The sequence below is a fragment of the Hippoglossus hippoglossus genome, chromosome 8 (assembly GCF_009819705.1).
Source record: "Hippoglossus hippoglossus isolate fHipHip1 chromosome 8, fHipHip1.pri, whole genome shotgun sequence".
Classification (NCBI taxonomy): Eukaryota; Metazoa; Chordata; class Actinopteri; order Pleuronectiformes; family Pleuronectidae; genus Hippoglossus; species Hippoglossus hippoglossus.
In genome coordinates, this window is record NC_047158.1 from 9,835,309 (window position 1) to 9,891,892 (window position 56,584).

At 40.9% G+C, this 56,584-nt stretch overlaps 2 protein-coding genes across 5 annotated transcripts; both read left to right on the forward strand.

Annotated features, from left to right (window-relative positions):
* Window positions 1–709: 709 nt before the first annotated feature.
* Window positions 710–7,303, forward strand: si:ch211-198m17.1 (protein HEG homolog 1). Its single transcript, XM_034592784.1, has 12 exons — window positions 710–1,034; window positions 1,405–1,614; window positions 2,362–2,460; window positions 2,547–2,656; window positions 3,119–3,177; window positions 3,275–3,411; window positions 3,547–3,681; window positions 4,301–4,343; window positions 4,484–4,521; window positions 4,613–4,700; window positions 5,486–5,684; window positions 6,864–7,303. Exons 1-12 carry the CDS (start codon window positions 710–712, stop codon window positions 6,993–6,995), a joined length of 1,575 nt encoding a protein of 524 aa, XP_034448675.1. The 3' UTR covers window positions 6,996–7,303.
* Window positions 7,304–20,763: 13,460 nt separating this feature from the next.
* On the forward strand, window positions 20,764–43,140 carry mpp3a (membrane protein, palmitoylated 3a (MAGUK p55 subfamily member 3)). 4 transcript variants are annotated; one of them, XM_034593565.1, is made up of 20 exons: window positions 20,764–20,947; window positions 30,393–30,455; window positions 30,572–30,690; window positions 31,863–31,940; window positions 32,477–32,557; window positions 32,887–33,024; window positions 33,154–33,235; window positions 34,880–34,965; window positions 35,156–35,230; window positions 35,440–35,636; window positions 36,348–36,412; window positions 37,322–37,342; window positions 38,400–38,441; window positions 40,064–40,129; window positions 40,780–40,935; window positions 41,395–41,475; window positions 41,572–41,665; window positions 41,740–41,848; window positions 42,009–42,137; window positions 42,797–43,140. In XM_034593565.1, exons 2-20 carry the CDS (start codon window positions 30,419–30,421, stop codon window positions 42,974–42,976), a joined length of 1,836 nt encoding a protein of 611 aa, XP_034449456.1. In that variant the 5' UTR covers window positions 20,764–20,947; window positions 30,393–30,418; the 3' UTR covers window positions 42,977–43,140. The 4 variants fall into 4 exon arrangements, with proteins under 4 accessions (XP_034449456.1, XP_034449458.1, XP_034449459.1 ...); XM_034593566.1 differs by lacking the exon at window positions 20,764–20,947 and adding an exon at window positions 21,379–21,400 and having other exon boundaries at window positions 42,797–42,976; XM_034593567.1 differs by lacking the exon at window positions 40,064–40,129.
* Window positions 43,141–56,584: the final 13,444 nt, after the last annotated feature.

Sequence of the window (56,584 nt, forward strand, 5' to 3'; positions counted from 1 at the left end):
AGCCACACACACAACCAACAATGTAACCTTGACTACACCAGCCACAGACACAATCAGCAGCACAACTGTGACTACACCAGCCACACAGACAACCAACAATGTAACTACGACTAAACCAGCCACACAAACAACCAACAATGTAACTACGACTACACCAGCCACAGACACAATCAACAGCACAACTGTGACTACACCAGCCACACACACAACCAACAATGTAACCTTGACTACACCAGCCACAGACACAATCAGCAGCACAACTGTGACTACACCAGCCACACAGACAACCAACAATGTAACTACGACTACACCAGCCACACAAACAACCAACAATGTAACTACGACTACACCAGCCACACACACAACCAACAATGTAACCTTGACAACACCAGCCACACAGACAACCAACAATGTAACTATGACTACACCAGCCACACAAACAACCAACAATGTAACTATGACTACACCAGCCACAGACACAATCAGCAGCACAACTGTGACTACACCAGCCACACACACAACCATAAATGCAACTATGACGACACCAGCCACGGACACAAGCAGCAGCACTACTATGACTACACCAGTCACAAACACAAGCAGCAGCACAATTGTGACTACACCAGTCACACAGACAACCAACAATGTAACTATGACTAGACCAGCAACACACACAACAACAATTACAGCCACTACACAGCAGGGCAATATGACCACAGCTCCATCTCCAGCAACCACACAATCCAGCACCAGCACAACAACTACAAGTCCAGTAACACCAGAAAGCTCTACAGCTGTAGTTAACATAACTACGCCCGCAAACTCTACTCACACCTCTCCTGAGACTCCCGCATCCACTAGCACAACCTCGTCCTCCATCACTAGCAGCAATGCAACAGTAACAGTCGGACCCCCACCCTCTTCACCTACTTCCATCTCCAGCTCTGTCCCTCCAAACACCTCCCCAGGCAGTAGCACCGTACTCCCCAGTGGAAATACCACCACCCTTAGTCCCTCAACAACAACCCCAGGAGGTAGGACTTAAAGCGTCATGAGTTTTAATGTTGATGAAATGATACATTATTACATGCAGGTGAGACAGAAATCAATGTGGATCTTGATTTGAAGCTGCACTATGCAATTTTTCAAGTGGAAGGCCGCAACTGTCAAAGCCAGAACATTGCTTGCAGAAATGTAAACTAAATGAGATTTATAGCTAATGGGCTTTAGCATGAAAGGAGTTCTCCCTGCAGAATGTAATTTGTGCTCAATTTATCTCCTCTAATTTGACATTCATGTACATTTTTATAGTTTTTTTTCTCATAATTTTGCATTCTGTACAATATCAGGTGTTGATATTAGGAGTGCTTTCTGTTTAAAAGTCTTTTTTTCCCTGTGATATAGTGACCAACCACACGACAGAAGTCACCACTTTGACTCCTTCAACTACACCAACTAGAGGAAACACAACAGCCTCCCCCACCACCGCCCCCTCCATCACCAACACCACCGCTGTCACCACCGCTGTCACCACCCTGCGACCAACTGAGATCACCACCAACCCAAACTCCACCACATCAGCACCACCCATCCCCACCCTGGGTCCAGTCATTGGTTTGTAATTTTCTCTAAAGTTCAATTCAACTCAATTTTGTTTGCATAGCGCCAGATCATAACATGAATTATCTCAAGATACTCTACATAGTAAGGTCGAGACCTTAAACATCAGAGACAAATCCAACACTTCCCACAATGATCAAGCACTTTAGCGACTGTGGAGTGTTCATCCCAATCAAACACAATTATAATGATTTATTCAGTCTGCTTAATCCAAAAATGTAACTCATATATATGGGTTGCAATGGAATCCTGCATTGCCAGAGATCACTGCTTTCATGTAGTTTGTGGTGAAATAGATTAGAATGAGAGGAAAATGCTGATTTGTTGCATTGGAAGCTAAAGCAGCTATAGTAGATATTTTTGCAACAACTTATCAGATGACAAAAAGAGTTTTTGCCTAAATCTGCACTCCTCCCAGCTTTATGGAACTTTATAGCTATTTTCAGCTCATTCTTACACTCTTGTTGTTTTCAGCTATAGCAAGCAGCTGTTTTATGTGAAAAATCTCCAGAAAGAAGATTGGAGATAGACACAAATAGTGACGACAAGCTAGTAGAACATTTAGCAGCTTAAGTTTTGTGTGCAAAACTTGGTCCCACTGCCTTCAGGTGGCGTTACAGCATTAAACATTGCCCCCCCCCCAAAAAAAATCTGTTATTGCAGCTTAAACAAATAAATTTCACATGAGAAAAAGAATCGCTTGGCCTGTCGTTGCATAATGTTTCTCCCATCTCTTATCAGTGTGCCCCGCTCTCCCGTGCCCACTTGATAGTGTGTGTCTTAATCACACTTGCCAGTGTCTCTCCGGTAGCTTTCTGCAGGACAACCGCTGCATCCCAGGTAAGAATGTCATTCTTCGTTTTTGCGATGATACTTTTGCTGAAAGACAATTTTCTGTAATTTTCCCTCTCCTCCTCTTTTCTCAGCCCAAGTGTTTCCAGGCCAGCTTCATTTCATGTCCTTGACATTTCAACCTGAAATGTATGACAGGTCCTCTTCAATATTCAAGGAAACGGCGGGTAACATCTCAGCAGCGGTAGGTTGTGAGCTCACAAAGCACATTGAATAGTTATAATAAATGGTAAATGGATTTTAGGGGGGCGATTGCGATACCAAGTAAAACATTTCGATGTATGATAATTATCTGCTAATATACCTTAAGGATAAATTGTCATTATTAAACCAACAATGAAATTTAAGGCATGTTTGATATTAAATTATTTTATTGACATAAAAGAAAACACAAACACAACTACATATATAGAACTTGAATAAGGAAAATAAACATTTTAAGGTAGTAAATACGTGTAAAGTGTAAAATAAGTGTAAATACAGTATAAATTTACCATTTTGCATTGTTTATTCGATCAAATAAAACTTTTCATTTCATAAAACATAAACCAAAATGTCTGTGAAAGATATCACAACCTATAACTCGGTCGGGTTAGAATAGATGCTCCGCTCTCTGTCATTAAACCATGTTTTATCTGCTTTCTAGCTCGGAGAGATCCTGGGAACTCAGACCGGGTATATACGATCTGATGTGGTGGAGCTTCAGTGAGTACTTTCTCTTTTCTGCCGCCGTACTAACATATTATGCCACAGGTTTAAAAAGATCTACTTTCCATATTGATGCTTCTCTATGATCCTTTAGAAATGGAAGCGTGCAAGCATCTGTGAATAACATCTTTAAAAACACCAGTTCCACTCAAGAGTCTGTCAATAAAGCTATTGACAAAGCTATCGAATCAGGAAACTCCAATGGATTTTTTACTAATGTGACATTCGTAGGTAAGTAACACTAACCAAGAAAAGGGAAGTGTAGGTGTATTTTGGTGGGGAACCTTACATTAGGATGCACATGTTATCCAACATTATTTCAAGAGGATTTTTCCTCATACGTGTTTTGTATTCTCTCTGTCTTAGGCATAGACCTGTGTAAGCAGATTCCATTTCCGTGTGATGACTCCACTGCAAATTGCAGGAATGAAAATGGCCAGGCTTTTTGTTCCTGTCAATCTGGCTTTGTCTCCATCGTGTACTCAAACACCAGCTGCAGAGGTAAAGCGACTCTTAAATATTCTGTATTTATCTCCTTTACCAAGAATAGTAATGCTTAGAGTGTTTGTGCAGTGGCTTTTACTTTTGAAAAAATCTTTATTGTGCTCTGTAGCTTCGAGACTATAAGAGCAGACAACCCACAGCGTCTGAGAACAGGCCTGAGTACAAAAACAAATCCCAGCTGAGCTACAGTTAAGAGAACTGTAACAAACCCCTCTTATCCTTACTTAAATACCTAATGAGGGGGAGAAACAACAGGGAGCGAGAGTCTGAGACAAGGTCAAGAGCTGTTGCCTTGTCTCCGAGCTGACCCTTGACCAGTTGTTCATTTATCTCTTTAATTTATTTCTTTTTAACGGGGATGTTACCCTGGAAACAGGACCTTTAGTTTCAGATATGCTGCATGTAGTTCCTCTCACAGGAAAAAATTGTTTGAAAAGGTCCTCATTTAGCCTCCATATGAAGGGGCCGTGATTGTGCTCATGTTTTCATTGTATGTAGGAAAACTGTACTTCTCCATCTGCCCATGACAGAGTCGGAAACGTCTATGTTCTCATGCCTGTGTGCAGGACATTGTTGGCGTGTGTTTATGCTTCAGTTATTGTGTTTCTTTTTCCAGCTTGTCCGAGTGGGGAGAGGGTAGTGGACGACAAGTGTGAAGCGTGAGTACAAACATTTTAAATCTTAGTTGTGCATGTCAGCCTCGAGGTGTCTGTGGAGTGACTGTTAAACTCTATTTACATGCTACAGAAAAGACATGAAAATTTTGTATATAAATGTTTAACTGGTCTGTTTTTTTCAGATGCCCATTTGGATACTCTGGCTTCAACTGCAATGACTGTGAGTAACAACACAAAGTTACGTAGCAGCAGTCGTACCAAATATGCTCCGGCATAAATTCATAATACATTCTTAAATTGTGTCTCCACAGCTTCTCTGCTAGCAGTGGTGGTCATCTCCTGTGTACTCGGAGGAATTCTTCTCATCATGGTCCTGGCTTTGATCATATTCTTCTGCTGGTGAGAATGTTAAAATAACAAGTTACTTATCCTCCAGCAGAACACGATCAGTCCTAGGAGAAATCACAACAAAAGTTAGTGTTTGTAATTATCTGCTCATAAAGAGGAGTTTAAAACCACAACCCTCACTCAGAGGCAAACGTCTGTCTTTAGAGAGGTTGATATGAACATTTTTATTTTGAAATAATTTTGGGCCATATCGCCCAGCCCCATCAGCCATTACAGTATTTGTTACATAGACATCTGAAGACCCTCAGTTATGTTGGTTTTAACAAGGTTTAACCCGCTTTTAATTTCAATGTATTCTCACCTGCAAATATACCAAATGAAAACTAAAAGATAAAGTTATCCTAGGAAAAGACTCAAGTAACAATGTATTAGTTCTTCTTTTAGTACTTTCCGAGTTTTCTACACTGTCTCTGAGACTCAGCCGCATTTGCTTTAAAAACAGAAAAATATAGTTACAATTTTATATCAATCATTTATTTTCAGTTTGATTCTGTAGTTTTTAGCACATGTTACTGAAACAGGAGTAAATAGCACATTTGTTGGGTATTATTTTCAGCGGTGGATTAATACACATTTAGTTTCCCTTGTGAGTACTTCCAACAACAGCAAAGCCAATGTGGGATTGGGTTCAATTGAATAACATTGAACATGTTACACATTAATAGTTAAAACTAATGAACTTTTATTATTTCTTGGACAACAACTGAGTTGTATGGCCTAAAGGAATAAAAACCATCAGGCGTGGTTGTTTTTTTAAACTCTGTGTTGAACCTCAGGAGGAGATGCTCGGACAGCAAAGCAGACTACAGCAGTAGTCCATACTCATCAAACGTTGAATCAAACATGCCCTGGCCTGTTGGCGTCACACCCATCCCACGTGCCACCACGAACTGGGATGCAACTCCTGCCATGGAGATGACAGAAGGGGGCAGCAATCGAGCCCCGGTGGACACAAATCCTCATAGGAACGGAGGGGTGAGTTATCACCGATGTTCTTTTGTCATCTCAGTTGTCGTTAGTGACTTACACCTAATCAGCAGACTCACACTTGCATAGGAATGTAAAATCAGCCCTTAATGTGGTCAAATATGCCTTGACATCTTGTATCCAGATCGCACCTTACATCCACACTGTAATCTCCGATTTAATCATTTGGGTAAAAATACAACTGGATCCAGGTTAACATCAGGCTGAATCAGGTTGAAAAGTGGGTTTTCAGCATACATCTATAAAATGTATGTATAAGCATTGTTTTATTTCAAAGACTACATTTCAATGTGTCGATAGGACCTGCCACACCCTGAAATACAGTCTTTTAAAGGTATTTATCATGGAAGGTCCTATTGAGATAGAATATCTTTTCTGATGGGCCACAAATTAAATACAAATAATTATATAAATAAAAATCATAGCGATCAGACAGAATAGAAAGAACAACGCATTGCCGGGAAAAAAAAGCACCTGTTAAAAGCAATGATACAGTTCTATGAAAACTACTTTTAAAAGATTTTTAAACATTAAAAATAAATGTTGAATACTTGTTGAATGTTGAATCTAACAGATTTAGACACCGCAGATCTTTTATACCTGAAAATCAACAAATCCATGATCACTGGTCACATGACCCTGCTACCAACCAATAAGATGCTTTGATCATATGTTTTCAACCATATGCACGCCAATCAGTTCAACCGCCTCACTCGAAATGTAAAGATAGTGCCAGCACGTAGCTCCCTCCCATTCGCCCTGCTTTGCCTGACTCCCAGTGTGTTACTTTAGGGTTTTCAGCCGAAGCAGACATTATGGAAGAAGGTAAGGCATGGCTTTGCTTTTAGACTCTAATTTGCCTTGATGCCTCCATGCTGGTAATTTAGACAGGCCACAGTGAGAATCACGGTGGTGGGGTTTCTGGGAAACAGGAAGCCTTTTGTGATTTTTGTGGAAAGCAGAATGCTTTCATCTTCAAGCAAAAGCTAAAGAAACTCAGCTAATGCTAGTTTGGGGATCGACATGAATAGTTTCTTTTCACTGCATGCTGATGATTTTCGTTGTTGTCCATGTGTACTTGGCTTTTCTGGGTGTTAGTCTGTAAATGTGCGACATCCCAACATCTAAATGACACTAACACACTGACTGCTCTCATTGACGTTTCAGTCAGGATCATACGATCTCAACCCTGAACCATTGAGGACCTTCAAAGGTAAACATACCTCCCATTACTCGTCCATGTTTCCTACTGGCCACGAGAACCCCTACTTCATACCTGGCGATGGGAAGAACAACTGAAAAAACATCTGTCCAGCTGGGAGGGAAATCCTTTTAGTGAGAATGAGTGAGAAACATTGGATCAAGAAGTGACTGATTTCAAACCGCGGGACGACAGGCACATTTCTCCCTCAGGTTATTTATTCTTTTTTTAACTTGCTTGTTTTAATGACAAATCACAAAGAACACTTCTTACCTGGGAAACAGCCACCAAAGAGATTCATTCATGAGGAAGAACAATTTTTTTAAAATGAGAATGTGTGCATCATGTCTGATCTTGCTGGTTATAACCAGTAGATGTCGCTGTTGCTTAATATAATATAGATAATTTGTTCTTTCAAGGTACATTAGACTTTTTTGTGCTTTAAAGAAATCATTGAGTAGTCTTTTAAAAATGAAGCTTAATATATTGCTAATTGCACTGAAGTGTGTTTTAAGTTTACTACAAGTTTTCCTCTGAAATCAACAGTAAATCAGAATGTGAGTTTTCTGGGGTTTGTAGATATTATGATTATTTCTCAGAAAATGAATCTTGAATGACTAAGGGGCTGGATCCCTGGTTGGGGTTATATATTTGAATGGATTTATATTGTAGCTGTCTAAAGCTGAAAGCTTTCTGTTTTTATTGAAGCTGCCCTTGCAAAACGTGCCTATCTTTATGATCTGTTGGACAAATAGGAAGCATTATGCAAAGCCGATGATAAAGTCTGCCTCCTGGATGTGCCAATAATCACATGTATACATTTTTCTTGAAAAATCCTATATATATATATATTTATCCTTTTGTGTCTGAGACAGTGCACTATTTTATAAGTGTGAAAAGTTTTTGTAAACACTCCCATGTGTGTGTGTGTGTGGAATGGAAATAAATACCTTTAAATAAAACAGGCTTGTTTCTAATCATTGATGGATGTGTGTGAACATTACTTAAGAACTTACTTAACAGCTTGATTATAACTCAAACTTTTGTGCCTCTCTGGTTCTTTTACAGCCTTTTTGTGTCATGAACGAAATGTAGATGGAGGCACACTCAATTCATGTGAAATTTATTGGCATTAGGTGTCGATAACTGTAAGAAAATCTCAATATCTGCACTGATTGAAGGACTAAGACATTCAGATCCTTCACTGACTCGTTGCAGACTGTAATAAAGTTCAATTTGGCTAATGTGGTGATTTAAAAGTGCTGTAATTACAAAAAGCAGCTTGAAGGTTTAGAAAACTTAGGACAATGGTTCAGAGGAGTATATCTACTTAAATATCATTATACAAGACTCCTGTCAAGATTTGTTCTCAGCTGGAAGCATTCTCATCATTTAATATGGTGTGTAACTTTTTTTAGTTTTTACTATTTCTCCTCGTTTGGAATTCCTGAGTTTTGGTGGAATTGTTTTACAATTGGGGTATTTAACTTTTACCTCTGAATTAAGGACATATTTTTTTTGAAAATGTTCTCATTATATTTTGTTTATTTACAGTATTTGTCCATCAAAACATATTTAAGATATTTATGTATTTATTTATTTAACAGGGACAATTTTTTTACTACTTTAACATTGCTTGATAGGGCATTTTGTGACATTTTCTGATTTCTCAGAGAGTAATTTATGGATGTGGATGGAAAAAAAACTGAAATGTTTAGGGGATTGTGTTAAATTTGGTACAGATCCCCCAAAAATTATGGATCTAGTCAATTAAGTGTGGTTTCATGAGGGACACTGTTGGGTCTTGGCAGAGGTATGTCCTGTACTGGGTGTCATTAGGGCTCCAATGTGAAATAGGTCATTAAAATATCAGTAAAACAAGTTAATCACCAAAGGAGAACGAAGACTAAACATGACACAGCTGAAAAGAGAAGTAAAAGGCTAAAAGGATTAAAGCAAGCGGCATCCACAGAAGGACACAGCAAATTAAAACAAGCACATGTTAGACATTTGCAGGAGACGTGAGAAAAACTCTGAACGCAATAATATGAGAAGAAGAAGAAGAACACAGTTTGACAACAGACAATAAACAAAGCATATGAGAACAGACAAGGCAAGTTTTAAAAGTATATGCACAGGATTTGAAAGAGTTCAACATTTGCTCTTTCACCACACCACAGCTTGAATATTCAAGCTGAGCAATATTGTGCTGTTGCACTTCATGATGCCTGCAGCCACAGCAGCAGAAGGCTTTTGGACGTGACTGAATGGCCACATGAATCCTGGTGTTAATGGGGTTTTTCTTGTTGGTGGAGTCGATGTTGACTGGGCATTTTACCCATAAATGCTCCATCTCCCTGCCCAGACGGCCACACTTCATCACCCTGAGTGACGAGGTATTTGAAAGCCACAGAAGTTTTATGTCGGTGTTTGTTAAAAACTTGGCCGGCAGCATTGCCGTTACTTTACGGCCCAAGAGTCTGCTCCTTGCCGGCTCTTCAAAGCTGGGATTTGGTTTGCTGGGAAGCTAAAGCTGGCTTTGCTAGGCCTTAATCTTGAGCACTGGGTCACTGGAACAAAGTGAAGAGGATACAAGGGGTGCAAATCAAATCTCACATGTGGTGTGTTGGTTTATATTTAAATGCACAGTAAAATGGGTCTGTGAGTAGCATCCTGATCCAGTTGCAGGACTGGATTTGAAGTCTCATCTGTCTGTGAGTAAAATAAAAGTCATGAAGTAGCCACAGGGACGAGGGGACATGGCCTTTGTATTTGTATAACCCTGTTTCCTACTTATTATTGTCTCAGTTTGGCTTAAGGCCCTCAGCCACTCCTTTTGTTGTAGGTGCTGGTTTGCTAATAGTAAAGGTAATTTTCCTTTTCCAAAATTAAAAAACATCGGTTCTTGTAGCTATTTCTAATATACCAAACTCATAATAGCAAATGTTCTTTTTACTTTTATTCATTTAGATGAGAATGGTAGAGGTTTACAGTAGACTGAGGTCAGAGAATCAAATGCTGTTAAAAGTCCCAGAATCAGCCCATCAGTAACAAACTGCTTTTGTTTTTTATAGTCTTTTTATATTTTTATTGTTGAATTGTTTCATACATTTTTTCATTGTTCTTCTTTTATCTGTTTTGTTTTATCGTATTGCTGAGTGAGGATCCTGCTTTTTTTAGGATTTACACAAATATTGTATTTAGTAAAACACATTGTAACTGTTGTTTAGAAATGAACTACAGAAGTAAAGTTTATTATCATTTTAATTATTCTTATTTTAATTATATCACAAATCAGGTGATTGGTACAACCGCTCTCTGATATTTCATCCTTTTGGAGAATTGGTGTTCATTTAAGTTTCTCTAAAATAGTGACAGTTCATCTTGAAATGCAATATAAATATAACTTTTCTGGCATGAAAGCCATTTATCTTTTTTTAAAGTTACCTTTAGGGGAGTGCACACAGGAAAGTATGACCAGATAAACTTAAACTGAGGCAATTTGAAGAGACAAAGTTTCCATCTGATAGCAGCAAAATTCAACTGTACTCTGTGTGAGGAACTGAATTCCCTCATGAAATTGACTTATCTTGTTCACTTGATTTTCTACTTTGTCTGTAATGAACACCTCCCTCTATTAGCCGAGGCAGCGCTTCCCATCTGTGGAGGAATGCATCGTATTTTGTACCCATTACCCGCCTGCCAAGTCCTGCCTCCGCCTGCTGCAGCACATCCCATCAGCCCACAGGCTCAGCTGACTGATCGATAGACCACTTAGTGGCGGGGAGCTACACATCCCAGTCATTTGACCTGCTGGAGCTGTGGGACTGGGCACATGATCCAATTAGCATCGAGCCGCTGAGACAAGCGAACCGCTAATTTGAGGAACTTCCTCTTCCCTGAGAGCCAGATATACAGCTACTGCAGATCAGGCCAGTTTCAACTGTGACTATACACAGTGATGTTATTTGTCTGCACAATGATGCTATTGATTCTTATTCTAGCAAGAAATAAAGTGTGACTAAGGACATTTAAAAAGCTCAGTTCTCTGTAATAGGTGCAGGGAAAGATGGTGAGGAATATTACTTTATCACATTTTATACTTTCTAGTGTAGCAGCGGTTTTAAACCTGCCTCTTTGTAAAGTTCTGTTCTCTTGGCCTGTGTTAATGCTCCGGAGCTACTTCAGAATTATTCCTTGTCATTAGTGAGTCTGCTGCTAAAGCCGGCTCTCTATTAAATCAGCATGTCGCTTCAGGTATTGATGAAACATGATCCGGAAAGTCCAAGCAACCGACCCATCAATTTGAGTCATTACTGGTTTATAATCCCTTTCTCACAGACTGGATGACTGTGAGGTTAACAGCAGAAACAGTGTTCAACTTACAGACACTTGGAATGTGGGCTTGCATGTACAATATTCGACTGGCATCACTTTGCCACATGACGTCATGTTGAGTTAGAGTCAAATTTGAGCCAGGTTCAACTTTGTTTATGCCGGATGATCCCACATTATTTTGCCTTCCTGCCTTATTGTCACATAAAGCTGAAGTTGCTCTGAACAGAGGTTTTCAGTGCCTTTAAATGTAACAGAGATATGGGCCATCTTAGAAAGGAAAGTCTGTCAAATGGGATAAGATGTAGTTGACAAGAAAACAGTTAAAACCTGAAATAACTGAACTACTTATATTGTCAATGTGTTTGCAAAGTCAGAGAGTATTCATTAAGTTAATTTCTAAGATCATATAAAAATCTTGTTTGAGCGTATTGTATCGAAAGTATTTAGTTCCTTTGTGGAACATCGGGACCAGACAACAGACAGACTGCTGCGTATGAAGCACCGTGAGACAAAGATAAGACCGTTTTCAGCTGTAGCAGATGGGGACGATAGTTTGCAAACACTTAAGTTTACAATCCACGATTGGCAGCGAAACGATCTAATATATTTCTGCCAAAAGTCCCATAAAGGAAGCTGAAGCCACCTGCTCTGCGATCACCGCTGCTAGTGAGTAGAAATCCTGCCTGTGTCGAGTCTCACAGAAGGCTATAATTCACTTTATGCTAATGCAGCTCTGCAGCAGCCATAAAATTCTGAAACATTTCCCAGCAACCTTATATAGGTCTCAGAGAGCAGCTGCCAAAAAAAATTAAAAGATTTCCACAGTCCTCCTTGGCCTTACATCTCTCTGGAATTATGACTGGAGATGTAATGGAGAGTAAAACCATTTACACTCGGCTCACCAATCATTTTTATTTGCAAAAATTGTTTATTCAAATATTTAGACCAACATAAATCAGAAGAGAAGTAAATTTGTTCGCAGCGTTTTCAGAATTTAGAATGAAACGTTGTTGTCACAGGAGAAAGTTCAAACAACTTTTAATTTTCTATTATTAATTTATTTAGTGTAATAAATATAGTCAAATAAACAACATTTGCATCTTTGCAATTGTTTCACATTTTTTTGTTTGTCTTTTCCAATCTATCTATCACCCCCCATCTGACACCGCCTCTGTTTGGTACTCCTGCCTGACATGGTAAGTGTAAAATATTACAAATTTAATGAAGTGAAAAACAGAGAAAATGGCCCAGTAAATGCGATTGGCTACAACCTGATTTGTTAACACCCCCCCCCCCGCCTCGTTCTCTCAGACGATGCAGAGGAGCGAGCAGTCAGATGCCTTGGAGGAGCCTCAGTGTCTGTAGAAAATGCAGAGATGGCCAGACAGAGAATCCTATTGATGACGTGCGGCTGAGAGAATGGTGAGAAAGACGTGGCGCCGGGAAGGCATTAGTCTGAGAGGACATGAAGCCTCCTGCTTCCAGATAAACGACCTGATGAAAGAAAGAAGAGTAAATATGATTGGAGTTCATATCATACAGTTATGTGATACCTTCAGCTCTCTCTCTTAATCCTCCTGCATAACTTGATATGGGCAAGTTATGGGAGCCATAATAAAAATTGAGCTGAATTTCCCTTTCATTTTCTCAAAAATTCTAACGTAAAATCACTTGAAACTTGGAATGTAGACAGTGAGAGTCATCATAAACGAGAAAGTGGTTAAATTTCTTTGTCATCTCGTAAGGATTTTTTTTCCAATAATATTTAATAGGAGGAAATTACGAGTGCGATAAAGAAAATTTAGCCGATTTTCTCTGGAATTTTTCTAATAAATTCTACTGTAAAATCACTTGAAACTTGGCATGTAGACATTGGGGGTTATCCTGAATAAGAGAAAGGTGCAAATAATGAAAATATATATGCAAACGTCCATAATAAGTGACATGAAACTTTCAACGTTTTAACACTACCAACAGACGCACATCAATTTTCAAGTTGCGGCTGCCCTGACCGGGTCTTCACAAAAGATGGATAAAATGACTGTGGTATGTTGATCTTGAGCTTTTTGATTTCACTTCAGTCTTCAACTTGCACATGTTTCACTATTGTTATGTTTCTGGCTGTTTTTGTTTCTCTGGCAGAAACAGTAATTAATGCAGGTCTTTGTTGGAAAGTAGTTCATACTTAAAGGGGACATAGCATGCCCATTTTACCACAAGTTGATATGGTTCCTTGGGGTCTTAATGAAATGTCTGTAACATACTTTGGTCAAAATACCACAAGGATCATTTAAAACAGCACCCTTTTTACCCTGTCTAAAACAGCCCTCCACAGAGTGACCTGTTTTGAGTGCCTGTTCCTTTAAATGCTAATGAGCCAGCTCCCCCCTCCCCCCTCTCCCCCCATGATTTTAAACGATATAAATTACATATTTTATATGATATAAATTATCAAATATGCATCCCATACTTTGTATTCCCCTTCTGTTGTCCTGGAGTTTTAATTTTCCCAATCACATAATTAAATGTCCCCCTCTGCCCATCCACTACAAGCACACAAGCAGACAGACAGAGAGAGAAAGAGAGGGGTGGGGGGGGCTATGAAGACCATCATTTACCCCCGAACCCCGACATTCAACGGGTACAACAACAAGCGGAGAAAGCAGAATCGCGGGCTGACCTTATATATACAGTCTATGGGGCTGACCAGCGCGGAGAAATGCACGTCCCGTGTGAACAGCCAGGCGGCTGCGCGCTGGAGAACGGCGCTGCGCTGCCTCGCAGCGGCGCTTCCACGTCCGGTGTAAACCCGGCGTAACGAGTGGGGGGGCTGTGTGTGTTTGGGCCAAGGCCATGTAGGGAGACTTCCAGTGCCTTGTTACGACACAAAACCCAGGAAGCTCAATCGAGTCACTCAAGCATGACGTTTCTGACTTAGAGGAACCATAACAAAACGCGCGAGTGTTTTTTTCCCCGAGTTTTTGGGTTGGTAGACATGCCAGATACCCACATTAACGTGTAGAAGCACTAACAAAGTGGAATTTGCATGCTATGTCCCCTTTAATATACGGTCCACTTTAAAAACTAATATTTGTCTGGTAGCATTTAGTCAGTCCTGTGTTTTGGGTCATTTATTGTCAAATCATCACATTTTTGGGCCTCACTGTGATGTGATGTCAACTCAGATAAGTCATGATATCTTAGCAATGACTCAAAAACCAAAGATTAAACTTTCTGGAGGTCTTGATGACATTATAAACTAACTGTGGTTAGTTCGTTTTTTTGTTATTCAACTTTTGTAGTTATTTTTTTTGAAAAGGGGATAGCATACTTATAGGAAATAGATGAGACCCATTTCCCTGTGACCTATATTATGGGAGACACTGCTGTTTAAACAAATTTTATTGGTTCATATCTCCCATATAGGATCTGAGAATCTTTGGTTTCATGTGACGTGTGGCCCAAAGGTGCGATGATTTGACACTGAATGACCCTTTGACATTAGGTCATGCACTTAAATGAATAAAGTAACAAAACAAAGTAAAGATGCACAGAGTTCATAATTCCTGGAATCACTGTGAATAAACTTTCCGATGCCCTTTCTAATTGACATTACAGAGAAAAATCAACTTTAGAGTTTACAGTTTATCATCTAAGAGCTTATCATCTTTTCACCATTTTTATATATGTCTGAGTGGTCATATTTTTGATAATGGATTTTGCACGGTGCACACTCGGTGCCTGTTGCATTTTCTGTAGAGAATAAAAAGCTTTATATGGGGTCAGCACACAACATTTATAGCTTTGCAGAGACATGATTCATTAGAGTCTGAACAAGAATGGCTCTCAGTAGAGGGCATACCTCCGCTGAGGCCCAGCCCCATTTTCAATCAAGCTGCACCACATTTCCCACACTCATAGATATCAGTCCTGCCTGATTTTTTTCATCAAGATGCATGAATAATTCCCTGAAATATCACTTTTCAATATGGTAAAAAGTTCCTGAGCTGGATCCACACAAAAAAAGTAAAAGGATTCTTCCCTAATTCCCATACCACATCCTACCTCCAAGTTTAATTGGGTAATTATCTAAATGTGTTCTTTGTCCGATTTCACTTATATACACATTTACAAAATTAATGTTCAGAGAGTGACTATTGATATATAGTATTGGATTCATTAAATTTAATTCATTTCTAGTTTGTCATTCTGTTTACAGGATCAGTGAGATAAGAGACACCAGAGGGAGTGACAAGAGTGAGGCAGACTTATTTCACTACAGGGCCTTTCTAGCCTCTGCTGCAGTTTTAAAAGTAAGTAAATACTGTTGTGCCATAATGCATTAAACGTGATACCATAAAATGGTGTGCCTTTCGGCATTCAATAAATTTGGTTATCAAAATAAAATATTAAATATTAATATTTTATTATTAATATTAAATAATAACTTTAATTGATTAAAGTTACCTCGGGGCACCACCCTTCAAAGGAAGGGAAAAGATAGCCAATTTATTGAATAAGTCTCATAAAAGTACTAACTACAAATTTGGAACTCTGATTAACAATTAAATTAAGAACTATAACCAAAATTACCATATAGATAGTTAGCTAAGTTGAAGGATATGGAGTTCTTGACAGTGTAGAGGTTGGTGAATTCACTTATGCAACATTAATAAAAAAGCATTTGTGAAAGGAAAACATTTATTATGAATATAATAAAGTATAAAACACAAATTACTAACAGTGTAATTACTAAACAAAGATGTGTATATGAGTATACGTGTGTGTCTGTGTGTCTGTGTGCTTCCAAAATGGCGGCTGGCCAAAGAGATAACACCCTTCCCCCACCTATTGGAATGTTTACGACCTGTAGAGATAATGAGGTGAAGGGATATGCATGTGTCTGTATGTGTGCCAAATTAGACAAAGTTACTAGATTGGATGCAACGAAAGACTATGCAGAGCATAACAGACTAACATTACTTTCTCAATAACTTGTACCCAAAATATCACAACACCACAAATCAAACTTATAAACATCACACAGAATCGAATAAACAGTCTTGCTTAGCCTAGTATAATTATTAAGCCCAGTTGTGTTACCCGTCCGTTGTGTTGAAAGGGGAAAAAGGAAGTTGCTGTGCAGTTCGAAGTTTTGTGTCGTCTTGCTGGTTTCTGTTGAGCTGTGTAGCTCAGTTGCTGGTTGAAGTTTTCCTGCAGGACATCGCATCGCTGCTAGGAGCTTGGTAGAGCTTGGAGGGCGAGGAGGTTTCCTTGGTGAGATGAGCTGGAAGCTGCACCTTTGTGCTCCTCTCCTTCGAGTTGGATGGGAAGAGAAGATGTGAGCTGGAGAAGAGGCTTGACAGCCTTCCCTCCTGTAGAAGGATTGTAGGAAGAGGGCAGAAGAGACAGAAGAGGGGGAGAACAGGCCTTATATTGGCCCGGTGACCTCACAGGTCATGGGGTCCAGAGTGACCAATGGGAGTTGAAACCTGTGTCCCTGGGGGGGTTTTCACACCTCTGGGTGATGTTGATGCCCGCTGGGAGACTGAGTTCCTTGCTCTGGTTTTTGATGGCCCCTGGGAGACTGAGTCCTGGAGGAACATGCGGCTTCAGGCTTTGATGGCACATGTAGGCCGAATTGTGGTTTCACAAAAAACCATGGCCCAACAATACATAGCGTCATCATTTCGTGGTCACAGCACATCTGCACTCAGCACAGAATAATGGCTCCCAGAATCTCCTGCATGTGCCCTATTATCTGCTGTCAGCTCCATCCAGTGTGGCCCCTCCAGAGCTGACTGAACACACCCAAAGACCCTGTTTATTTGTGGGGTCAGGAGACAGCTTGGACCTCCTGCTCCTCCCTTCATCGTGGACATCAGGCCGGCTTTTTGCTGCTCCCCGGGGACGGGAAGAGGTTGGCAGATGCCTCTGAATCAATTTGGCCAAAGACCCATAACAACCTCTGATGTAATTAATGGGGATGTTTGGAGTGGAGCTGCAGCCTCTATCCAGCTGACCTGCTGCCTCTGCACTGCCATGGCAGGAGCAGGTCAGGACTCAAAGGTTTGTTTTATTAATATATTAATATGTTTGATTTACAGGGACAGCATACATTGATAAGTATTTCTATGAGTATTAAAACCTCACACATTTATCTCTTAAGCGTCCAGATATCACCTGAACGAAAAGAGTACATCCATAAACTGTCATAATCTCCATTTAAAAAGGACATGCTCCTAAATATGAAATCCCACTTGCATTGATATAAATACAGTTTATAAATCTCCAGTTGTGGGTCGTCAAATTTGAAGAAAAAAAACAATTTAAACAAAACTTATTAAAATGTATTCATATGTTATGATAAAGAGTATACATAAAAGTACACATTTCCTATGAGATATGGTGAATTCAGCAGAAAATTGCACAATCATTAAAAATTTCACTCACTTCCCTTTGAATATGACACATGATCAAATACAGAAATCGCTGAGGTCAGTGCTTATGTATAATCAAGTCTTTTATTGTGTTTATAAAGGTCCACTAAGCTTTCTAAACCTTGAAGGGCCCATATTGTGTAAAATACATTTTCTGGGCATTTACTATCCGTAGTTACTTGAAGGGGGTCAGTGGGGACCCTCAGAGTATGAAAACAGTAACTCTGCGAACTTTTTCACTCAGTCCATTCTAAGAAATATATTATCCAAACGTCTCGTTTCGTACTTCCTCCCCGGTATGAGTCATACGGGATCGCACTCGTCTCTCAGCCCCACCCAGCCGGTACCAGTCCAGCCTCCGAACCCACCACCCCCGCTCCACACCAAACTCGACACTAAGCAGACTTGTTGCTGAGCTAGCAGCTTGTTAGCTACCACAGGCTAACCACAACAAACAACACTGAAGAAACACTGCAGCTAGGTGGGATGCAAGGAAGAGAATGTGTCCGTGCACATTCCTCCTAAGAACATTACTGTTCGAGACCAGCGGTTATGCTTTATTTCTTCTGACGTGCCGTGTCGGTGTGATCACTATGGAGTAAAGTCTACGTTACTCCGTATTGAAACTCCGTACTGTGACTCAGGACGTTGCTCCTACATCCGCCGACTGTCCTGCTAAAATTTGAACAGACATGAGGACGGTGTAACTTACCGTTCAGAAACATCCTGTTGTAACCGACTGTAAATATACTGTAAACAGCTGTGTTTACCAGAGTGAATGCACCAGAACCGGTGATAGGCCTGGACATGTGTCACTCAAAGGGCAGTCAGCCAATCAGAGGAGAGGCAGGTGAAAACAGCTCCAGACAGGCAGAAGAGAGGACATGGAAATACACATTGATGCATTTTTTCGATTTTAAACCACTGATATATCATCTTAGGGGGACCAATACCTCAAATTAAATCCCAGAAAGGTGTAAAATATGGCCCTTTAACGCTTGACGCTTGTTCGAGAAACAACTATTGTTTCATGCAAAAATGTTTTATATGATAATAATAGATATATTTGCACAACCAAAGGAGATTGAAATGTTTTTGGCAGTTTTTTTAATTTACTGGAAATAATAAGAAGCATAGATGACATGTTCATGCTAGTCATTACCACATGACCAGAAAAAAAACTTTGGATTGAGTACTGCCGCGCCAGGTATGGCTTTGACTTGTGGCCCTTTGCTCAGTTTCTCCCCTGTGCTCTCTCAAGCTTAAATCTGTCCAAATATCTTTATAGCTGTGTCTCAATTCAAGGAATCATCCTTTGGAGGACGCATGTGGTCTACCAGCATCCTTCGAGGGCCACGTAGACCGCAAAGTTCGAACCAAAATTAGATGTGAGTAAATGCTCTGATCTCCAGAGGCTTTCCCTGATAGGCGTCATCAGCACGTACCGCCCTTATTGCTGTTGCCTAGCAACAGAGCTGAAGTTAGACACGACATGAATGTTTTAATGCCTCTTGGTTTTAGCTTCTCAGTTTAGTTGAATCGGGTACTCAAGCATTGGATGTCTTGTTTTTTGCAGGCACATTTACCTCTTTGAAAAATGGTTTGGAACTGAAGAATGAATCCTGGGATAGGTTGGGCCGCGAAGGATCCGTCCGATGAACCCTTCGTTTCTCTGGGATGGAGGCACGCATTTCAAGATGGGACAGCCTAATTGCGCCGTTGTGATGTTATTGCTCTTCAAATACAGCCTCTGAAGGATGCAGCCCCTAATTTGAGACACAGCTAATGAAGAACAGCAATGGCTGCATATATAACAAAATCACATATATTTGCATGTTTGCTACATGTTTGTGTGTCTGGACTTCACTTTTTTGGGGCTCTGGAGGTTTGTTGTGGTCCGGACATGAGAAAGAGGGATGGCATGCAGGCATAAAGACTGACAATAAGCCATGTGAATGGAGTGGAGTGAAGGGGTGTGTGTGTGTGTCAGGTGGGGGGGTTACCCCGTCATTAAGATGCTGTGTGACTGCTGCCGTGTGCTCTACATGCAGGCAGACAAAGAACCAGCAGCCAACCTCGGCCATAGTCATGCCCCACTCAGAGAGGAGGGGGAGGAGAGGTCTCTGTCAGAGGCAGCGTATCAGGTCCAATCAGCCACCACAACATGTCAGAGAAGAGTGAAAGACCTGAAATCAGAAGATAAAGCTTTCAATCAAACAGTGGTGACCATATCTGCAGCATCTCGTAGACCCACTTTGTGCCTCTAATGTATTATCAATAAACTAGTCATAGAGCCACACATCAGATTTTCTGAGAGGTGCCTCCCATGAGATCTGCAGGTAAACATGAGGGTTCTTCCAACATTTAGCCATTTGGTTGCAAAATAATAATAAAGATTTTTCACCTGTTTTCAAGCTGCCACTCTCTTGAATACAAAGAACATAAACCTAAAGCAGCAAATCTGCATGTAGTATTTATATAGGATTTATTTTCATATTAAAACAGTATAAGTCGTTTTTTGGGGAGACAGCAGAACAATATTTAAACAAAGCAATGATCTGTTATCATCTTATAAAGTCAGTTTTTCTGGAAACGTGGTTAATGAGAGGTGTGAAACTCGACCACAATGTAAAAAAGTTAAGGGTCAAACAACAAAATTTGCTAGAAGTGTAGTCTGGCGTAAAAGTATGTTTTTGAATGTGTTTTGTCCACTCTTTCATTTATTCAAATCGACAATATGTGTTTGTTTAAATCAGGATGAAGAGTCTGGAGTTGAGAAATTAGTAAGACATTTTTTTTATGCAGAAAGAAGAAGAAGAGTCTTAGCAGATTCTGGAAATCTCTTCACAACTGCAGTGTCAGGTTTCTGAAACATCAGCAGAGGTTTATTTATCAGAAACACAGATGTGCTCTGTGGCTCATGAGACGCAAACTGAGGAAACAGCATCTCATCGGCAGGAAAGATACAAAATCTCATCCCCTCCACGTTCATTCCTCATCCGCTGCTGCTGTGGACGGAGAGAGCATCAGATGCAAAGAGAGGAGGGGGGTGGTAAGGGGAGGGGCAGAGAGAGAAAGAAAGAGAGGGGAAGGGAGGAGGCAGACACTCAGCGGCAGGAGGTTTGTGAAAGCAGCAGCCGGAGGAAGAGGAAGAAGGAAGGAGGAAGGAGGAAGGAGGAATCAGAGCGAGAGAAACAGTGTGGCTGCAGTCAGGAAGGATACACACACAGAGAGAGAGAGGGAGAGGAGGAGATACAGAGAGAGAAGAGAAGGTAAGAAGGGAGACGATGATCATTTCTCCCCACGTTCATCTTTCCGTTGCCAGGGCGAACACAAGGCATCAGCTGCTCTGCTTCTCCACCGTGTTGTCCTTTTATTCCTCCATCTGCCAGCTGACGGCCGGCTGAACGAGGGGCGCGCTGTAGCACTGCAGGGGGATGCAGAGAGATGGAGGAGGAGAGGAAGGGAGGGATGGGAGGGAGGGAGGGCCGGGAATACGCTCCACATACACGGGGAAGTAAGAATAGAGAGACTGGGGAGAAAGATGAGTGGGGATGACATCTGCCTCTGCTCGGCTGTGCAGCAGTGTGTGTGTGTGTGTGTGTGGGGGGGGGGATTTGTGAGGGTGGCGTATGCAGGAGTATGTCAGCTGTCAACACCAGTAGTTTCCCTCCCTGGTGGAGAGGATCTAAGTTTCTGTCTGACCACACCCTCACTCCTGTCAGGTATTGAAATTGGATGATGGTGGTTTTGTGGTTGCATCAGTGTGCAGGTGTGAGGCTGGGAAGTGTGTGTGTGCGTTTGTGTGTGTGTGTGTGTGTGTGTGTGTGTGTGTGTGTGTGTGTGTGTGTGTGTGTGTGTGTGTGTGTGTGTGTGTGTGTGTGTGTGTGTGTGCTGGATGCTGGCCAAACATGCTTAGTCCCATTACTGTCAGTGCAGTGGATTAGCTGTGTTAGTGCAACGTTCATTCTCGAGAAGAGACGCTTGGTGAGACACCGAGCCGTGTGTGCGGACAACACCATAGATGCATCACATCCACCTGTGTGTGTGTGTGTGTGTGTTTGTTGCGGTGCCTGTACATGCATGACAACATGCAACATGCCTTCTGCTCCTGTCATCACTCTCCCCAGTTCTCCACTGTCCTCGGACCGTAGTCGTCCGGTGAAACACTCAACACTCTGACCGTTGACCCTCTGACATTGAGAACAGCTTGACCGAGCATTTGTTGTTTTGGGTGTCTCCATGCCAAGTCGTTTTCAAAGCCTAGCGCACAGTATATTTTCATTAAGAGCTGCTCTGTTGCAGAGCGTGTTTCTAATGATCCCTGAAACCCTCACAGGCGTCACGATAACCACTCCAGATGGCACATTTCGTGTTGTAACACCCTCGCACATTCATATTCCTATCTGGCATATTTTGTTAACACATAAACAATTATCAATAGTGCCACAGCATGACGACCTGCTTGTGTAGCCACACAGTGACACCATCTGATGACAGATGACTATCAGAGAAATGTTCTTTGGTTGTTTTTATCAATGCATTCATATGCTTATCAACGTTTTCAGACCTAAGTGATGAAATTGCTTGATTGTCAGTATCTAAAAACCTCTCTCACGACCATCTCAACTATGCACATAGGTGTTTTCTGATAGGCCTTCTCTTTGCTATAGATTTTTATTTAGCGTTGTAAACTGGCTACAGGATGTGATCTCCGGCTTCTAAACATTAAAGCCTCCAGTTCTTCTGTCTTTGCTCTAAAACTCAGTAAATTACCGATTTTCTATGGTAAAGAAAGACATATTACACACGGCTGTAAGAGATCTCTGGTCTGGAAAATATAACACGTCAATTTTAGGTGGTTGAATGAACTTTTATGTCCATTTTCATAAAATCTGAAATAAAAAAAGATTTCTCTACTGGTTCCCAACAGTTTCTTGCTTCACGTTCTCAACAGCCGTGGAACCCAAGTCTCCCTTCAGCAAATGAATATTCTTGAAATTGTTATTTTGATACAATCAAAGTCAACTATTTGGCTGAATTGGTCAAATTGGTTCAAACTTAAGCATTAGTCACTACTTTCAGCTTCTGTAACATGAGGATTTGAGTTCATATCTTTGACATTTAAAAAACAAGACATTTGAACATTTTTAATGACTTAGAATTTATCTTTTTTCTGCCATTTTTCAAAATATAATAGGAATAATTTTTTAACACAAATAATCAACACATAAATGAACAATGAAACAGCTTCAGAACTGACATCTTTCATTGAAGAATGAGGAAACCCCCCAACCTTCTGAGTGTAACTGTATATAAAGATGGACAATATACGTCTCTACTTTCTCCCACTGTCCATAAAAAAAGCCAAACAGACGCCATGAGGGTTGTTGTTCTGCTGAACCTGCCGACGTCACACCACCTCCAGAGCTGGTGACTGAAAGCATGTGAATAAGAGCCTCTAGTGGAACAAAAGAAGAAGATGAATGGGAAACAGATAGAATGTAACAGAGGAGTGAAAGAAAGGAGAGAGTAGGACGGAGCACAGACAGGATGTCTGATTTGTAAGTTCATTTGAGTTCAAACTGCTTATCTATTTATGGACACATTTATATTCAGTGTTATTTTGTTTCTAGATCTTTTATTTAACACAGGATCATGTTATTAATGCAGTAACATTAATAACTTGTAATGCATTTTAGCCAAATGTGTCTGGATAAATGTTTGATGACGGAGGCTGTTGTCTGATCAGCTGACATCTGAGCTTTTGCTCTGACATCATCATGTTTGTGCAGTCCGCGGCTAAGCTCCTGACTAGATTTGAACCGAAAACATCATTTTTTGCTGGGACAAAATGCAAAAAGTGTGATGTCTAAATCTATTTGTGGATCTGTGACATTTGGTGATTTGATGTTTTTGGAGTGATGGTGATGTGGTGAAGTGAAACAGCAGGAGATCTGTTCAGCCACTAGTGAAGAAGGGATACAAAAAAATCCCCCCTACCTTGCAATGTTACAGAAATTGGATAAATAATTATTGTATCTGCCACCTGATCCTGATCCATGCCAAAATTGAATGGGTTCTTTCCTAACCCATACCTTCCACCGAGGTTCATGATAATCTGTCCAGGAGTTTTTGCGTAATCCTGCTAACAAACAAACTAACTATCAAACAAACAAACGCTGATGAAAACGTTACGTCCTTGTTGGAGCATATTAACTGGATTAATTGTCTATTTAATGACTCAAAGCACAGGTAGTGACGCCTCAAGTGATATTCATGATTCTGTCTTATATTAAACTGTTTTATGTTTATACACAGATTAAAGTCGTAATCTTCACTCATAAATCACGAAAACAAGACCAATGATTATTTTTTCTTTATAAAGATTTTAAGTGTTTGTTTGTAGTTCATCTGAAACGGAGAATATAAAAGATATAATCCACCCCCCCCTCTTCCCTCCATCCCAAATGTCCCATTGGTGTCACTTAGAGGTGCTCCCATAATACCTCTCTCTGATGACCTCACTACATCAAGCAGCTCAGTATATTATGTCATCCTCCCAGGACTGTCACTGAGGAGAAGGAGATGTTACGAATCACACACACTCTGAAAGCTTCCGTTTCTAAACACATACATCTTCTGTTTAATTATTTAGAAGAAAATAAAATCTGGTTGCACTTTTCTGCTAATTAAAGATGAACTCGTTTTTACTCCCTGCTGAATTTTGTTTTTTCAAGATGATTTTGACATCAGTGGTGGGAATGACAAAGTAACTGTTGATGAGGACACGGATGAAGATATTTTTCTAATCGTCTATGACAGGGAGATGAGATGTGTTTGAAACAGACCAGAATCAGAAATTGTTGCAACATATTGCTGAATAGACCGATTTATTCCACAAAATACTTAAAGCATGGTACTTTAATTAGTTTCTAAGACAGAGGGTAATGCATGTTTCTATATCCTGTTACTGAATTGTGATAGATTTACTCATAAACCACCAAAACCACACACTTCCATCTCTCTTCCCTGCATGCTTGTTATTCGACAATGTAATTGTAGATTATTGATACAGATGCATAGTGTATGCAATATGATACTGTGACATAAAAGTGTAGATATTACTGTTTGTCAGTGGTGTCGTGTTAAAGTTAGGGAGGATGTAAATAAATCTAATCCATGGCTACAACCTGAACCACATTTTTCAGCCTATATTTACATTTTTTTCAAACGGGCAACAATGAAAGAAGTTTGCAATGAGCAGTTACTGTTGGCAATGGGACCAGTGGTGTAGTGGTGGCTGGAAAAGTGCGTATACTCTTGATTTATTCCCCCAAATCTTTTTTTAAAGCAGCTGCTCCAGCTAAGGATAAATGTTTTATTCTTATCCTACCCAACCAATCACCACTCCTCATACCTAAACCAATGCTTTGGCTATCTGAGGAACAAAATTGGCTTGCACTACACGACTGAAAGGGAATATTTAGAAGTGGGATACGTGATAATCTTGTATATACACTGCACTATACCACTGAATGTAACTATGGATGAACAGAATAGCTCACGTCATTTCAGTCAGAGGAGACTTACAGGGAGAGAGAGTAAATTGTAATGAAATCAAATTGTGGTAAACAGAGGAATAGACCCCAGCAGGAAGTAGAACACCATGGAAGCAGTTCTTTGAATTAGGAGCTTCAGATCTGAGGGGGATTTCCCCCCGGAGCCTGGAGGAAGTAGGGATGTCCCATGAAGGCTTTTGATTGGGCAGTTGAAGGGAGATGACTGGGTATCCAGGGTTGAGGTGGTGCAGTGAGCACTGTGCTAAATTGACAGCTGAATGACAGGAGGGAGAACATTTTAAACGTTGACAGCTTACGGGTGATTGGCTGAAGGTGTGTATGTCAGGTTGTGATTGTTGAAAAGAGAGAATGAGCTGGTGGAGCCTGGAGATGGCGAGAACTGTGCATGTGACTTATGAGGCAAGAAGACGTCTTCCTGTCTTAACTTTCGCTAAACTTCATAACTGATAAAAAACCTAAAAACATGATGATATAAGGAAGGATCATCTTTTTCCCATCATTTTAAAGATGTTATCAAACTTCATACTTTATTCTTCTGAATCAAAAAGTAAAGCTTATATTAATTCATGGCTGTTAGACAATGAAATATAAGGAATAAATCTCAGCCTAAATTGTAAAAAACGTTGTGCCCTTGTTTTGATGTTCAAAGTGAAGCCCAGTTCATTAAAACCAAATTAACTCTTTGTACTTTACCAAGAAGCCATTAAACTTTTATTTCCCCATTAATTCTTCGAGTCTACAAGTCGTATCAGTCAGAAGATGGTGGGAGGAACTTTGAAAGCATTTCTTGAAAAAAAAGAAATCCTCAGTGAAAAGTGAATATTGATCCAAAGTACAGAATGCAGCTCTTTATTATGAGGTTTTCTTTCCCTCTCTGAGGTAAATATAGTGAGGTTACATGAAGTAAATCCCAGCTGACACACATGAGAACAAAAAGCCTGTCTCTCGTGTGTTGATCCGTCTGATTCTCCTGACAGAACAAAAAAAATTGCCTCCTCCTCATCATCGTCTCCTCATCCTTCTTCCTCTGTAATATCGTCTCTATTCATTATTCACGAGCTCATCACTGTCTCTCTCTGTGTCTCTGCTGAGGTTAATCATATTCTCATTGTGAAACCTAAAGTACAAGGGTATGTTTGTCGGATGAGGCTGAAAGTTGCAGTGTTGCAATAAAGATGCATTATAGTGAGATAAGGGTGACGTCATGTTGGATTCATTGAGAAGATCACATAGTGGAAAAAAACAAGAGCTTGGTTCTTTTGTAGATTAAATAAGTGAAAACAAAAACCACAACAAAGTGAAACAAGATTATTTCCTCCACCAAGGAGGTGATGTTTTCACCACTGTCTGTTGTGTGGTTGTTGGTTTATTTGTTTGCAGAAGATTCTTGAACTGGTTTCCACCAATCTTAGTGGAGAGAAGGGGCCTGGGTCTGAGAAGAACCCATTCAGTGTTGGTGCAGATGCGGATTGAGGGTCGTATCCAGGCATTTATTTCTAACTTTCTTCAACAAGGAGGGATATGTTTTTGTCTGTGTTTGTTTATTTTATTTAGCAGCATTACCCAAATACTGCTGCATGGATAACCACAAAACTTGGTCGATGGATGTGGTATGGGTCAGGAAAGAAGCCATTAAATCTTGGTTTGGATCTGGATCAGGGGGCAGATCCAGGATTTTTTTCATATAGGACATCTTTCACCATTCTTGTTGATTCCTCAGAGAATAATTCATGGATCTTGATTAATGAAATTATGTTTAAGGGACTGACTTCACTAGATCCAAATAAAAATCTGGATCTAGTGAATTTAATTGTGGTTTCATCAGGGGAAGGCCTTGGTGGAGGTATGAGCACTACTGCATGGCATTCTAGTTTTTGTCGTTGATCTCTAATGGCAACAATGATGTGAAGCTGAAAGTTACTTTTAGTTTGGCAGAACTGGTTTTATTTCATTGTAAAAACAGCACAAATGAGGACATTCTGCTTTTTATTCCACCGAATAAAATGTGGTGGATGTAGTGATCATTACGTCCGTCCATCTGTAAATAATCAGTTGCTTTCTGGACCAGAACTTGAAAACCATTTGGACATTTTTTAAACATTAAACTTCACAAATATGTTAATCAGGTTGTTAAGTGGTGAGTAGACATTTTCATTGTATATTTTTTTACTGAATTTCCATGCCAACGAGTTTGAATTGGTCAAACTGAGAGTGGGCTCTCAACGCTGAAGTTTTCACCAATAAGCAGCAGAGAGACACCACACAGCTCCCTGCGTATATAGGGTGGAACTTTGAAGTGATTCTCTGAATTACAGAATCACTTACTACTATATACACTTTATAAAGGCAAACTGAAGTGAATACAACATCATGTGGGTTGTTCTTTTAGTGCTAAAGGACATTTTTTGTAGCTGCCTGATGGATCATCCATCTCTTGGTGACTTCAGCTTGCTTCCTCTTTGTCCTCATTCAACTCTTCACTTACTGCTGGGATCATAGAGGATCATGTTTTCTAGGTTAGACATCCTAAGAATATGATTCTGCCCTGGTAAAGTATTTAACCTTAATCCTATTTAACCATCAAGTTCAGTGTTGAATGTGTATAACACCTGCTCTTCCTGCACAGCTGCTTTCACGTTTGCCCCAAAATGGACATGATATGTATTAACTTTATAACCGTTCTGATGACCCTCTGCCTGTTTGTTGACATCTACCTCCATGCATTAGGGCATGGTCACACAAATGCGAATGCAAAGTAAATATCGGGTGATCAAAGTTCACCAAAGTTGAATTGCAATTTACTTCCGCACAGTAAGCAAATGTTTTATTCGCCCCTCGCTCACGCTGATTGGAAGTGACCAGGAAGAGAACGTTCGCCACTGATGTATTATCGTTTGTGTGACCGGGCCCCTTAGTCTAATACTTGTTTATACAGCTCCCACACTGCTCACTGAAAACCTGACATTTGACTTAGAGCCAACTGCCATGTTCCACACCTTTTCTCAGCCGCCATTTTAATGCTTAGATTGTAACATTGGAAACTGGCTAATGTGTGATGCTAAAAGTTCATTGATGGATTCAGTGTTGCTTCAGTTTGCTTTTGCCTCCTGATGGTGCCAGTGTGGAAAACTGTGCCTTTTGTTTCATGCTTTATCCCCCTTTATTCTCAAAAAACTTCTAACTTGCTGTTACCTGCTGTGCTCAGGTTTTCTGCTGAATCATGTGGGCAAATAGTATAAACTTAACAGCCAGTTTAAAAGGTTGTGATACACCGGTATTTGAGGGTGGACACAGTTAAGCGGCCCTGTACTAAATGATATCCCTATGAATCTTACAAGTACAACACAGACAACTGCACCTATGCCACTGCCAGACAAGTTACACCATCAGGGCTCTGCCCTTTTTCCAAAGAGTCAGAATAAAATTTCTGTCAATATTTCACCAGAGTAAATAGAGGCTTATATAATGCAGTATCTAGATATCACTTTTTTTTAAAGAATGGCCGTAAACCAGACGATATTTACAGACTCACTTATCCCATAAGGCCTGGCTCCACTCAGAAGAGAAAGAGAAGTCAAACAGTCACAGACAACGCTGCTCATCAGTAAATCCAAACGTGAAAAGGCTGATAATCTTTATTGCAACTTTGCTGCACTCTTCTGGCATTTTGTCATTAGACCATAGTGCTACATGATGGAGTCTGTGGTTTATGTTATTGACTCCTGTTTCCAGCGGGAGGAAGTGAGGAGAGTATTGGATGGAGTGACAGGGGTATTGATCGGTAGGGGCTGAGATAATCCAGCAGTCTGTACAGGACTCGTGCTGATTGTACGTGTGAGCCGCTCACAGATCTGTCAGTTAATGTGAATATATATACACAGAGTGGCCACTTTATTAGGTACACCTGTAAAATCTAATGTGAGCCAATGCAACTGCTCTGCCATTACTTCTACCTTTGCAAAAAGTGATGAGGGTCAGTGTCACTGTCATAGAGGTTTTCATTTAACTATGTATTTACTATGGATCCTATAGTTTGCAGTGGTGTTAAAGGGAACTGAACTTTCTAATATTATTAATTTAAAAATATGAGGGGAAGAATATTAGAAACACGTTTCAGTACAATGAATGAGTACAATGATATTGAATTCAGTTCAATTCAATAATAATCTCCCAAGATAATCAAATAGTTTCAATAAAAACTGATCATCGTAAGATTTTCCTGTTGTTCTGGATTACATTTTGTTTTACAAGTAGCAAAGGGTGTGTAAATATAATATTAAAAAATGAAATAAATACATCTTTAACATTTAATTCAGAATATTATGGAGACCTATGATATTTTCTTAGATTTTATTTTAGCAAATTGGGGTGTTTCATCCATTCTGATATCATACATGATACAAGAATGAAACATTTTGCCTTCTATCAGAACTGAATAAGAAAATATAAATTAATTATCAAAATAACTAAATATAGTAAGGTTGATCTTTTGGGTTTGTTTATGCTTCAAATTATTTCTTATTTGTCTAAACTGTATTATGGTTTTTCTCATTTAGCGTAACACTTTAACAACACACCCTGTGTTTACAACATATGTGAGATTCAGACTGTGAATCCTACAGATAAATGAGCAGCTATGTCCTAACAGTGTTCTTTAGCAGCCCCTCTATCATTTAGAGATATGACTTGGTGCTTTGGTTATTTCACACAGGTTTGTACCAGAGTGACCCTCCCTCCTGCTCTCCCCCGACACCAGCACACAGCCTAGTGGGCCTGTTGAGATTAATGGTACCAGCAGTGACTGTTTATCTTAGTAGTGCAGCTCTATAATGCAAGCAGACTTTGTCATATACGCACCTACACATTCATAGATAAGGTCACCTCCCCAACCTGCAAAATGGAAAACACAACCAGGATTTATAGCTCGAGGCACATGGGGGATGATGTACGGCTGTAATTACTGTACATGGGTCTCTGGATGCCTTTAGATCAGTTCATGCTCACACAAACACAAAAAAACTTTTTTTGTGCTGTTTTTGTAAAGAGACAGCCTTTGTTTTAAATCCTGTCGAGAAACAGAAAACGTCAGTGAACATCAGTATTTGATTATAATTTCTCTTTCTCTCTGCCCCAGGTTTCCCCCCCTCACCTCACTGACCCATGAAAGAAGCCATGCCGGTGCTAACAGCAGGAGCAGGTGAGCCGAGTCAGCACAGATGCTCCACACACACTGTCCATACTGCCGGAGGCCCGCTGCGCTCTGTCTGCTCCTGTTAATGTACATGATGATTTTCTTGTTCCCCTCCTCTGTAGGGCTTCACGAAACGCTGGCCCTGCTGACCTCTCAGCTGCGGCCCGATGCCAACCACAAGGAGGACATGGTGTTCCTCAAAGACGTGTTCAGTGAGAGAAGCCTGGGATACCTCATGAAGGTGAGGAAGTCATATTATTATAAGTACTCACTTATAATAATCACTAATATGTATCTGTAGATATCATTTGCATCTTTGCACTGTTTTGATAATCTGGTCGGTTGGTCGTGTTCCTTGAGTGAGTGAAAGGACAGCAACCAGGTCATTCATGTGAACATTTATTTATCTGATGGCAGGTCATCATCACAGCCATTCAAAACTGTGGCTGTACAAATGGCTGTTTCAATACTTTTTAAAACAATTTTTCTGCCCCCTCATTATCATCCTGTTTGGTTTAAGTTGATGCAAGTAAAAGATCTGAGTCAAACAGACGTCTGCAATGAACTTGCACTCAATGCACTGAACTCTGGATAAATTATCCAGAGGGGCTGTGAGGTTCAGGACTTTCACCGGAGTTTCTCCTGCCAGCCCAAAGATGTCAAAAGAGTTTGTGATAAGAGCCGACGCCAGTGTGTGAAATACACGTGCAGAATTGATACATTACCTATTACCTCTGTATGCTGACCCACCCTCCACCTGAACGCTGCAGATATTTCTGTGTTGTTGTGGACATTCCTGTTGCGTTGTTCATATGTGACATAGGCAAAGTAAAGTCCACACCCAATTGTGTGGACAGTTCGTGTATGAAATTGGCTACTGACCCACCTCACCTGACCTCCTCTCTTCAGAGCATATGTGGCGTGTCTCTACCTTATTTCTTTTAATCTTTGAAGACTCTTAAACATCATTATATTGTCATCATCAGTCCTTATGTGTATATTTATTTGTCAGGAAATATAAAACTAAGACATTTTAGAGTAATATAGTCATTTTTCTGGTCTATTCATGTGATGTGGCAACTGGAATTGTGCCAAATGTAAGGTTTATAAATCAAAACAATGGAGCTTTAAAAAACTTAAATGTCTGTGATTGTTACAGCTTAGTAAAAGTAGGAGTTTAACAAGGTTTTAAAAAAGTCACAGATTGTGTAACCTTAAGTATTTTGTTCAGTTGGAAAGCCAACTGTCTGAAGGCTATCAGCAACTATTGGATGGATAACACTGAAAATTGGTTTTCATGAGGTACAGATGATGAATCGATCTAGATTTGGATACAAATGTACATTATTGTTGACGTGAACTTTTTCCAAAACGCTGCACTCCTTTATGAAACCCTCTTTGTTTCTATCACAGATCCATGAGAAGCTGAGACAGTATGAGAGACAGAGTCCGACACCTGTTCTCCACAGTGTTGCTTCTCTGGCAGAGGATGTAAGTTTAACCATCACAACTAAATGCCTAACCCTAACCCTAAACCTAATTCAAACCCTAACCCTAAAGCCAAGTCTTAACCCTCAAAGAAGCCTTTGAAAAAGTGAGGACCAGCCAAAATGTCCTCACTTTCAATAAATTTCTATTTTTAAAATGGTCCTCACAAACATATAAGTACACACACACACACACAGCTTGAATTATATTTCCACTCTCAGCAGTCAGTCACAATGAGTTAGCTCCGACAGAGAAGCAGCGCAGGTATCAAAAGTGAATTTTAATGTCCTCAAAGTGCTGAATCATCCTGATGCTCATCTCAGGAAACTCCACATCCTGCTGCTCTCCTGCTCCCACCAGTTATCAGTGAGGAAACTGCTGACCTCTGCTTCTCGACACTTATCTTCCCCTGCGAGCATGTCTGTGTATCTGTTTGCATTTATTCTCCAGTAAACTGCGGCACTACATTACCGGTATACACATGCACTGGTTCACATGAGGTCAGGGGCCGTGGTTGATGTGCGTGTTGTGATTGGCAGGTGGCGGAGGATCTGCAGGGTGGACCAATGAGCAATGAGGAGAAGGAGCTGCTGCACCTGTTGACGTCACCACATCTGAAGGTAAACACACTGCCACTGGCTTTTTTTTAACCACAAACCTAAAGTGATACTTTGAATGGAGAATTATCAACATTTTAACCAGATTAATGCTGTTTAAAAATGAAAAACTTTAGATTGTTTGGAAAAAAAACAAAAACATTTAGACAACTAAAATGTATGTATTAAAAAAGTTTAATCCTTCATGCAATTATGTAAAATTTCCATACATGTCATTGCTCTCACATAAGAGTGTATATTAATCTCTGAAGCCATTCAGGCTGCCCTGTGTGCTCTCCAGCAGCTCTACGACCACATTGTAATCTCAGCACGTCGCCTTTCTGTCCCACCAGGCTGTTCTCTCAGTGCACGACACTGTGGCTCAGAAGAACTTTGACCCCGTGCTGCCGCCGCTGCCCGATGACTTCGAGGATGAGCTGGAGGAGGAGTCAGTGAAGATTGTCAGACTGGTGAAGAACAAGGAGCCTCTGGTGAGTTGTGACAGAACAACAGGAGTGGAAATGAAAACATAAGAGCCCGCAGGAGAATGGGGCGGAAGAGGGAGGGGACTCTTTTTATTCTTTTCTGCAAATCATTTTATAAATTCGTCTGTTGTTCAGGGAGCCACCATCAGGCGGGATGAAGCCACTGGGGTGGTGATGGTCGCTCGGATCATGAGAGGAGGTGCAGCTGATCGAAGTGGTAAGTTGAGCTTGTTCTGCGGATTTTGGTCTTGGCACATTAATAGACTACCAGAACCTGAAGGCCCCAACCTGGGGACTGGAACACAGACACAAGTGGTGAAATCCATCCCCTTGAAGACGTCTGCTGTGCAACTAGGATGTCACATTTCAAAGGCTCCTTTAAACACTGTCGACAAATGCTTCCTTTCAACCCTGCGAAATTAAGGCCTTCATGGCCCAACCTATCCCAGGGCCCAACCTATCCCAGGATTCAATGGTAAACCTTTTTTCAAAGGAAGCGAAGCAAAGCAAAGCGAAATGACATTAAATGATTGACGCTTCAACTTCTACAAAGTTTTGATGCTTGGGGCATTTAACTTCTCTTCATGTACAACATCAGCTCTGTTGCTAGGCGACAGGAGCTGGTGACACCTATCACGGAAATCCTCTGTAGACCAGACCATCTTATTTTGGTTCTGACTTGGGGGTCTACGCGGCCCATGAAGGAGGCGGTCTAGACGTGGGCCAGGTAGACGGTGGTGTCCGAAGAAGGCAGCCTCTGAATTGAGACACTCACTCTTTGGTTTAGTCTCTCTTCTATTCATTCTTACTTTGTGGTTTACTTTTAAAAGGTTATAACAGTAATGTAATTCAGGCAACATTAGCAGGGCTGCTCACAACTTAATGCAGCCTGTGATGACACAACCACTGCAGCTTTGTTCCTCTGTGTAACCCTTTTTAAGTTTCTCAAATGTGCAAATAATTAGCAATGTTAATGTTGAAAGACGAGTTTTAGTGACTGTTGTTTAAAATTTAAAAGAGCAAAAGTGTCGGGATGACAAGCAGAAATGTTCATGGATGGATACGAGCCAGGACACTGCAGTGATGTAGCACAGCCCTGAGGCAAACTGAGCCACTGTGACTCCCTGGGAGGCTGCTGGCTTTTACAGCAGTGTGACGGCATTTGTCTTCTTGCAACCGGAGAAAATGAGGGAAACTGTTTCATGAAATATGTGCACAGGGCAACTAATCAAAACCGGATTCTCTGATGAGGTGAGATCAAGGCCTCAGCGTGAGACGAATCGCACGACTGCTGCTGAAACCTAAAGCTCCTCACGAGTCCCCAGAGACTCAATCACACAATATAGACTCAGCAATGATCCTTTCATGGGCGTTGCCATGGAAATATCAGCCACATGCAGGTGTGTGTGTGTGTGTATCTGTGTTAGTTGGCATTAGACACATGCATGCTGGGAAACTAAACCAATCGGTGTCCTCATCTATTAATCATTAATACCCTCCTCTGTTTTCTTGTGTCAGCGATGGGAAAGCTCTCGTCAGTGTGGAGACGGATTTCAGAAGTAGCCTCTGGCCTCTGTGCATGTCTCCTAGATGCAGACATTATATGATTGCACCATAGTGTGTCTTCGATCCTGAGGGAGAAGAATACTGATGTTACTCCTTTCAGCGTCTGGTTTCATTGTTGTGGCTGCAGCAGGAAAGATCAGAGCTGAGGATGGAGGCAGCCTCTATCAGTGGATCTGACAACAGCACTATGATACGGCTGATAAACTCCAAAGACCTGGAAAACGCAGTGACGCCTCCGTGGTCGTCATCGATGTTTCTGTTCTGTTCGTCTTCATCTCGTCTCCCCTCCCCCCAGGTTTGGTCCATGTCGGAGATGAACTCAGGGAGGTCAACGGAGTCTCTGTGATCCACAAGAGACCTGACGAGATCAGCCAGCTGCTGGTAAGACAGAATCACTGTACACTGCAGAATTAAAGCCAGACTGATGTTTGAGGAATACACAAGTACGATATACATGTCAAACCTCCATTAATATCTAAGCTGCCCTCATTAGTCATCCATTTAAAGTCCATTTTAGAGAGATGAGTCTGCACTCACAATCTTCCCTCTGTCTCGTCTATTTGTGATCTAGTCCCAGTCCCAGGGCTCCATCACTCTCAAGATAATCCCTGCCATTAAGGAAGAGGATAGACTGAAGGAGAGCAAGGTGAGACAAAGCTGGAGTCACTGTGCATGAATTTAGTTTTTACACTTTTCTTACACAGTTTGAAGGGAAACAACAGACTCATTATTAGGTTTATGCTGATGTCTAGTGGGACAGATGAACAGCTTCATCCGTGTTTCTTCAATAATAAATAGGTACACAAGGTGCTTTTCCCCCCACAATTCTCACAAAGCCTTTACTTTTGCGTCCAGGTTTATATGAGAGCCTTGTTTGACTACATCCCGCTGGAGGACAAGGCCACGCCCTGCCAAGAGGCGGGACTTCCCTTCAAACGAGGAGACATCCTGCAGGTCGTGACGCAGGACGACCCCACGTGGTGGCAGGCCAAACGTGTGGGAGACAGCAACCTGCGGGCCGGACTCGTCCCCTCCAAACAGTTCCAGGAGAGGTGATGTCAAATCATGTACAAATGTTCTCTCTATGATGTGAACTGGTGAAACGATTCACAGACACACGGCTGATATGTATTTTATCCAGCCATTTGTAATCCTTTAAATCCACATTCATGTGTTCCACATTGAGGGGTCAACTATGATTAGATGGAGCATCAAAGCAGTGAGTGTGTGTGTTTGGGGGAAAAACAAATCGAATCACAGCCTTGAATAGGCACATGCTGATACCACAAGTGTCATAATCTGTCAGTAAGATGATCTGAGCAGGCTGATGGATCCCTGCCAAACACTGCAGCTTCTGTTGGATTAATGTCCACAGCTGGAACACAGAGAGAGACACAGGTCAGAGGGTTAGCTCTGTGAAGCCTAAACCGAGAGTTTGTCGGTTAAATTCAAATTTTAAGTGGAATAACAAAGATCTGCTGATACTGTGGGTTCCTGCTGCACCCTGATTGACAAACATGTCTTTAAATGCACTGAACAAATAATTATTATTGTCAAAGCGCAGCAAAATGACCACATGTCTGTACTCAGGGGGCCAAGTATCCTATAATCCATCCGGGTGTGTTGTATGTGCTTCTGCGTGCCTGTCATGTTTGAATCTTTATTCTGCCTGTCTGACATTTCCTCTGAACCTTCCGCTCACTGATGATTCTCTCCCTGCCTCCGTCCTCTCTCGCTCTTTGTTCTGCTGCACATTCCCCCAGGCGGCTGGCCTACAGGATGAAAATGGGCACACTCCCGAATCCAAAATCCCCTAAAAAGCCCGTCTGTAAGTTTTTTGCTCCCCATGATTCCTCTGCACCATTTCATAATTACAGTTGACCACCTGCAGCATCGCTCACTGTCACTTCTCCTTTCTCTACTTGGGCACGCAGTCAGTGTCATTACAGGACAATATTTCCTCCTCTGGATAAATGCAGCAGTGTTTTCATTGACATTTATTGACCTTTTTCGAGGGTAATTGGCATTCTCAGAGGCATTAGTATCCATTGTCCGTCCTCTCCGTGCTGCTCTGCCGACATGTTTTTAAAAAGGATGGGGGGGAGATGGAGGAGCACAGAGATGGAGGGAGGGATCATAGATATGAATTAATCTCTCTCATGTTTTGCTCCATCTGGTCAGCGAGCGAGCTGTGAGTTCGGATTAAGTAGATCAGACAGCGTTACATCAGGCACCAGCTGAGGGGAAAAAAAGCCTCAACAATACATTGCGCTTCTCACTTTCTCATTTGAAGCTATAGAGGTGGTGCTTAAACAGACAGGTGAGCGTGTAATATGAGTGGTGGCTCTTCGTGGCGCATAAGCTGCAGGCGATCCGATTAGGCCTGAGCCACGGGGAGACAACAACAGCTTAGCAATATGGCAGCTAGTCGTGCTCCGCCACGCAGCAGCGAGCCTGCGAGGACTCTTCTGCCTCAACCTCCCTCCGTGCTCCTCCAGCTCTCTGATTAATTCCCCTAAATCCCAGCGGGGGCCTGTAAATGTGGGTCTCCCCCTGTCTCATCAGTGACGTCACCCTGACAACTGCACACACGATTTTTATATTTAGAGTCTATAAATCCTCACATGACGTGCTGTCAGAACATTTCCAGAAATGTCTTTTACACAGAGCTGCTGCCCATTTATCTACTGTGATGATAATGTTTTACACTTTCCTCTTCCCTGATGCAAACTGTCAGACGACCAAGGATGTGATAAAGGTGGGTACATGTGCAGCCACGAACATGATTCATCCAGTAAATGCATACAAAGAAAGATACACGCACAAAATGCACACAACAGAAAAATGTGTGTGTGTGTGTGTGTGTGTGTGTGTGTGTGTGTGTGTGTGTGTGTGTGTGTGTGTGTGTGTGTGTGTGTGTGTGTGTGTGTGTGTGTGTGTGTGTGTGTGTGTGTGTGTGTGTGTGTGCGTGTGTGTGTGCGTGCGAGCTTGCATGTGTGCTTGTGTGTGCATTTGGGATTTCTACTGCTTCCAGCTTAATTCCTCCCCTCCTGCTTCTGGTGTACCAGACCAGAATAGATACTTTGCATTGTACACGTGTGTGTGTGTGTGTGTGTGTGTGTGTGTGTGTGTCTGTGTGTGTGTGTGTGTGTGTGTGTGTGTGTGTGTGTGTGTGTGTGTGCGTGTGTGTGTGTGTGTGCGTGCGTGCAAGCAGAACAGCATCCGTGGAGACTACAGTCCAACCAAAAAGAGGCTGTTAAAGAGAACAATAGTTCCTTTTGTGTTCTGCGTCATCCTCCGTCCCTGATATTATGTGTGTTCCGTTTTTCACTAGACTGCATCATCAGACCCTATTTCAATGTTTTATTCGGATTCTGTGCTGTAAACCATCCTTTTTCTAAAATCATTACATATCATCATGTTCTACTTTTGTTGTGGACTTATGGATTTGTAGGTTTGTGTATTTGAGGCAGTTTCTGTCTCAGCTGTGCAACAATGGGGAGAAAAGACTTGTGTGTGGGTCACAGGGACTTCACAGCTGGCTCCTTTTCAAAAGGAGAGCCTCCTCTGTTCCTCTCCTCTCCTCTCCTCTCCTCTCCTCTCCTCTCCTCTCCGTTAGTGGCTGTTGCCTCCAACAGCATTCCATCATTAACTCTTGGCTGCCTCCCGCTGTCTGCCTGCCTGCTGCCTGTCGGCCCCGCCTGCCCTCTCCAGAGCCCACGGCCCTCCTGCCCTCCTGCCCTCCCCACTCTTTAACTCTTCCAGGTCTCTTACCCTGTGCTTACCCCCTCTTTTCCTTGCTTGCCTCCCTACAGAGGACTGTGACTGTGAGGGCTATTTCAATGGACAGTACATAGGTGAGAGCGTGAACGTCTTTCCCCACCTCCTTCTCCCTATCTGCTCTTTGCCTGTTGCAGCCTGGCTGTGCGCTGGTTCCCTGGATGCTTCGGGCTGGGGGTCACACTGATTGCTTGTTGAGTTGACCCGTGCGGGGCCCGGGGTTGAGGGACAAGAGGAGGGGTGAAGGTTTTGAAGGGTAAAGAGATGGGATCAAAATCAATGCCAAGGGGGGGGAATCTGAGTCACGGATGATGATTCACAATTTTTTGGGCACCAAGAGAAGGGAGGTAGATGAATTTGTAGAAAACATGAAAGAATTTTCGTGTAGAAAAATCATCGAGGAAGTATCGTGTCAGCCTGAATAGTTTTCAGAGAGTTTAAGGATGTGTCAAAGTCTGACATTTAAGTGTTTCCAGTGAGTAATGCATTCGTATTCCAATTCCCCTATTCCTAATTTATAACCAAATGAGTTCTTTACAGGAATAAAGAACCAAATGATGCTGCTGTAACCAGTGGTAGAGGAAATATTCAGATTCTTTACTCACCAGAAGTAAAATACCAATACAGTAATTTAAAAATACTATCTTTTGAGTAAAAGTCCTGCGTGAAATAAGTAAAATTAATAGTACATGGCTATTAGGAGCAGAATGGAATGAAAGTACTGGTTTGGGTCCTCTGACCGATGTATGTATTAACTATGTATTAATAAAAAAGCAACCATGTGTCACTGTTGTAGCTGCTGGAGGTGGAGCTAGTTTTACTTTATAAACAGGAACAGTAGTCACTATTTGGTGGAACTGTTAACTTCTCAAATATCCTGTGACCTTTACTACACACTGCTGTTTGTCAAAGGTCAGAGGTCAAACATTTTAGAAAACAACTGGTTTTATATTGAAAAGATAATATTATTTATGTGAAATCTTCATCGTAAAACTAAAGGTGTCACATAAATGTAATTGAGTATAAAGTTGAATACCTTTTGAAATGCCGTGGAGTGAAAGTATAAGGTAGATCAATATAGAAATATTTACAATAATACTTCATTACAGTAAAATGTTGTTTGCCTTTGAATAAGTAGCCAGGAAAATTAGTTTTGAAGTAATAAGCTTTTCTGACTTCAAATTGGAGAGGGTGGAATACGGTAGTCCCCTTTATCCTCAACCCCTCACCAGCCTTCCAATGACCTCCCCTCCCTCGTCCTTCTTCAGCCCAACCTGACCCCTCTATGCTCCCCCACATCCTGCGAGCTGCTGGAATGACGATGAGTACAAGGAGCGATCTGACCGCAGCGGAGAGCTTAACAGCACCTCCTCACTGTAACACACAACACCCTTTAAAACAAACAGTATTTGTGCTTTCCCTTTGCTTGGAGCTGTTAAAACATCCCTCCACCCACCTCCTCCATCCAGCAGTGTTTGGATCCTCCCTAACTTGCCTCCCTCCCGTCCCGCATCTAACTAACTGCCCCCTGCTGCTGTGGCCAGTGCACTGCTTCCTCCTTTTCTTGAAAATGCCCCCTCCTCCTCCTCACACCCTGCTGCGTTGGACGCATTGCACACTCAACAGGCACGTTTGCTGCTCGTTCACCCTGTGTGGAGGTGTGAGGCTGGGTTGTGTGATGCTCTAACGCCAGTTATAGTCTCTCCTAAGTGTAAAGCAGTGGCGCCCTCCTGTGGCCAGGTGTTTTCCTGGGAATTTTATTCAGGTACAGTGCCCGGCTCATTCCTGCAGGTATACACCACTGACAGGGGGAGGGTACAGACAGTCCTGGTCATGGGAGACCCTCATTCACAGCCACTCTCTGTCATCGGTGTGGCGTTTCCCAGGGCCAGGCTGTCCTGTCTGTCCTGCCTCAGCACTGTAGCCTCGTTGAAAGACGCATGCCTTGGAACATGTTGGAAAATCATGTCTGTCTTGGGTCACACAAATATTTCATTCAGATGAAAGAATCATTACTTTAAAAATAATTAAAGAAAAGTTTGCTTACAAGGCGTTAACTGTGCTTAGCTGCATGCAATGTTTAGTTGAAGCATGGTGAATAATTGTCTAAAAGTTCAGTAAATATCTCACACGATCAAGTATTTACACGTCAAATAAGAGGGAGCTATTTTTAACCTCGTGCAGTGTTTACAGAGGTTTTTAATGCATGCTTGTCAAAGGGTTGGTCTTGACTATATTCAAACAATGTTTGCTCACTGCACTTCATGCAAAAATGCACCATACCTGCATCATGGAAGTGAACAGTGTCCTCATATGTAATCATAAGATTATAAATAATTTTATGGCTCATGTCACCTGACCCGAGACCTTTTGTTGTCTGTTCTTTCTCCCCTCGTGTGTGTGGCCTCGCTGTAGCTGGTTTACGGAGGAGTTTCAGGCTGAGTCGTAAAGACCGACAAGGATCCTCAGGAGAGGGCTCTGATCCCGGAGACTCTGACTACCTGACCTATGAGGAGGTCACCCGCTACCTGCAGAGGCCCAATGAGAGGCCTCGTCTGGTGGTTCTGATCGGTGAGACTGAGCCACTAACTGGCACTAATGTTCTTCTGTGATGATAGTGACATCTACAGGATTAAAGCATGTACTACAACAAACTAATTTGACATGACGCATGGTATGAAGACAACAAACAGCCTTACCATTGATAGTTACTTTACAACCCCAAACACATGACTTCTCAGTTGCTAGCGTCCTCCATTTTCATAATAAATAACATAACATCACTGACTTACTCTGCTGATGAATGTACGAGAGGGCCTGTAATTGGTCAAGCTGACAGTGAAGAGATCTGCTGGATCAAGAGACAAACCTCTTCAAACGGTCTGACGTACTTCTACAGGTCATTACAGGTTGAATACGAACTTCCCCCCTCGTTACAATTTCGAATATAAGGTCCTAATAATAAACAGATTTACCCTTCATGATTAAATTGTTTTTCTCTAAAAATAAACACCCAATCTGCATCCATAGGTTCTCTTGGAGCACGAATCAATGAGCTCAAACAGCGAGTGATTGCTGAAAACCCACATCGTTATGCTGTGGCTGTACCGCGTGAGTAGCTCACACCATTCATACATCTCTAAATATAACCAATATTATTGTGCAGTGACCTCACATACATGAAAAATTCTTCTTATGTTTCCGTAGATACCACAAGGCCCAAGAAACCCCACGAGAAGGAGGGGGTGGAGTACCACTTTGTCACAAAGCAGCAATTTGATGCAGATGCTTTGAACAACAAGTACGTTGACACGCATGTTGGTTTTTGTGTGAATGGAGGATTTGTTTCCTTCTGAAGTTTGGTTTCTCCTTTAGGTTCATAGAGCACGGTGAATACAAGGAGAACCAGTATGGCACCAGTATAGAGGCGATCCGCTCTGTACAGGCCAAGAATAAGATGTGCGTAGTGGACGTGCAGCCTGAGGTAAGAGTCAAGTTACAACCACCGAACCCATCGTCCAAATGTATCACAGTCCACTATCATAACACAGTCACTTCAGATCTGTTCATTATGCAGAGTCTGACATATCACTGTTGGCCCCTGTTTGGCTCTTATGCTCTGTGTAAATGCATCACCACTCCAGGCGCTGAGGAGGCTGCGGACAGCGGAGTTCAAGCCTTATGTCATATTCGTCAAACCTCGTGTTCCAGAGAGCAGGCGACGCCGCAGTGCTACCACCTCGCCAGGAGGGGGAGACCATGGTCGCGTTACAGTGAGTCCTGCATTCTCTTAGATGCATCTCAATCGAAAACTAATTCAGTCCTTTGATAAATGCTCCTTTCATGAAGGTTGTGAAGCAGTTTTTTTTTTGTGATGATTTTGGAAGCAACATGATGAACTTTGTGCTGTTGAACTAGAGTATTATACTGAGATGTGGTTCTGTTGGCCTTCCTCTGTCAATAACACACATTCATATGATGTAAAAGAGTTTAACTGACTCTATCCTGAAGGTTGGATTTATTGCCGTCCAATACAACATTGGACAGCATTAGTTTTAGCGGTAGGCCTATACCTAATATTTGATGTGGGTCACAAACGTTACTGTTTGTTCTGGTTTGCAGCCTGAATATTTATAATACAAGATATAATAGAGACATTGACATATTTGACGGTAAACCGTGGGATTATTCGTTGTGTATAAAGTGTTAAGACTCAGTCGTCAGGACACACTAAGCAATTTTTCAACATCATGGCCAAACAGAACATTTTCACAGGCCACATTGTTCATATTCATTCAGGAGTTGCAAATCACATCGGTGGGATAAAATCAAAACTAGTCAAGGACTCAGGTCGAAGGACAAGGCCCTGCAGGTTCTGTCTTCAGACAATGCTCTGTCTATATCAAACACATCATTTTCTTTTTAACAACAGGATGAAGACCTGCAGGAGATGCGTCAGTCTGCCATTCAGATCGATCAGCAGTATGGACACCTGGTGGACCGGGTCCTCATCAAGGAGGACTCAGCCAGTGCCTGTGCAGAACTCCGAGGTATTTTGGAGAGGCTGGAGCGAGAATCCTTCTGGGTGCCTCTCAACTGGGTGCGGACCTAAACCTCACTCTTCCCCCTGAATCTTCTAGAAGAACTTCACAGCCCGCCCACCCAAATCCTCTTCTCCTAATGACCTAATTCCCCTCAAAGGCCCTGTGGCCAGTCTGGTAGTCTGCTGGACTCCCTCAGCACTGGTCAAACAGCCACTACTGAGGCTCCAAATGATATTAGAGGAAGACCTCGCAGCAGATGGACAACTCCTCTTGGTCAAAGGCCAGTTTATCGTATGAAAATCTGTCTTTTCCATCACAATCGCCCCTTTCCCATGCTATTTATTCAAGTTTGCTTTGAATTTATTTGACGACAGGGAACAGAAGCAGAAGTGTTTTATTCCTCCCACTGTCACTTCCTCAAGCTGCATTGTTTACTGGAGCGTGTCAGGTTTGGGATCCCACTCACAGGATTGCTCAGTCAGTCAGCTTTATCATGACTCCTGTTGGAGTACATTTAGTAGCATGTTTTTTATTCAGCTCAATGCCACATACAGAATGATTTCTTGTTAATTCTAACTGCTCATGCATCTTGTACAGTATAAGAGCCAATCACTTTCAACACGGAATATTTAAGGAAATTCAAAACCATTCATTTCAACAGACTGACAGAAAATATAACTAAGATCCAAACAGTATGTGAGAATTTAATTTTCTACAAAACTGTTTTTAAGAAACGCATGACAGCTGGTTATTTAATCTCCGATGTAAATATTGTAAATGTTCTTCCTCGTGTGCCAACGAAAGATCTCGTAGCACTTCAATGCAACCTGTTTACCTTCAGTCCTGTGTGTAATAATGCTGTGCACAAAGTCTGTGTGGATTGACGTCACAGTGTGTGTACACAAACACCAACACATGATGCTACTTTTTCGATCATGAATGGGTTTTGTAAAGTTCCCTTGCACATTTTTTAGACAGCAGAAGCAAAGGTGGCAACTCGATGTATTTTATTTGAGAATCAGAGTTTTGTTGAACTTGAGATGTAATATCCACAGATTTTGAATAAAAATAAGGTTATGAATCTGCATCTATTGATAATTAACTAATTGTTAAATTTACCAACATGTTTACATGTTTATACTCGTAAGATATAAACAATCTAAAGACAACTTGCCATTTTCTGATGTAAAAATGTATCAGGAATAAGGGTCCAGATATCAAACAAAGACTATACTTGTAAATTGCAGCCTTATTTCATATGCAAGGCCCAACACAGAAAATGCAGAGTAAAATGTGATGTTACAGGATACATTTGAACCCTCATGAGAGACGTCTCATATGCACAATGAAAGATTTCATGGTTGTAATTCTACTTTTTCTCTGAACTGACATGAATCTCTGCCGAACATGACTTCAAAGAAAGTATTGGTGGCGATGATTGAACACAATCCACCTCCGGAGTTTAGTCAAATCAAGAGTTTCTCTCTTTCTGGTTCAAAACTGCCACAGCCCAGCACTGTAAACTGTGTGGACAGAGATTTACATTAAAAAGACAGATTCTTTGGGCGAAGAATTGTTTATTTACTCTAACTTCTGCTTAAATTAAATAAGTTTTACACAGACTGGGGATTTTAGTCTCCCATCACGTACATCAAATCCCTTGAGGATGGGATCTTTTACAACCAGTGCAAAGAGGAGGAATCAATGCAGGTTCGCAACCTTGCGCTCTTTCTTTGACCTGATAAACTTAAAATGTGAACCTATTCTGAAATGACACAAATCAGATTAGAGGAAACTGATAGGCTCATGTCACAGGTGATCACAACGTTAGTGATCTGTACAGGTTTACAACATTTTGGATAAACTATAACTCACTTTGAATGTTTCAGATCCCTTCTGCTGTGTGTTAAAAACGTGCTCTGTGTTTTTGATCTTTTCATGTTCTGTACGAACTAAAGAAACCCAGAATGTTGAGTTTGTAACGTGACATGTACAAAGTGCCATAATAAAGCTAGCTTAATCAAACCTTTGGCATTCCTTTAATACAGTTTCCCGGGAAAAAAATGTTTTTCCCCAAAGCTCGATTTTCTTTTGCTGCAGATTGATGTCAAAATGTTTAATGTGTGTGTTTACCTCTCATCTGTTGTTGCTCCACTGCAGTTCATTTAAGTGCATGTATAACATTGTCAGAAGTCCTTGGCTTTGGTCCACAGGCAGACATCACATCTCTATTCCATCAGCATTGTGTTCCAGGTGGTCTGCTCTGGGGACAGATTATTGTCACAGTGATAGATCAGTTGAAAGCAAGTCTAAGCTCGGGTAAAGAATTCATAATGAACCACAGTTGAACCTGAGAGGTAGAGGCTGAAACTATTTAATTTCTTCACTCAGGTCACTTTAATGTAAAGCAATGCATCATACAAATCACTCATTTTTAAAGCCAGTGGTGGAAGAAGGATTCTTTTTTGTACTGTACTTTAGTACAATTTAGAGGTAATTTTACTGGAGTGTTTTTCAGTATGCACCATTAATACTTTTACTCCATTTCATTTATTCAACAGTTTGAGATTTTACACTGAATAATATATGGTGAGTTTATAGATGCAGATTAGTGCATTAATTCTAAATTAACCTGTAGGACATAAAGTACCTAAGCCTAATGTAGCGTTTCTGAATTTTGCTTTTGTTAATTAAAGAACATGTTCCTGGAAATTTGAATAACCAGGCAAACCAATAGTACTAATAGTACAGTAAGGAATCAAATATATACAAATGTACGTTTAAGTATTAAAAACATGATAAAAATGCCATAGTATATAAGGCATCAAATACATTGTAAAAATGTCATAGTATAGCTGAATTTCCAGTTCAGCGTTGTGCAATCTTCATGGAACTTTGAATAACAGATGATGCAGCAGCTTCAGAGTCTTTGTCAAGCAGCCTTTTCACTGCCGGTCACTCTTACAGTTTCTAAATGATTGAAAGCTGCTCCCTGAGGAGTCTAATAACGAGCTAACTTCACGACTTTCCAGTGGTAAAAACCTTTTTGGAGTCTGCACTGATCCTTCATTAAAAGGCTCATGTAATTCTGTAATTGAAAAAAGATATGAAGCCCATTAATCTGTAACTGTAGTGCAGCTTTTTCATGAGTTTTGTGAGGGTTCATCATCAGCTCACCCTCTCTCTCATATGCAATTAACTCAGTGAGCATCCTGCGACTCCTGAGACGGCTGCTGGCAGAGCCAATTAAACTGGGTAACAATCACTGTAATTAGTGGAAGTGCCCCGCTGAGAAAATGGAACCATGTTAGTGTGAAGGTGTGCTGAGGCTCCACACACAGCCGCTGACATTCATTATGAACAAACTAAATACGCTGCTATTCAGTGGCGACCACCTTTATACCTTCCAAATAGAAACAGCTTCACATATGTTTTGACAGAAAGCAGATGTGCATTTTGTTTTTGGAGGCTATCACAAACTATCATAACAAAACGATGATACAGATTCAATCTGCTTTTACTCCAATTATTCCACAAAGTCCAAGCAATCACTTACCTCAAGATGCTTTAAGTTGGTGCTCGAAAAACAAAATAACAAATTTAATTGATCAATATATGATATTACTTTCAAAAACAATATCACAGGTTTCATTACTGTTGCTAATTTGATGTGTTTCCATGGCAAACCCAAAACTCTCTCTTTTTCACAAAATAGTTAAAAAAAACATTAGGAATGAGAGTTTCTCTCTAACATTACAATGAAAGGATCGATATGGATTTCAGGTCTGGGATGATACAAGTTCTGAGAGGGATCTGCACTCTCACTGTCTATAATGTTACTCAAAGAAGTTCAAATGAATGACTCAAAGTAAACTTACTCAAGGACAAGTTGGGTGAGGACACACAGTTAAAGCCCAGTGAAACCATGCAGGGATTCGTAATTATCCTTGAGTTCCTTAACTAAATGATTAATGATATTTTCTAATAGTTTAAATACGGTTGGGATTCTCTTTGTTTGCTGAAAATTAGGCTTTTAAGAAGATCCTTTTTCCTCTGTAAATCTAATTAACTGAGGGCACAATATGGAGATGACACAGTTTATGTCATTAAATTGAATATCCAAGAGACAGACTGAAAGTGTGTTTTGAGGCACAGAGAGTAGAAAAATAAGGAGAAAAAAAGATGAACATGAACCTTGTCTGATACGAGCCTTTGAACCCATTTAGGCCTTGGAGGCGGCTATAATGATGATGATATATTGAGCTATAATTGAATCCAAATTCAATTACGGGTATATATGGTGTTTGGCAAAGCATCAGCAGCACCGCTGAATGAGCCAGAGTGGATGCAATTTCGGGGTTTAGGGCTCCAGCTGAAGATATATATTTATGTAATAGGTCTCATGCTGGAGATGAATGGGATGACCTTCAGATTTCAGGGATTGAACTTCACACTCAAGTGTTAAATGAAGCATGAGTTTGATTTCACAAAAGAGGAGTAAATAACCCATAACCGAATAAATTAAAGAAGATGTGGGAAGAGTTCAAGTGATTTATTGTCCACAAACAGGGTCATGCTCTGCACTTCTCTTTGGTGATTTAAAATGTAATTATCTGAAAATTATTGTCTAAGATTTACACTGTGAGCTGGAGCTGCTGATGACAGGTGCTGGCAATGACATGATGAATGTGCTGCAGGCGAGAGACAGTCCAGATCCACCGTTTCTGTCTGCATTAACTACAAAAACACAACCAGCTGCTGACAGATGTAGTGATTATATACATATATTTTTTTAATTGCTATATACTGTATATGTTTTAGAAATTTACTTTGGAAACAACTACCTTTCCATATACAACAATAGGTTATGTTTGTCTGTCATCAACTGGACCAAATCTGTACATAGACTATGCTGTATGATGGAGCTGTACACACCTACCTACTGATTCCACATATTACCGACTGTCTGTATGCGGAATGCATATTTCACAAATGAATATAACTCGTAATCTTATTAGCTTCACACCTAGCATGTGTATTGCAAATGGCTAGAGGAAGTGCGGTGCCAGATTTGGTGAGAGTTGGACATAAGATACTTTCAATATTAATATAAATTGAATAAGCAGATAACCAGTGATCTGTAGCAGTTAATGGGTGCTGGGTCGGAAGATGTGTCAAAATATGCAATGTATAAAAGAATAAAACCTGTTCAGTAAATCACTCAAACTTATATACGGGGCGCACATGAACACTAATGTTGGAGATAGAGAGGGTGTGAAGGAGTGTTTTGGTTGCGAAAGTGGTTCCAGCTGGTTTTCAGTTGTTATGTCGTGCCACCATGGTACATGTGTGCATGATGCTGGGGAGTCGGGACACAGAACTAGAATTCAATGTATCGTTATACTTGGACCACATGTGACCTCATTTGTCTCTACATTAATGTGGGATCACTGATTTCCCACAAGCTGCTGCCTATCGAGGGTTCACTTTTTTCTGTTTCCCATCGGCAGCTGGTTCAAAATGCACCAGGGAACATTTGAATGAATTCAAGGAAACATGGTCACCTCACCCCTGTCTTGGCCTCTTGGTCTTCAGTGGCTACATGTTCATTTCAGAACTGCTTTAAAAAAAAAAAAATTCTAATAACATTCAAGGCTGAACCGTGTCTTGCTCTAAATTATGTTCCTGAACCCGTCACCCGCTCGGAGCCCAGTCACGGTCCGAGTTCCTCAGCCAAGGATCTCCTGGCTCTTTCTGGATCAAGGCTGCTGACCGGAGGTAATAGAGCCGTCGCTGTCAAGGCTCCACAACTCTGGAACACTTGGCCAGGCTCGCCACTTCAGAACACTCCTACAAGTCACCTAGAAAAACACTTTTATATAGACACATAATTAGTGTACTCAATTTTCTTTTAAACATGCAAATAACACGAAATAGAAAATGTTTACACCACATTGCATGATATGTAGAAGATACTCTGATTAGATTATGGTGCCTTTCTACACATGCATATTAAAAATGAAAATTCATTTGTCATTGAAACATTTCAGGCACATGAAGCAAAAACTGCCTTTTGTTTTTACCTTTAAAAAAAAAGTAAAGCTCTAAAATGCTCGAATTCTGGCTTCTATAAATTAATGGTATCTTGTAGGCAAGTGTGGGCGGGGCATAACTGTATGTGTGTTGTTTATCCATTAAAACGTCAAATAAAAACCTTAAAGACCAACTCCTGTATTCAACTTTAATTAGAAGTGTATTCCTCTCTGCAGCCAAGCTCCAAAATCTAGTAAAAGGTTTTAAGGGCGGTCATAAAAGCTGTTTGCTTACAAAAAAAAAGCAGGTTGCTGAAAATGTCTCACAGAAAAGTGTCAATATAATTTTGGTCGTATGATATAATCAAACTAGGGAATACTCAGGTGAGATGTTCGGTGTTGCACTTTATTATACCCAAACCATGCCTCTCTGAAAATTGAAATGTGGATGATTCGGTCATTTAACTACATTACTGTCGTCATGGTGTTAATATAGATATTGAAATGGTGTCTTCCTGATGTGATCAGAAGAACACAAGAAACAGTGGAGAACTTTATCATACAAGCTCCTTTGTGACCACTAGATGGCACAAGCAGAACACTCTGCAGTCCTCTGTGGGACTGATGCGTTTTGGGAGGAGGTGGTGTTCAAAAAGATTTTCCCCTAAAATTGTTTTCTGATGATAATGTTCACAGCCTCACTCTAATTGCTTTCCGGCACCGAGAGCCATGTCACCCTGGAGTTTGTTTACCGTGACGTACGAGATGAAATAAAAAGCTGGTAAATACATATTTCTCGGGAGTGATAATAATGAGAAAAAGACACATATTATTGAGTCAGAACTCAGGGTCTGGTCATGATAACACACAGCAGTGGTCCGTTTCCCCACTCTCACTCAGATCAAATCTAATCTGAGCGGCCTCTTAGGTACGGTGCTGCATGAAGGCCCCACAGTAATCTCCCCAGATGACTTTTTCCCATCATGTAACTTGCGCCAACTAGATTTCCCTGTGATGGATGAGCCAGAGAACAAATGCAATTGTGGAGGGTCTTCTCTTCTCTAAAGGTTTCCCTGGTGTCCTCAGTTTCATTGCTTTCGGCCAGATCTTCCCCTGCAGGTGGTGTTATCTATCACCGCATGGCACAGCACATTTCACTGAGGAGTGCACACACACAAACAAAACTAACATGCTCACACTCATTCCCCAACCTCCTCCCCTGTTCTGACTGAGAGTGTGTCTTTTATTATTCATTTGTCAATTCTCATGTTATTCCAAATTTTAATTTGAGTTTGCACTGCAAGATTGAGTTTAGATTAGATTTGTCCTTGTATATCCAGCTCTACAACCTGTTGGATCAGTAGATGGAAGACGTGTGAGGAATTTCATCTTCTCTCATATTCCTTTTTTTGTGTGTCATGATATTTAAGGGAAATGAATTATTACCCTTATAGCTCAGAGTAATTTCTTTCCTACCTTTTGATCACTTAAATGACATATCAAATTGGTTTTTCATCAATTTCTTCGTGGTATTTGGTAACTTTAACTGTAGCAGCTCTAACTATGACAGTCAGTCGGTCTTCGATTGAAATATCTCAAGGATTATTAAATGGACCTCCATGACATTTATTACATAAATTCCCATTTCCTTAGGGATGAAAAGTAATAACTTGAATTTCTCCTCTAACGGCATCATCAGGTCAAAATGTAGTTCTCTTTTATAACCAAATTACCAAATACCAGACCCAGCCGCTTTTAATGCTTAGTGTTTATTAAAAATGTTTGAGACTAAGCTGCTTAACATCCACAAATGTGAACATGCAGACAGAATTCCGCTGCATGTGGGCTGTCTGTATTTGGTTGTGGACTCTAAAGCAGCTTTCATACAGTGAGCAGGAATCGTCGCTGCTGCACCGATGTTCTGTTCCTGAATTTGGCAGCAGGAGGGTGCAGCTCTGTTACCTTCCTGCTTCCAGCTACCTCCAATCCATCATACCACCTACCTATACCATCCACCCACACACTGTTGCTGTAGCGTAAACAAAAACACAGGGCTCCTCAAGTCGACCGGGCCGGATACTCAACCTCACACTGCCCTCAATGGTGCACCATGTACTTTATATTGTACAACTGCTGAAAGAATGTGTGAATGGGTGAATGTGACCCGTTGTGTAAAGAGCTTTGGTCACAAAGAATAGAAAAGAGCTATATAAATGCAGTTCCTTTACCTTTAATTATAGATTATTGAGACCCTGTATATAGGCATGAGCGGCCACCCGCCAGGGGCCAAACAGAGAAGAAGAAGAAGAAGAAGAAGAAGAAGAAGAAGAAGAAGAAGAAGAAGAAGATGGTGGTAATGCACGTTGATGTTGGTTGCCACTCGCCAATAAACCGAACAAAGAAGAAGAAGACATTTGCTTTCTAACTTTGAGGCTGACTGTTCCAGGACCTCATTGATCTGTTCTCTGCCGATTTAGACGTGTGACATTCAGTGAAACCAGACAGACCTTCAGTTAAATCGGCTCCTGTATAATTGTATTATAATCTGTTGCTGTAGTTTCTGTTATTATCATGGTGACACATCAAATTGCGGTGGCAAATTTAATAACTCATCATCAAGTCAGATGGTGCTGGCGGCTGCTGTGAGCTGTCACTGCTCGTCACACCATGGTGCTGCGTTCACATTGTGTTTCACCGCCTAGAAGCTCCTCGGATTTATCTTTAAAATGGGACCTGGAGATGCAACTGTCATTTTTTTGTCATTGTACTGTCAAAATAAAACAACCAACATGTCCATTTGTTACTGAATTGTTTTCAAATTATGTTATGCTGGTAACATAATCATGAATGAAGAGCTGCATTTATCGCTGGCTGTAGACACTGCAGCAGGATGGGGTGGATGGTGAGCCATCTTCTAAATGGATTTTTCTAGTATTGACTGTTGCGCACCTCAAGTCACAAGAGTATAGGGCACGCTAATATTATACAACCTACTGGTATCAAGTGGAAATTAAACAAAACAGTATATTAACTTAAATTACTGCGATAACTGTGTAGATATAACAGGTGTATTTCAATACAAATTAAAGTTAACCAATTTGTATGTCGGCCAACTTGAGACTTTCACGGATGTATCGTTATCTTGCTGATATGAAAACTTATTTTGAAGAATAAACACATTACATGTATGTTTACATATTACATAAAAATTGCTAAAAAGTTCTACCTCTATATAATTACTACATATATCCATATGTTACATTTTGTTTTCATAAGTCTTTGATAAAAACATGGTAGGAAGCATTGAAATATTAGTATCGGCCTGTAAAAATCCATATTGGTCGGGCTCTATAGGAGGTCATGACAGTAGCAGAAATATTAAATAACCTGGTGATGATAAGAGTATTTCAATTAAACAATTATTAACACTAACTGGAATGTACAGAAAGTGTAAAGGGCAGGGAGAAGCTAGATACTAGAGCTGGTATCAACATCAGCAGTGTCGAGTTGGGTTTGAACAGTGTCAGCGGTGAGCAAGAGCCCCGAGGGAAAAACAGTCGGTCAGTCGGTCAGTCCCTACCTGCACTGCTCACAGCTACACTCTGTCACACAGGACTCAGGTGGGTTCTATGCTGTTCATGGTTTATGACACTTGGTGTGGGAACATATAAAAGCTGTGCAGGCGGGGGAAGGTAAAAGCTTTTTGTCACATCAGACTTTGTGTAAAGGTTGTCCATATGGCTCTCCAAAAATAAAGCCAAACCATCTTGATCGGCCCCTGGTGGCTGGCTGCAGTACTGGTCATAAACCCTGCCTTCAAACTAAAAAGTCAAAGTACACGCCAGATAATCTTTTCAAAATGATGGTCTCTGTCATTTTACGTAGTTCTTATCACACTGATGAAAACAGGGGTGAAACATCACGATTGACGGCTGGGACTGCCTCATGATTGGTCGAGCATGTGAATCGGCAGGATTTCGATAACGTGGCTGCACACCACAACCACTACAGCCCAGACTCTGCCTCCAAATGACATCAAAAGTGCAAGATGGTGGCAAACGTATCTGTGATGATTTTGTCTTATTTTTGCACAACGGGAGGAAGTGGAGAGACGTCGTCCATCTTTACAAGCAGATGGCTCGGCAACAAAAGCACTTTTGGTTGAAGTTTGGGAAAGATTAAGATTTCTAATGAATGATAATAAACACATTGTGTCTGAAGTCAGAGTAAACCTTGTCTGTATTAAAGCAGACTTAACAAATATTAAAGGTGTGTTGTCTTTATCGGGAAGTCTTTATGAGGAATCACATTGAGAGTGATTACTTCAGTGGAGTTCACCTGAAATGCCAAAACGTTCTAATTCCTAATCCGACCAACTTCAATTTATGAAAAATACTCATGAGTCAAGTCAGAATGTGACGGTGGGTTCGCTCTGTGCATGTGAACACGGCTCAACACACACTGATTTATAACCAAAGTTTCAAAGTTACTTTAAATCTCTTATTGGGAATTCATCCTGGGCTTAAGCTCATCAGACCATGACGATTTGTGAGACATGTGGGATGTTGCTGCCTTGTTTCAGTAATTATCACCGTGCAAACAGTCTCACTGATACATTCGTGTCAAGTGTCCTGACGAATCTGAAGAATGTTGACACACGACCGGTTAAGAGAGCTGTTCCGAATGCCACAAACTTCCCCGGGGCTCGTTTGGAGCACATGAAAAGAGCTCTCAGACAAGTCTGTGGCTTGTGATTAAATTAGCAATCAAGTCTCTTAAGCAATAAACACAGCCAACAGGTAATTAAATATGATTCTGCCTCAGGTCACAGCCAGAGAGGGTATGGATAAAATAAATGCGGTAATTTCTGATGCTTCGTTGTATAGGTCTGGCTGAGTATGTTTGGAGGAGAACAAACAAAACTGTAAAATACTTTCTAATTACATTTATTTAATAGATTCTTGTCTGGTCACAGTGCTATCACAGGTCATATTCATTCAGATAACGTCTCCAAATCCAGGGTCTTTATTGCGTTAAAAATTCAATTATTCTCTCAATATTGCTTTTGTGAGATAACATTTGCAGAGATGTGAATAATAGATGTCAAGGTTAAATGCTTTGTCCTGGATGTGGACTTACAGAGGTGAATGCTGGTCATAGATCAGACTGGAAATTGCTGCTGTGAGATTGTACTGAGGATAGAGAATTAAATGGCGAACTCACTGTTCCCACATTGTCAATGACTGGCACAAGAAAAATGAAACTCTGCTGTTTTTATATTTCAAAAAAATCCCATCTTCATGGTTTGGTTACCAGTAATTGGGGTTATGACCTGATTTAGAGTGAAAGAAACGGCGGTATAGATGGAATAGTTTCTTAGTAATCGATTCTATCCTAACTTCATCATGTATGACAGAAACTTCTTAATATCTTAAATGTTTAAGTACACTTCAGGATGACCATTGATCTATCTGAACTTTTTTTTCCTTCCACCAATAAGGTAACTAGTCCATGTATAGGGTTTCCTTTATAATAGTAAAGGCCCGACAGGTCATGAGCCCATCAAGAACCCCCACCAGGCCCCCCAAAAACTATTAGATTATGAAACGAAATAATTATATATTAATTCATTTGAAAATTAATAGTTATTTTCATTTGGTTGTATTAGTGGAGCCTAGAGACTGTAAGTAAAGATGGACGATGTGTCTCCACTTCCTCTTAGTATCCAGAAATGAAGCCAAAATATCCCAGAGACGGTGCAGTAGTGATGGCGCCACGATTGGCCAATGAAATAAGTAATTAGGAACAAACTTACCAGAAAATTCGCACTTCAACCTACATCAATGTGAAAACCAACTAAAATGACAAAAAACATCTTAGAAAAATGTATTTAAAGTAAAGTACTGGAAGGATTTAGTTTAGTCCTATTCCCATCCACTAACATGGAGGATGCAGGATTTGTGACCTATGGCTTCACTTTATGTGCAGTCTACAGTGCAGCATCAACGGGAAGTCTACATGGGGATTTTATAAAACGTGACTCAAGCTCTGTGTCGCAACATTTGATGTGATGCGAATGCTTTATTAATTCAAGCTGCAGGTATGGCTGCTGTTTTATTGCTTTTACAAAAACTGTCCTTAAGGTAAGTACCCATTGTTGTTTGTATTGATTTTCTTTATGTTTCAATGGCAAATTTAATGGGTACAAAATTACCTCAGTGAGAGGAAGTGAGAAAAGCACCGTTGATTGATGGTTGACGGACTCAAGATGTTGGATTGAGTATAGGATTTCTTAGCCTGATTCCTGAAGTTAATTAGGACTCATACTTATACTCGACCTATCTTAAGACTTTAAATGAGACCTTCCTGCAATACGGCCCCGATCTGTCTCCTTGTGATGCTCTGTTCTTTTTCCATTCAGCTCTCCAGTGGTTTCTCACTGTCAGTGCACGACTGTCTTTGTTCAGACTCGAATTATCTCTCATTCTTCTTTAATGTGCTCACTCAGTGCTAACTGCCTTTGTGTGACATGAGTACAAGCATGTGATGCCTGATTAACTGCGAATGCTGAGAAGATTAAATCAAGCTGGCTTCAAATCCAGCGCGATGGTCTGTTCTCTTTTGGTGAAGATACTGTCGGTACTGAGAGGCCTGATATTACACACATGAAAATTATACATTTGAAAAAATACTTATGGATAGGTCTGCTTCAGGATGTCTATGATGTCATTACTACAAGGTATTAGATAAATAATGAAGAAACCAAAGAAGGTGTACAGGTTGCTGTATTGGATCCTGCTGTAGTGACCTTGAGAGCAACTCTTTCAGTGGAAGTCATGGGGGAAACAATTTTATTATAAATTCTTTTTAAAATAGACATGGGGATAACATTTTCAGTTTTGGAGAGTGGTATATCCCTCCTTTGTAATTAAAATAGAAAAGTTGAATTTCTCAGGGTGGCTTGGAGTGTTCACCTGTTATCTACAGTTTGGTTGCAGGTGCACTATTATTTCCAGAGCTTAATAGGTAGAGAAATTGGCAAAGAATAATCTAAGATTGTAAAAATATCAAATAAATAGATTTGCTTTTATATTACCACTTTGGAGATTAATAATATATGTTGATTTAAAAAAAGGGCCATAAATCATTTTTAACACTTACTTTACTTTGAATGACGGAAACCAGGAAATAGTATGTCCTTCTTTTCCTCACAGCCACAAAATCTGCTCCAAATGTTTTCTTTGGCCCATAACCCAAAATTACTTCGTGTTTGAGTTAAAGGTTCAGTCTGTAGAATTTAGTGACATCTTGTGGTGAAGTTGCACATTGCAGATGAATACCCCTCCCCTGACCCTCCCCTTCCAAACATGTAGGAGAACCTGTGGTAGCCTTCACTTGTCATAAAAACTCAAATGGTGTTTAGTTTGTCCAGTTTGGGCTCCTGTAAAAAACATGGCGGCCTCCGTAGAGAGGAACCGCTCCCGATGTAAATATAAAGTATTTGAATATAAAGGGTAAAGAAAACACAATCTAGATGAAACACACAAGGATTATTTATTATACATTTTCTGCCTAAATCTTACACACCGAATCTTTAACCTGAATTCAAATAAAGGATTTAGACAAATACTGGCTCACTACTTT

Bases quoted from the DNA above. Each gene is read 5' to 3' on its own strand.
- si:ch211-198m17.1 (XM_034592784.1), top strand. From the start codon at position 710: ATGACCACAGCTCCATCTCCAGCAACCACACAATCCAGCACCAGCACA. The intron at 1,615-2,361 runs GTTTGTAATTTT...ATCTCTTATCAG, and splicing joins CACCCTGGGTCCAGTCATTG to TGTGCCCCGCTCTCCCGTGC. The intron at 2,461-2,546 runs GTAAGAATGTCA...CTCTTTTCTCAG, and splicing joins GGACAACCGCTGCATCCCAG to CCCAAGTGTTTCCAGGCCAG.
- mpp3a (XM_034593565.1), top strand. From the start codon at position 30,419: ATGAAAGAAGCCATGCCGGTGCTAACAGCAGGAGCAG. The intron at 31,941-32,476 runs GTAAGTTTAACC...TGTGATTGGCAG, and splicing joins TTGCTTCTCTGGCAGAGGAT to GTGGCGGAGGATCTGCAGGG. The intron at 35,637-36,347 runs GTGATGTCAAAT...ACATTCCCCCAG, and splicing joins TCCAAACAGTTCCAGGAGAG to GCGGCTGGCCTACAGGATGA.